Raw genomic sequence first — 56,684 nt, 5'->3', positions numbered from 1 at the left:
CTATCTAACATTAATTAAATGGAGCAACGTCTGATGCTTTGATCGATGGCTTTAATTATGTCTGATAAATTATGTAATTGCATGTGGCCCTTCTTATATTTATACCATCTCTATAGATTCATCATTCATGCATTTGGCATTATAGCCATTGTTGACAAATTGTGAGAATGTTCGTGCTATGAACATTAATTAACTTTACATAACCAATTAATTCATTTACTTCGTTAATACTCTCTCCGTCCCATAGAAATAGACTATTTAGAACTGGTACGAGTTTTAATGCTTAATTGGTAAAGTAAGAGACAATGATAAAAAAATAAGAGTAGTTGAAATTGTGTAGTAGATGGTGATACCCATCAAAAGAGAAGGATGAACTAAGTTGAGTCATTGTTGCCATAAATGGAGATGTACTATTTCTATGGGACGGAGGGAGTATCTCAAGCCCCGTTGACTCATTATACTAATTAATCCAACAAAATTAAAGGGTTAGCCAATAAAACTGTTGCCATTTAGTTTGTGCTCTTTTCATAAATTATTTTCGGATTTCCAAATGAACCTCTAGAAAAGCCAAAATTGATTCCCTTGTCTTTATTTGTCCTCTTATTGGGATAATATTTGAATATACAATAGATGGGTTGCGTTAGTGTGCTAACTATCTTAACGTGCTACATGCTAACTAATCAACACATTACATTAAAAATATCAACACAGTACATGAGTATGTCAACACAAATTGATCTTGACATTTTGCTTAATGCCCTACTTGCTAACTAATCAACACATTATATTAAAAATATCAACCCAGTGACATGAATATGTCAACACAAATTTGTCTCGACATTTACAAAACATCAACACAAATTTGTGTTGACATATTCATGTCACTGCGTTGACATTTTTAATATAATGTGTTGATTTAGTTAGCAAGTAGTAAATTAAGATGGTTAGTATTTGATCACGTCCATGCAATTAGAGTACGTAGTCATCACTCTATGTATAGGAGTTGATTAAAAATAATTATTGTGAAAGCGTAAAAATACTTGCAGTGAAAATTTAACGGAAAGGGTACATATATTCACTGTAAAAAACAGTTGCATTGGAAAAAATATTGCCACCTCTAATATTTGAACCTAGATATGCATTTATCTAGTAAAAGAAATGCATTTACAGTCTTCACCATCTGATGGTTAATATAATTTTCAGTTTTTACAATATGAAATTTTTATTTCAAAGTGAATTATTTAAAAGTAAAAGATATTTTTTGGGAAAATTGCTGAAAATGTAGTAGACATAAGAATGAAAATTGACATCCCAACTTTTCAGCAATTTTCCCAAAACTGTCCTCATAAAATATTTTACCTTTAAATATTAACTTCGAAAAGGTTTCAAATATCTATATGCTTTATTAACATCTAATGACAAAACGATGAATCGCCTCGATAGAATGACATATAAAATACTTCGAAGGTGATATATAGCAGTAGTATTTAATTTTACATCTAATTTATTTGAACCACACAAAAGTAATGTTATGAGTTTCCAAACATTATCTCATGCAGCTCTAGTAATTTGAGTATGATGCAAATTCTGGAAACGAGAATGCATGGGGTGTTTGTTTTTAAATATCTAATTTTTTGCAAAATTCAGGTTTTTCAACCAATTTAAAAATCCACTTGTACTACCTAAATATTATTTTGTTTTGCTTTTGCAACAAATTAAGATGTTGGCTTAGATATAAATCTTAATTTAATTTCACATAATACAATGCTATTTTGTTGTCTAAAACGTGGCTTTCGAGTTTAAGAGCATCTCCAATGGAGGCTAGCGGACCGGCTAGCCGATTCCCGGCACTGGCCGGTCTGCTAGCCGAACCATTGTAGGCGGCGAGCGGAAAAACGGCGAGAATTTCGGCGAGCGCTGGCCGATGCGCTCGCCGATCGGCTGGCCGCCATTGTAAGCGGGCGATCGACGAGCGATCGGCCAACACTTTTTTTTTATTTCGAGCGATTTGCACGTCATTTTCATTCGCACCGCTTGTTTTAACGAGTTTTCTCTCTCACTTAATTTTTGTACAAGAGCAATAAAGCAAAATGGAGAACAACAACGAGTCTACTCCAGTGACGAGCGGGTCTCAAACTCCCACGGTACCCGTGGGAGGTGGACGTGGTCCGATGGCCGGGTACTACAACATGTACCCTTGGCAGCAGATGATGCCCGGGATGGCAGCCGGGGGTAGTATGCCGGGATGGCAGGGGATGTAGGGCGGGCAGGGGGTACCGCGGATGCAACTCGGGATGCAGATGATGCCGGGGTGGGCAGTCGGGATGCAGATGATGCCGGGGTGACAGCCCGGGATGCAGGGGACGCCGGGGGGGACAATGTCTATCACCCCAGTCTTGATTTTTTGACTGCTTCTTCGCACACATCGACCCCATCGGAGACGCAGTTCACTGGGTGTGAGACTTTCTCCTTAGAGGAGTTGGGGATAGATCTCGAGGATGCGGACACTCCCGTTCAAACGGGGGGAGTAGGGCAGGGTCGGGGCGTACCAAAGAAGAAGAAGGGCAAGGGGAAGGGCAAAAGGGTGGTCGGCGAGTCGTCGCAATCGACTGATGACGACAGCCCGGCACGGAGGAAGTGGACGGATGCGGAGAACGCCGCGCTATCCAAGGCTTTGGTGAGTGTTTGCAATGATCCCCTCCATTCGAACAATCAGAGGATCGTCAACTTGTGGGTTAAAATATCAGCAGCCTACAAGGCATTTTGCCCGGAGGGGAGGCCATAGAGCAGGGAAGAGTGCCGGAAGGGGTGGGACCGAATCAAGGCTGCGGTCTCCTGATTTTTGGGCTTGTACACCAACGCCCTCCGCATGCAGACCAATGGCCAAACTGACGAGGACTGCAGGAGGATAGCGGAGAAAGCCTTCCCCGTGCTCGTGCTCTATAAGGAGTTCACCTACTGGAACTGCTATGAGGTGCTGATGGACTCCGAGAAGTTTCGGGCAGGTGTCGATGCTAGCTGGCCGAAGAAGCAGCGACTGAACTATGCCGGTGATTACAGCGGCAGCAGCGGCGGTTCCCACGACCTCCCTGAGGATGTTCAGGAGTTCCCGTTCCCTCCATCGTTTACTCGCCGCACTCGCCCGGTTGGTCAAAGGCGGGCGCAACTGGTAGCGAGGGCGTCGCCCAGGGGTCCTAGGAGGTCCAGTCGGCATCCCTCCTATTGGCAAAACGCCAACCGAGCTCGCCTTCTTCGGCGTCAACAAACGCGGGCTCAGATGCACAAGATCTTAGCTGAATGGAGGGCGGCAACTGACCCCGTGGAGAAGAGGTTTCTTCACTCAATGCTCGAGAGTATGCAGGTCGATTTGGATGCCGCATCGGCACAGTTGGGGGGCTCAGATGCCGCAGATTTGGGAGTCCCGGATAGCGGCGGCGACGGCCACGAGGAGTGAGGCGGAGGCGGGGGCTCGTGTGTAGAAGAGGGGTTTTTTTTAAGTTAATGTAATTTTTTTTAATTAATGTACTTTTTTTAATTTTACTATTATTATTGAATTTTCAAGTATCTGTGTCGTAAATTTAATTCCGTATTTTGTGTGATTGTTAATTATTTATTTTTTATAATTTTGTTTATTGTGGTTAGCCTATTGTTTGTCCAGTTGCTTGTCCGATGATGTAGCAGGAGGAGTTTTTAGTGCTGATGGTGTGGCCGGAGGAGTTTGTGGCTAGCCTATGGCTGACCTATTACCATTGGAGATGCTCTAAGTAAGTCATCAGACGCCCAGGTAGTCACGTGTGGGTCCCAGACGTAGACGTCCACGTGGAAGAGGGGTCGTGGTTCGCCGTCGGAGTTGGCGGTGGCTGGTGGCGGTTGTTGGGATTGTCACCGTCGCATTAGCTGCTTAGCCCAGCTTCCTGTCGCGGCATCATTTCCACTCGACCGTTTGGTGCCAATCCATCCAACCCATCCTTTTTCGTTTTAATTATGTGTGAATGCCAGTAACAATATTTTGTTTTGTGGGATTAATACGTACATACTTCAATTTTAGGATGAAATTATCCTAAGTTTGATCAAACTATAGTATAATTATTGCAATTTTACTATTCCTCTCATTTAATTATTTTTTCAGCTATTCGCGCTTAAACTTAAGAAAAATTGATCAAATAAACCATTGACTACAATAAGATTTAATATTATTATTTTCCACGACCTAAAAGTAGTCTTGAAAATCACAAACTTTTCGAATTATGTAGATTTCTCATACTAAAGTTTCCAGTATAAATTTTGCCGATGTGGAATGCCAACACTAACTCTAGAGCATCCATATTATCATAAGTTTAATCTCTTCTGGATATGATGGAATGTACTTCTGCCTATTACACGTGGGTAAAATTTTACACACCTATATATCTTCACAAAAGCAAATAAGTATAGAGTATTCATCGTGACACATTTCACTACATTCAGTGTATTCTTCCTAATTGAATTCTAGATGAGAATTGTGGATATCTTAATTGAGTGGAGCATGTACATAAGGATGTAAACAAATTTTACCCTATTTGATTGGGACTACTTCGGTCCATTCTCAAAATTATTGAATTCACACTCATAACTTTAAAATATAGAATTGAATGTCAAATAATATAGTTTGTGTTCATTAAAATTACTTGGAGGTCCTTTGTGAGGTACATTGTTCTCATTGACAGAGACGCAAATTTGAATCTCAAGACATGAGATATTGAATGCAGTAGGTATAGTCATGTGACACATCGGTAAATAAATTAATCTATGTTTCTTCGTACTGTCAATTTTACCACAAATACTGCAATCTTGTTTATGTATAGTCCAATCTTATTTATTCAAATACTATTTCTCAACATTCTCACAAAAACATTAAAATAAAATATGAAATATTATTATGAAGTTAGATATTATGAATTCCAAGAAGAGACAATCGTCCGGGTGCAAATTCACACTAAACATACAAACATTCCGACATTAATTTTATAAATTAAGATTTGGCATTATCTCTAAACAATGGTGCCTCATTCTCTGATGATGATTCTGTCTTGTTCCCCATTAACTACTAATAACATAGTTGGAATTCCATTTATCCACTATTTAATTAAGCATCATTCAAAAAGACCCTAATCATTCTCATGTAAAACTTTTTACAAAAAGGAATAAAATCCCATTTTTTAAAAAAACAACTAACATCATTCAATGTTCAAGAAATAACATGGGCCCTCATGCATTCAATATTAGGTGTGTGGATATATTATATATATATATATATAAGCAAGACTTATGCTTAAGTTCATTCACCACTATCACTACAAAGTCACAGAGCACTTATTCAGCAAACTCTCTTCTTCCTTAAACTTATTCCTCTTCTGTCACCAAAGAAAGAAGAGTAAAAACGAGAGGGCATAATGAGGTCATGGCTACTGATGTTCCTGCTAGTTTTGTCTGTTCTAATTCATGATGCTCAAGGTACCAATTAATGATCATTAATTATTAGTATTATTTTCATTAAAAGATATGTTGAGTAGCTGTCTTGTTAATAATATAATTCTTTGTTCAATTTATTTGTGCAGGTAGAATTTTAATTAGTAATAAAGGATCCACTCCAGCTGAAGCTGATCATGGACTACATGTAAGAATGATATTCTTGAACAATTAATCATATAAAATAAATACAATTGAATTAGTACTATTACTATATATGATTATGGATTTTGAAGATTTAACTTGGAATCAATTTTCAGCAGGAAAAACTTGGTGAGATGAACAAGAGCAATCATGATGAGAAAGAAAGCAAGAAGTGGTCAGGTAAAAGGAAGGAACCCCACAATTTGTTACCAAGAATCCATGAAGATTACTATGGTCCAAGAATGCACAGACCTAAACACCACTGAGTTCTTACACCTATACACATTTGATTTTCAACCTCTCCTAATTTTTACTAGACAATTATTAGGTTTTACTCCAAAGCCAAATTAATATGACCATTCAATTCTTGTAGCCTCTCCTCCATCATGTACCTCCTCAGTTAATTGTTTTGCTCTTGATTAGTTCTAATCATTCCTCTCCATTGTATCATTTTTCTGAGATAATTTAGTGCAACACACTAATTAGTATTTCAAGAATGAGTTGAATTATATCTCAAGCATTGGCTTTATCTGATTCATTATATTGCAGGAAGCAATAGGAAACTTACTTTGATCCATATTTCTAGCACTACCACCATTGCTAAGGTTGGTTAATTACATCTTAACAAAAATAAAATAAAATAGAATCATGACACTATATTTTCAAGACTCATAAAATTTTCAAATAAGAATACCTACATAATCATGGTTTTTTATTTGGTTATGTACAGAGTGGTGAAATCAAAGGTGACTTAAAATCGGAGGCCCTTGTTTCAACTAACTCAAAAATGGGAAGGGGAGACCAAAATGTTGTTGTTAATTCATCGTCGAAAACGCAGCAAAAGCAAGACATTGTAGACATGGCTGAGATGGATTACACCTTGGCAAGAAGAAAGCCACCAATACACAATTAAGACAAGACTTTTCTAAGTTGAAGGAGAAGTTTGTCTAAGCAAAAAGGATGCAGCATTGCAGAATGCTGCCGGTGTGTATATAATAGAGTGTTTTTTTTATGAAATCCTAATCATTATTAGACTATGTGATTGTGATGATCATTGTGATCAAATTATAAGCACTATAGCTAGATAGGAAAATTGTTTTGTTAGCTTTTGTAATTTAAAATAATTATATGCTAAAAGTACAGCTTAAAGTAGTTTAAAACCCTAATTTATTTAGCATTTTATAGTGAAATATAAACACATATGAATATAGGTTCATGATCAATTGAGATTTTTTAAGCTAATTAAGAAATGAGATGCAATCTCAGCCACTCATTTTTATTAAATGAGTGGTCCAGAATTTGCCACATGAAAAATATTTTTAGATTAACTAATTATAAAAGGGCTGAATGGTAATTTCAATTCTTAATTAATTATAAACAGTCATCCTCCCAACCCCTCTCTCCGTCTCCCACTCTATTTCTCTCTCAATTTCCTCTCGGCTGCTGCCATCTCTCTCCAGCTCCAATTTGTAGCGCTCGCCGGTGCTACTGACCGTGCAGCCTATCGCCACCATCAATCGTCTTCGTCAATCATCAATCAAGCCAGAGACGACGGCGCCTCCAGACACGCCCTCTCTCTCTCTCGCGGTTTAACGTCGCCGCTGTTCACCGCGCTTCGCCGCTCCTGCTGCACGAAGCTCCGAACAGCCTTCGCTTCTCACGTCGTCGCTTCGCCGGAAGCTTAATTGTTGATTCGAGTATGGATTTGGAGGTATTAGGAAAAATGGGGAAAGGATGTGTGAGATAGAGAGAGGAAACGCCGGTAGATCTCCGGCAAAACCGGATGGCGATGGTGAGGCAGCGGAGGAAACGCCATTGTATTCTCTTCAAGCTAGGGTTCCTAATTTGGGAAATTGGAAAGAATATGAAGTGATAAGAGGAGAAATGGAGGAGGAGAAGAAAAAAAGGGGCGAGCTCCGGCGACGCAGGAAAGATGGCGAACTTGCCGGAGAGGAATTTGAGGGGCGAGAGGGAGAGAGAGAGCCGAGAGAACTTGCTATTGTTCTTCAATTACGGAGTGGAAGAGACTTTGGGGAGGAAATTCACGATGAAGAAGGCATTAAAATGAGGGGATGCCTTCTTTTCTATTATTGGACAACTTTAATTGTTTGGTTTGGGCCTTAGTAAATTAAATAAGTGTAGCGGAATCAGCTATTGATACGTGAATTATTAGTGTTATTTTTAGTTGTTGACATTTTAATACGAGTTGTTGACATTTGATATTCTCGCTATTGATATGTGAATTATAAGTGTTGTTTTTTAGTTGTTGACATTTTAATACGAGTTGTTGACATTTGATATTCTCGCTATTGATATGTGAATTGTAAGTGTTATTTTTTAGTTGTTGACATTTTATTACGAGCTGTTGACATTTGATATTCTGGCTATTGAAATGAAATGACACTTATACCCCCGTGTTGACATAATGTGATAGCTGTTGACATTTAGTTAATCTTGTGGATTAGTGGCTGATATTGCATCTCATTTCTCAATTTAGCTAAATAATCTCAACCTAACAGGACCCTATGAATATATATATATATATATATATATATATATATATGGTATTCATCTATCAAAATACACCCTTAAGTCCAAAAATACAGACTAAATCTGGAGCGTTGGATCTGCCTATGGGCGGCCACGATTTAGGCTTGACAATCATAAACTTATGTCATAATAAGGTTTAGTAGAGTCATAAAAGGGTAAAAATGGAAACAAAAAAATATGCCCAGACGTTCGGTTTTTCTTCGCGGAAATCATGGAATCATCACTCCACACGCCATTAACCTGATTGTTCGGTTCCAACCTATTCACTTCGTCTCTCCCCCCCACAATATATCTAACGCCACCCAAAAAACACTAATCACCAAAATCAAACATTACTTCTGTAATTTCTGAAGCGGCACAACATTTACGAGCTCCAACCACTCTTTGTTCAGTCGAAGAGGCGTACGATAGTTCACCTACATCAGCCATCCACAATACGCGCTCCAGCCCAGACAATCTTTCCCGATCCACCAAGCACCGAACCGGAAAATCAAACAATCGAGCAAGGCAATGGTGAATACTCGAGCTTCTGGATCTACAACGACCGACGGAAAAGGTTAGATGTTTGTAGTATCCCATAGCCTATACCGCTTTCAAATACATCAAAACTAAAAGGTTTTTTTTGTTCAACTAGTGTATGAAAGGAGGAACACTAAAAACAAGCCACCACGGATCCCCAAAGCTCAAACCGGTAAATTGTTTTCCCCTTCTAGTTTATTTAATGAGTTAATACCGTATCAATATTGGAAGCAGCGTATGTAATTGTGATATTTTTCATAAACAAAAGCCCATTCTGCAACAAAACCAACAACAGAGTCATGCGAGTGTATGCATGACATAAATCCATATTATTATGCTTAAATTGTTTTATTCTTGTGACGCTTCACTCTTAAAAAGTCAAAATAAAGAGATACAGAACAGAAAAATAATTGCTTGGCTACCAGGCTTTTTTAATGTGAATTTTTAAATGTAATGTTCAAAGCTATTGTGATTATGTTTCAGGGGTTGTATTACAAAACAAAACAACACCTCACTCCACCAAAGGGCAAGAGGCTGATGCAAAAACAACAAATCCTGGTAACTGTCTCCGATCCTCCAAACTGGAACTTAGTTGTGATGTTTGAGATGATATATGTAATTACATTTGGTTATGTTAAACACCTAGGGCTTAAGTTGGAACAACTCAGTATTAACTATCTCTGCTATTTAGATAGATGTGATTGTTTGTATGAAAAAAGGTGTGAGATGGGTGACATCTGTGTGTGTATGTAAGCATCAGTGACTTTAATGTTTGTAAATAATATAAAAAAGTAGAACTAAGCTTAAATATGCCATCATATAAGAGTAGTCAAACCAATAACATTGAGACGGATAAAAAAAGACACGACTGAACATATTTCAACAGCTCGAACAGGTACATAAATGAATATACCGTGCATATCTTGCTGTGTTTGTTATGATGTGAGTATTAAACAACTGTTTTGTTGTGAACAATATGTCTCAATAATGAGTTGATTATTATGGCTAAACTCAACATAGGACATTTATGAAAACAAATAACTATGTATGCAGTTTAAACTTCAATGTTTAATACACATATTATGACTTCTGACTAATATAATACTCCTGGAGCATGTCATTTTTACCTCTACCTGAAATTCTAAAAGTAAGAATTGTTTGTGGGAATAATTTGGTGTTGTCAGTGATGAATACTATGTGTTTATAAGAATGTCATTGTATTTAGTGTTTGCAGAATATTTCTGTACAAGTAGCACTAATCATGATTATACTTTCAGATACAAGGCCTACACCCAAAAACGTTGCAGTAGTGGATAAACATGCTGGAGACACGGCTGAACCTGTATCTCAATCTGGAAAATGTGAGAACAATAATAAACTTAAGATATCTTGCATTATTTGAAATGATTTGTGTAAAAAAAATTTGATTTGTTATGATGCTTATGTCTCAATTTCATATTCAAACTTCGCTGTCTATGTTTGTTATGATTAGTGAATACAATCGAACTAATTTGATCATGTTTTTGTAAATGTAACACAATGTGTAGCTGTAGGAAGGACTGGATTGTCCTTAAACAAAGCCAATGAACTGATTATTAGGAAAAGAGCCCGGGCACATGAAAGCCTAAAAAGAATGAATCTGGAAACGACTGGAAATGTGAATGCAGATACATCCCATGTCCCAGACAATGATGCAGTTAAGAATACGCCTGATAGTTTCATGCTTATTATGACCTAACATGTTTATATGTTATTATGACATATACTAGCGCATATTTTGACATGAAAGTGTTCATTTTAATAATATTATTATTATTTAATCATATGACATATTAAAAGCGTACCATGACCAAGATTGACACCATTTTATTATGACTTCGTTTGTCGCATAACATGACACAACACTGATTATTTAACTATTTACAGTATACGCGTAAGACGAATAATTTTCATATTACGTAGTCAACGACCTACATAGTCAATTAATATGACCTACATAGTAAATTAATATGACCCACATAGTCAATTAATATGACCCAAACCAGCTAAAATACATGCATGTAATTTTAAGAGAAATCTTCAACCGTGCTAATACTTGCAGCCATGAGCATGATTGAATATAACTGTAAAACAATTTTCATATTACGTAGCTGGTTTTTTCAATTATATAAAGAATACGATTCGACAACCATAATGAATTACATGGTGAAATCGCAAGAAGACGCGGTGCGAAACAATTTGAAACGAAAAAAAATATGGTATGTTGCTGCATAGTCATAATCATTCTACTACGTTACTATGAAAAAAAATATCACTCAGTCTACCCTTAAGGACTAACCCATTACACAAAATAGGTATTCTTTGCATTCTGCGTTTCAAAAAGGTACTACACTGTGTGCTTTTGTTTCAAACGAAAATCAGTGGTGATTATAGATGCTTGTAAAGATGGAGAAGACAATGACTTGTGATTCACCTACGGGAGTATTCCAGAGGCATTGGTATGAATTCAACATTACAACTCACAGTACTACAAAATAATTACTGAAACTAACACTTTGCATGCATTACAGAGGACATTCTTTTGTAAGTATTTATCAAGAATTGGATGTCACAATCAATGCAAATCGATTATAAACATTCCTATTCAGAGGATGAAGATGAGTTGGAGAACAACAGACAATGCAGAAGACAGTGGCGTTTATTTACTTAGACACCTTGAAGTCTACATGGGTGACAGGGAGGGACAATGGAATTGTGGACTAACGACAAAGAACAAAGGTATGCTACAGTTTTTAAGAGCTAAATACAACCGTGTGTTGATGTTGGCAGGAATTAATCACAGCGCATTACTGAATAAAGATGCGGCATATAAACATTATGCGAAGGAAAACAAGAAAACCAAGATCAACGTAGAACACATGATAGCAAACTACGGATCGGTGCAAATGTATATTGCATAGGTTAAATAAGTTTTTCATTTTGTTCGTTTCTTTGTTGACACTGTTACCCTTGTTTTGGAATTGCGTTTTACACAGCTCACGGATATCAAACACAACGTTAGTCTGTTTCTCCTATAAGTTATGAATTTTTTTAGAGTAATTCCATCTTACTGTTTTCTTACTAAAAGTGTTTTTTCTAAATGTGGTGCTGTAAACAGTAAACCGTATATTGAGGCATAATAGAGTGCATAAGTAGGTCATAACATTTTTAGTATACAATGTGTCATAATAAGAATAACACCATAAATCATTACCTAACACTATTGGGACCCAAACGAAGTACCTAAACAACAGTACGATTGAAAAAAAATTTAGGTGTGTAACAAATGCAGTACAACAACCATGCATTTTTTTAAGTGGAATAGATTTCAAGCAATCCACAAAAATTATGTAGAATAATAGACAACCATTTGGGTCATACTAATTAATGTTATATGTCAAAACAACAATATGTTAAAATAGGGTGAAACTATAACTACATTCAAGTCATAACACAGGGATTGTATTTTATAACTCAAAAGATGAATGTATTCTAATATGTCATAACAAACAAAAAATAGGTCATGGTCATATAAATGTAACATTAAGCAAATATGGTATGCAAATTCGACGGAGTATTGAAGAAGAATAAATTATGGGCTAATAAACTCAACTAGAGAGCAGTTAGAGGAGAGAATACGATGCACGATTATAGGAATTAGTATAACTAACTATATAAAGTAATTTACTTAATTATCCTTTGTCGATTAGAAATAATTAAAATAGTAATATCTCAAAATTAAATCTGGCCGTTATTTAATCTAATCTTAAGATTAGATTGTCTAATCCAATGGACATAATTTGGTCTACAATTCTTGGTTTAAGGCCATTTTTGTTTTGATCAAATACCTATATATATATATACTCAGGTTTTAAATTGTCTAATTCTGAACATTTATTGATGAATATCTGAATTACTATACACGAGGTATATTTATTTTTGTAAGATTTTGTGTAGTGCACATATGTCAGGTGGAACACATAAAACTATAAGGGCCTTAAGCGCATGTATAGTCATTGGATCTATACTATTCATATAATATCTTAACTAATAAGTACAAATAATTATAAGAATTTTTGGAGTGTATGGATTTGATTTGATTTGAAGGGATTCTTATCGGCCTTGTATTTATTACAAAACCCCATCTGAGCAAGGGTTTAGGTAAGTATTGGTTCCACATATTTATTGCAATTTTTCTGCCCATTCCCAACATGTACCCTCTTCGACTAGATTAGGGTTTGGTCCACTCACGGACCACATATGAGTTTTCTTGATTATCAGCTCTTATGCCATTCATTGAAGAGTGTATTTTCAAGATTAAATGTCTTAAGTTCGTCAATAACTAGAGCACATTTCATATCTGGTTAAATGTGGAGTGCGTCTCTCACGTGGTCTCTCGAAAGTTGGTATGTGGACTAGCGCTGACAAATTTGGATACGACACGAACACGCATGCACGAAATTAATAGATTGGTGTCAAGCTTTATCGTGTTTATGTCCTTATCCATGTGTGGGTTCATGTCCCATTATTGATTTATTCTTCTTAAATTAAAAGATGTTTTACAAGGAAAAAGAAAAAGAGAAGGCCCAAAATTTTTAAAATAATACTAATATGAGCAAGAATCGGGTCCAGCAAGTGATGCTGCGAGCCCACAAAAAAGCCCAAATATCTGTTTGTGCAGATTTGTGAGATGCAGCCCAATTAATATTCCTTGTACCATTATTCTTTTTTCTTTGGCCACCATTTATCCCAAAAGCCGACTCTATTTTTTTCTTAGCTGTCTAAGTTCACTCTTCTTCAACTGTGTTTTCATATTTCCAGATTGGTTGATTTCCAAACATCTTCTCATTTTCAATCAAAATCGAGCTAAGCATGGCAGCCTATGGAGCTCTGGTTTCTCTTATGCATACCATAGATACTCTCGAGAAACATCCTTCCCCTCCCATCTCTATCGACCAAGAACAAGTTCAATCTCTCACTCAAAACATTACCTTCTTGCAAGAATTTCTTGATGGTTATATTTCCCCGGATGCTGATAGCCATGAAGCCGATCCATTGGAGCGTCGCATTGCTGATGCAGTTTATGCAGCTGAGGACGTTATCGAGTCTCAAATTGTGGTTCAAATTGACAAGCGATCCGCAATCGTTGAAGATCCCGACTTCTATCAAGATCTGCAGAAAGTGATTGAAGAAATGGATCTGATCAAGAAAGATGTGTCGATGACTGCAATCCAAGCTCAGCCGCACCTAAAGCGCGTTGCAGACTCGACGTCTTCTTCCACTGTAAAGGAAAACGTGATGGTGGGGTTTGAAGAAGTGTTTCTTGAAGTTTTGGACAAGCTAACTGGAGATGAACTCAATCGCCAAATCATCCCCATCGTGGGGATGGGTAGCATTGGTAAGACCATTCTCGCCAGAAATCTGTTTAATAATGCACTTGTTAAGGAATATTTTGATATTTGTGTTTGGACTACGATTTCTCAAACTTATAATGTTAGAGAAACTGATATAAACGGGAAGTCCAAGGCCCGGGCTGACCCGACCACGACTCCCCTTAAGCTGCCCGGAAGGCCCGTCACGAGATCAATGAGACAAAGGCTTCGGGAAGGCGTTTCAAACTTCATTAGGAGGGGAATGGAGGAGGCAGATGGAATGCCCGGTCGGGCGAATCCACACCTCCAAAACGCCCGACCGGGCGTTTGTGCGCTGAGCATCGTCCACAGTCCAGAAAGTTCGCCCGACCGGGCGATTTCACCATCCCAGAACGCCCGACCGGGCGTTTGTGCGCTGAGCATCGTCCACAGTCCAGAAAGTTTGCCCGACCGGGCGATTTCACCATCCCAGAACGCCCGACCGGGCGTTTGAAGAAGCAGCGCCGAATCCAGAAAGTTCGCCCGACCGGGCGATTTCACTTTCCCAAAACGCCCGGCCGGGCGATTCAACTTTTACATCCGATTTTCCTTGTGTTTTTAGCCCTTTTCTTGGGTTTCCAACCCTAACTATAAATATCCTTTTTGTAAGACTTTAAGGGCAGACTTTGATGAATGTTATTATGAAGACTCCTTTGAGAGCATCTCCCATGTGAGATTTCTATCCAAATTCCTACATTGTAGGTTGCTTGTTTTATGTTCATTTGGCTAAATCAAGTATAGGTATGCATTTATGGTTGTGTAGTCATGAATGTGGAGCCAATGGAGTGTTTGCTTTGGGTGAAAGTAGCCTAGGGTTGCCCACATCTCTTTGTGGGAGGTCATAGGTCCTCAAAGAGGATTCCTCCTTCTTTACACTTTCTTCTCACCTTCTTTCTCTCCATCCAAAACCATTTTGAGTTTAGTTTTTGTGGCTAGCTCAACTTATCTTTACTTTATCTTTGAAAACACAAAAAAATTGAAATCAAACACCGCTTTGGGTATTTCTTGGGCACATGGAAGGTTTCCCTCACAAGGAACCTTTATCATTTGGTATCTAGAGCCTAGGTGCCTACCAAGTGTTTGATTTTAAACCTCTATGAAATTTCATTTTCCTTGTTTTTCCTTATTTCTTTTGTTTTAGCCTTTGCTTGTTTATTGGTCAATTGTTGTAGGATTGAGCTGATTTTTGGTGTGCATGAACCTTGATATATGAACTATTGTCCTGAAAAATCTTAGCCAAAAATTCTATCATTTGATAGGTCAAATTAATGTGTGAAGTTGCTGCCCTGTTTTGTGCCCTAGTTTGACAGATTTGGGGAAAACGTAAAATCGAGGGTCTTCTCGAAAACCTGCTATATTGGGGATATTTTTCCCTCTTTCTAAACCCTTTAATCTTGTTATCTACCAAGTTTCATCAATTTTGGGGTTGGGTAGCCATATCAAAAAATTTCCTAAAGATCAGCCAAGAGTTACATAAATTTTCAGCTCAACTAAGTTTGTTTGTTAGCTTCCTTAGGCATTGAACCTTACTTTCACATGCTTGATTGGCCTTACTTGCTTGGTTATATTGCCTATGTGTATACCTTGATTGATTTGTCTTAGCGCTTGCATTTTGGAAGTTGGATATTGAGAGTGAGTGAACCTAGCCCTCACTATATTCTAAGCCTTTTTCCGAGTGACATTGGTGAGTGAATTGGGGGTGGGATTACCAATTGGGAAGTGAGTTCTTACTAAAATCTCCCCTTCTTGTGTGTGTGAGTGTGGATTTTACTAACCCTTAGGACTAGATCCTAGTTTTTTTTTTTTATTTCTTATTGTAGGTACCATTGTGAATGCCACCTCGTACTAGATCCACCACGATGGGGGATCCGCAACCGGGTGCGAGCACGAGTCTTAGTGTGGCGGGGGATGAGTTGAAAAACTTGATGGAAAAAATTATGACGGATTTGAGGGATCTAAAAGAAGGCCAAACCACAATGCATGTCACTCAAGATGCTATGTTCGGGGATTTGAAGGAACTCAAGGTGAACCAAGCATCCATCCATGAAAACCAAACTTTTCTCCACGACGAGCTCAACGCTTTGAAGGCCGTGCGACTATCAAGGTCAAACACCCCTAGGAGCAATCACACACATCATGATGCCTCCGAGGGGAGTAATGGAGAGGAAGAGCCATATGGTTGGTACGATCATGGGGGGCGCGGGGGACAAGGAGGAGGACGGAATGGGAATAGGAATGGTAGGTTCGGGAACATGATGGGCGGAAGAGGAAATGGAAACATGGGGCACCATGGGTGGAATGGTAGGCATGGAAGATATAGAAACTATGAGGAGGAGATGGAGCCGCGGTATGATGATCCCACCAAGTCTATCAAGCACACATTTCCCGAGTTCCACGGCAAGTTTGATCCCGAGGCCTACTTGGAATGGGAGTCACAAATGAGCAAAATTTTCTCACTCCATAACTTTTTGGAAGGTGATAAGGTGAAGGTGGCAATAGCCGAGTTTCGTGGCAATGCGGATACATGGTGGAATGATACGATGAGGAGGAGAAGGATGGTTAGGGGAGGGGAAGTGGGTTCGTGGGCGGAGTTGTGTGAGCTCATGAGGACTACCTTTGTACCAAAGTCCTATTTCCTCCGACTTCGAGGGGAGTTTCAAGATTTGAAGCAAGGGACGAAGAGCGTAATGGAGTACTACTATGAACTCCTATCATTGATGAGCAAGGTAGGGGTGGAGGAGCGAGAAGAGGCGACTCAAGATCGATTTATCCATGGCCTTAACATCAACTTGAAGCACAAGGTGCAAGTGGAGGCATTGAGGGGAATTTCCTTGGACGAGGTGATTGGGTTTGCCGACACTTTTGAGAGGCAAAGTAAGGAGTTGGTTTCTAGCCGGGCTAAATGGGCGTCTAGCCAAACCGGAGGGACGGGGACTAGCAAGTGGAGTGCTCCCGGCAAGAAGGTGGAAAGCATGGCCAATCCAAACACCCAAGGGAGGCCGATCGCGAAGGCTCTACCGGGTACTCAACCTATTAAAGCTATAGCCCCTATGGAAGACAAGAAGGTTCAATGTTTCAAGTGCAAGGGGTATGGCCATTATGCACGCGAGTGCCCAAACCAACGGGTAATGGTTATCGGGCAAGATGGTAGCGTGTATAGTGAGGAAGATGAAGAAGATGGGGAGGGTGTGGGCACTAAAGAAGTGAGCCCGGACACCGACATAGCTTTTTCTAGTGGCGAAGAAGAAGATACACCCTTAAGGGCTATGGTTGTACTCCGAATGCTCAATGTACAACCCAACCTTGAAGAGCATAAGGAGCAAAGGTGCAACATCTTTCATATGAAGTGTAAGGTGAAGTCCAAGACGTGCTTGGTCATCATAGATGGAGGGAGTTGTACAAATGTGGTGTGTGACCGGTTGGTGGCCAAGTTGGGATTGAAGGTACTTAAACACCCAAACCCCTACAAATTGCAATGGTTAGGGGACTCCGGAGAGTTGAGGGTGAAGGCTCAATGCAAAGTTCCATTGAAGATTGGAGAAGTTGAGGAAGACATCCTATGTGATATCATTCCTATGACGGCATGTCATGTTTTGCTAGGGAGGCCATGGGAGTTTGATAGAAGGGCCTACAAAAATGGCTTCACGAATGAGTATTTCTACATGCTCAACGGGTTGAAGGTTCGTTTGAAGCCATTGCTACCTAGTGCCGTGTTTGAGGCTAGCCAACATCTACAAAAGGAAAGAGAGAGAGATAGGGAAAAAAGGCTAGTAGAAGAATGTGAGCTAAAAAAGCCAAGTGAGAGTGGGGGTGGTGAGAGAAAAATAAAAGCGCCCAAAGGAGAGCACCCACAAACAAGAGGGGGAAAGGAATGTTTGATAGCTAGTAAAACCGACCTTGGGTGGGCACTAAACAATCACCCCTCCGTTCTCCTCGTGGTCCGTAAGGATTTGTGCTTAGCTACTAACCTTGACCCGTATCCTTTGATTGTCCAAAGTGTGTTGCAGGAATTTGAAGATGTATTCCCGGAAGAACTCCCGAGTGAACTCCCTCCCATGAGGGGGATCGAGCATCAAATTGACCTTTTGCCGGGATCATCACTCCCAAACCGGGCCGCATACAAGGCGAACCCCAAGGAGACACAAGAGCTACAAAGGCAAGTCGAGGAACTCCTTGCCAAAGGTCTAATTCGTGAATCTCTATCTCCTTGTGCCGTACCCGTCATTCTTGTACCTAAGAAGGACGGAAGTTGGAGGATGTGTGTAGATTGTAGGGCAATTAACAAAATCACCATCAAATATAGACACCCTATACCTAGGTTAGACGACATGTTAGAGGATCTTTGTGGCTCTATATGTTTTTCTAAAATTGATTTGGCTAGTGGATATCACCAAATTCGCATGAAAGAGGGAGATGAATGGAAAACCGCTTTCAAAACCAAATTTGGCTTATATGAATGGCTTGTGATGCCTTTTGGTTTGACTAATGCCCCTTCTACATTCATGCGTTTGATGAATCATGTACTTCGTCCTTTTATTGGGAAATTTGTGGTGGTATATTTTGATGATATCTTGATTTATAGTCGTAGTGTTGAAGAGCATGCTAGTCATCTTAGGAATGTGCTTGAAGTGTTGAGAATGCATACTTTATATGCCAAGTTGCCTAAATGCACTTTTTGTGTTGAGGAAGTTGTGTTTCTTGGTTTTGTTGTGGGAAAGGAAGGAGTGCGGGTAGATGAGGAAAAGGTGAAAGCCATTAGGGAATGGCCAACACCTAGGAATGTGAGTGAGGTTAGGTCCTTTCATGGCCTTGCTAGCTTCTATAGGAGGTTTGTTAGGGATTTTTCCACAAAAGCTTCACCCTTGAACCACCTTGTCAAAAAAAATGTTGAGTTTAAGTGGGGGGAGGAGCAAGAGAGAGCGTTTAGTACTTTGAAAAATGACCTCACGCATGCTCCCTTACTAGCACTCCCCAATTTTGATAAAACTTTTGAACTTGAGTGTGATGCAAGTGGTGTGGGGATCGGGGGAGTTCTCATGCAAGAGGGTAAGCCCATAGCTTACTTCTCGGAAAAACTAAATCAAGCCCAATTGAACTACCCCACATACGACAAGGAGTTGTATGCTATAGTCCGTTGCCTTGAGAATTGGCAACACTACTTGATGCACAAGGAGTTTGTGATACACACGGATCATGAGTCTATTAAGTTCTTAGGAGGTCAACATAAACTTGATAAAAGGCATGCTAAATGGAGTGTTTTCCTAGAGACTTTTCCCTATGTCATTAGGTACAAGAAGGGAAAGGACAATGTGGTTGCCGATGCTCTTTCTAGGAAGCCTTTTGAGACCTTGCATGATGGCACTTTACTTGTGAGTGATACCGTGTGTTTGAGAAAGCGTGTGCTTACTATGTGTGCCTCCAAATATGTTGGATTTGAGTTTATTAAAGACCTTTATGAGCATGATCATGACTTTTCTTCTATTTACGGAGCTTGTGAAAAAGGTGCTTTTGATAAATACTATAAGTTGGATGGCTATCTTTTTAGAGAGAATAGGTTGTGCATACCTTCATGCTCTTTGAGAAACTTGTTGATTAAGGAGGCTCACCTAGGGGGCCTAATGGGTCATTTTGGGTTGCTTAAAACTTTTGACATACTAAGTGAGCATTTCTTTTGGCCTTGCATGAAGAAGCATGTTGAAAAGTTTTGTAGTAGTTGCTTAGAGTGTAGGCAAGCCAAGTCTAAATCTAACAATTATGGTCTTTACACCCCTTTGCCTACTCCTACACATCCTTGGGTAGACTTGTCCATGGACTTTGTTCTAGGTCTCCCAATGTCTCCTCGGAAAAATGATAGCATCTTTGTGGTGGTGGATAGGTTTTCCAAAATGGCTCACTTCATTCCATGTCGGAAGACAAGTGATGCCAAATTCATTGCTAGTTTATTTTTCAAGGAGGTTGTAAGAATCCATGGGGTCCCGAGAACTATTGTAAGTGATAGAGACGTCAAATTTTTGAGTTTCTTTTGGAAAACGCTTTGGGGTAGGATGGGCACCAAACTTCTTTTCTCTACCACCGCACATCCCCAAACGGATGGTCAAACGGAAGTCGTAAACCGCTCATTGGGAACTCTTCTCCGTGCCTTGGTTTTTGAAAATAAAACTTCTTGGGAAGAATGTTTGCCTATAGCCGAATTTGCTTATAATAGGACCATACATTCCACCACCCAACAATCTCCTTTTGAGGTTGTCTATGGTTTCAATCCACTCACCCCGTTGGACTTGTCCACGGCCGATTTGCCTTTGTCTTATATGGTTGATGTAGGTGGGATGAAGAAGGCCAAGTTTGTACAAGACTTGCACACTCGAGTGCAAGAACGAATCCGCAAGATGGGGGAACAAGTAGCTCAAAGGGTGAACAAAGGGCGAAAGAAAATGTTGTTCAACCCCGGAGATTGGGTTTGGGTACACTTTCGGAAAATGCGTTTTCCCGACAAAGCAAAATCCAAGCTTGCCCCGCGAGGGGATGGCCCATTTATGGTCCTAGAGCGTGTGAACGACAATGCCTACATCATTGATCTTCCCGGTGAGTATAACGTGAGTTGTACTTTTAATGTGGCTGACTTGAGCCCGTTTGATTTTGTAGGGGACGACCCAGATTTGAGGACAAATCCTTCTCAAGAGGGAGAGGATGATATAAACGGGAAGTCCAAGGCCCGGGCTGACCCGACCACGACTCCCCTTAAGCTGCCCGGAAGGCCCGTCACGAGATCAATGAGACAAAGGCTTCGGGAAGGCGTTTCAAACTTCATTAGGAGGGGAATGGAGGAGGCAGATGGAATGCCCGGTCGGGCGAATCCACACCTCCAAAACGCCCGACCGGGCGTTTGTGCGCTGAGCATCGTCCACAGTCCAGAAAGTTCGCCCGACCGGGCGATTTCACCATCCCAGAACGCCCGACCGGGCGTTTGTGCGCTGAGCATCGTCCACAGTCCAGAAAGTTTGCCCGACCGGGCGATTTCACCATCCCAGAACGCCCGACCGGGCGTTTGAAGAAGCAGCGCCGAATCCAGAAAGTTCGCCCGACCGGGCGATTTCACTTTCCCAAAACGCCCGGCCGGGCGATTCAACTTTTACATCCGATTTTCCTTGTGTTTTTAGCCCTTTTCTTGGGTTTCCAACCCTAACTATAAATATCCTTTTTGTAAGACTTTAAGGGCAGACTTTGATGAATGTTATTATGAAGACTCCTTTGAGAGCATCTCCCATGTGAGATTTCTATCCAAATTCCTACATTGTAGGTTGCTTGTTTTATGTTCATTTGGCTAAATCAAGTATAGGTATGCATTTATGGTTGTGTAGTCATGAATGTGGAGCCAATGGAGTGTTTGCTTTGGGTGAAAGTAGCCTAGGGTTGCCCACATCTCTTTGTGGGAGGTCATAGGTCCTCAAAGAGGATTCCTCCTTCTTTACACTTTCTTCTCACCTTCTTTCTCTCCATCCAAAACCATTTTGAGTTTAGTTTTTGTGGCTAGCTCAACTTATCTTTACTTTATCTTTGAAAACACAAAAAAATTGAAATCAAACACCGCTTTGGGTATTTCTTGGGCACATGGAAGGTTTCCCTCACAAGGAACCTTTATCAGAAACACTTAGACAAGTTCATATTCAAGCAAGTGGGCAGTCACATGATCGGAATGAGAATGAAAAATTGAGTGATTTGAGTGAAAGTGAATTGGGAGAACAATTATAGTATGTTTTTATATTGTAGGAGGTATCTTGTAATAATGGATGATATGTGGAGTGTCGAGGTGTGGGATAAGATAAAAGTTTTCTTTCCTGATAACGAAAACAGGAGTCGGATAATCGTAACAACTAGGTTGTCAAATTTGAGTTTGCAATTGAATGAGTCTTATAAAGTCGGTATGAAATTTCTTGATGAGACTAGTAGTTGGAGATTGTTTTGTAAGACTATGTTTGGGAAAGAAAGTTGTCCTCTTGGATTGGAGAATATTGGAAAGAATAGTGTAGCAAATTGTAAAGGGCTTCCTTTATCAATTGCTACGTCAGGAGGTCTTTTGGCAAAATCTGAGTGCATAAGAGAATATTGGGAGCGTATAGAGCAAAATTTAAATTCAATTGTTATTAACAGTAATGATGAATTTTGCTTGAAAATATTAAGGACAGGCTATATCTACCTTCCAAACCATTTGAAGCCATGTTTTTTATATATGGGTGTTTTTGAGGAAGATTGTAGGATCCGTGTGTCAATGCTCGAGAAGGTATGGATTTCTGAAGGATTTTTAAAACCAAGGGGTGGGAAATGTTTGGAAACAATTGCGCACGAGTACTTAATGGAATTGGTTGATCGAAATCTCATATTAGTTGATGAGTTGGGGTCTCTTGGAAATGTTAAGTATTGTAAGATTCATGATTTATTGAGAGATTTGTGTTTGAAAGAAGAGGAAAAGGAAAGGTTTTATCAGGTGATAGGAAGAGATGTTCCTCTTTGCATGAATGGAGAACGCCGTGTTGTACTTAAAACTATAAGGTCGTTGAAAATATTGGGATCTTTGTCACATACTCGTTCCATAATATGTGATTATGATGACTATAATCATGAATATGAGAGTGATAAAGGAGAGTGACAATGACGACGTAAGGGATTATGAGGACAGTGAAGAGGAGAGTGATTATGAAGAAGTTCGACTACCTCACAATCTTAGATTGGTGAGGACATTCAAAGCGTTTGATGAAGAAACTGGGAGTAGTTGTTTATTCCTGGATAATGTGTTTGAATCAGTTAACTCACGGTACATTGCAGTTAGAGTTACTCGTCGGTCCAAATTCCCTTCCTCGATTGATTTGCTCTCGAATCTACACACATTGATTATTAATTATTCGCATGATATTAAATTATATCTGAAATATCAAGAGGTTGAAAATATCATATCTGAAATCGGTTCGTTGCCCCTTCTTGAGAAGCTTGTATTGAATGGTGATTTTTTCAAAACAGGCAAGTGGGAAGGAAACAATTGAAGGCCATTTCCCAAGCCTCAAGTTTCTACAATTGGAGGGTAGTAATCTAAAAGAATGGATTGTGTTTGAGAGTTCCCACTTTCCACTTCTCCAGGAACTTCATCTATTTTCTTTACGACGTCGACAACTGGAGGAGATTCCATCAGAAGTTGGAGAAATAGCAACGCTCAAATCAATTGTTGTGTTAAATTGTAGTGAATCGGCAGTGGTGTAGCTGCTATTTGGATTCATGAAGAAGCACTAAAGTTGAAGAGCTTAGCAAATGCCAACTTTGAACTTCAAGTGGCAGGTATGCAGAGTCTTGGGTGTTTGTAGAATTGAAGAGTACTCTTGGGCTTCACTTCCTCTTCTCATTCCAACTCATGTGCAAGAGTACTGAACTAGAGTTTCTGTTTTGTAACATTGCTTGAATTCTATTGTTACTTTTATTCTACTGTAGTGTTTTCCATGACCATCTTTCTCTTTGATGCAGTTCGAACGTAGAAATCGGACTAAAACCTTCGGTGTTAAAATGACTTGAAATTCGCACGGTGCATGCGAATCGGCGTTTGGAATCGTCGCGATGATGGACGATGGATTTTGGCCATCTGACATCGTTTAGGGGGTGAAAACGACTTTCCTTTTGAATTTCTAGGGTTTCTAGACTCTTAGCGTTGTTTTTGTTTTTGGAGGCAGTTGATTTTTTTATAAAAATATTTCGTTTTCACCGAAACTAGGGTTTCTCTGAATTACTTCTCCGTTCAGTCAGTTTTCTCCGTACGTTTTGCATCACTCTTTCATTTGCTTCCTTGTTTTTAGTCATATACATGTAACATTCACCTCATTGATTTTGATGGCTAAGATAAGAAAGAGTGCAACTCGATCGTGTAGTCATGAGTTAAAACTTAAAACCAGTTACGTGAGTATTTTTTATATTTGTGTAACATTTCAAGAATTGTGTAAATCATGTTAATCAAGAGATGCCATAAAAGTGTTCATTCATCCATATTATTTATTTGTTTTGTTTTAATAGTATCATTATTTTCAAATTAAAAAAAACGAAGCTTTACAAAAGATTGTATACAACCATAAATGGCTGTTTGGGATCACCTTAAATAAAAAAAAAATTTACTCATAGAATATTAGGCCTCTATAATGATAGGAGAGCCCAGCTTGATCTCGTTGATATTTGTTTGTGTAAATGGCTGTAATTTGCTAATTATATTGTTTTGAAGTCTCGGAGGCGGCCCATGTCTTAGAATTGAATTGATTGAGTATCAAACTTTATCGAATAAGAGTTCAAAAGCATCTAACGATTAATTATTCCCTTCTCGCCAAATAACCGCTCATGAGTCATGACCATCAAAACTAGTATACCAACTAAATACTCACTCCGACCACGATTAATTGACATAAATTTCTTCTTTTTTGTTTCATTTGTCACAATTAACTAACACCCTTATCTTTTACTACTTTTAATACTAACTTATCACATTCACATTTTATTACTATAAAACTAATAGGATTCACATTCCATTAATTTTTTCAATCTATTTTTCAATATATTTCTTAAATCTGAGGTGAGTCAAACTCATTTTTCACTAATTGTAGAAAGAGGGAGTACTGATTACTCGTTTTTTACCTTAATTATTGTACGAACAAATAATTAAAACAATGGTAGGATGAGAACTTTGATATCATATTCTCATGGATACCTAAAGAGGAATATCTATTCAATAACAAAATTCATCACAAAATATTAGTATTATTATTATTATTCAAACTGATTGGACAAAGTCTTCCCATGGGCTTTCAATAATTGCATTAGGTACAAGTAGCAAGACAACTACAAAAAATTTTATTTGTATTATGACAATTGAGATTGTTGTATGTTAAGATTTCATAATTGAGGCTGTATATGAGTATGACAAATACGAAAATCAAAATGATCGATAATAGTTTGATTTTGGATCAAGTGGGGTCGGAGTTCGGCCTACCTTAGCGGGCTCATGAGTATAGGAAAATTCTATTAAATCGGACCTTAAAGCTGGTGACGATTCTATAGTACGACAACTCCTCCCCAATCCTTAGAGTTAGAGTTAGCTTGCGTTCTTCTCTAGTCATCTATTTCTAGCGACAATTGTTGCACAACATCGCGCCTATCTTTTAAAACTGACAAAAACTTTTTTCACTATATTTGACCCCATAAGTTTCATTTTCTAAATCCATCCTTACTTAAATAAAAAATGTCATACTTTTTGGCCAAACTTTATTCAAAATACAAAAAAGTGACCTTATTGATATCATACATAAAAAGGAATATTAAAGTCATTATGTTTCTTCTCATAAATTAAATGAACGGTAGAAAATATATTGCTACTAGATTTGGTGCTCAAGTTGTGTAGCTGTTTCCTTCGAGAGAATAAATTTCTTCCCAAATAATCAATTTTTAGTAATCCCCAAAAGACCACAGCATATTTTAAGAAACTTTCCAAAATTATCCCAAACATGAATCATTTGATATATCACTACCTACACTTTTATCGTCATACCTATCTAATTAATGGTGTGGCATCCATTCACTTGCCGCATTCTTTGTGGTAATCATGATTTTGATGGTCAATTTTAATGGAATTTACAATTCGTGTATCATGGAGTATATTATAGTAGTATGTAAAAGAAATTAGATTAGTGGAATAATTTCTTAATCAAGTTTCGATTCGATTTTATCTAGTTATATTGGACTATGAGAGGATATATTTCTACCTGATCTAGACTTAGGAATTAAGATATTGACCCACAAAATTTGCTTATATATTTTTCACCGAGAATCGCATGTTAGATACTTAAAATTAAATTTTTTGAATGTTTCGCATTTTTAGAAAACTCTATAGTTGTAGACTTGTAGCCACACCAATTTATAATTTAAATGGGTCTGTTCGAATTCAAATATATTCCACAAAACTGAGTTCGGACCATAAAACACATCATAAATATGTATTTATAAGATTAATTAATGTTACGGCTACAGCTATGAGTGATTTAAATTTATATCCCAATTAATTGGATAATATGAAGCCACGCCCATGGTTGTTATAACCAGTCATCGATTAACAAAAGAGTCCATTTATCAATCCAATTGACACAGACTTATTTGTATACATTTGGAAATGTGGACAATATGCCAATCCACTTTATAAAATAACATAAAATGAATAAAAAAGTCATTTCAATATTTCAGCCGCAATTTATTTTTATCCTCCTATTAAATGGTGTAAATTTCGGACCGCACATTTTATACTTTTTTTTTTGAAATTTAGTCAACTTTAGGGTAAGTTATAGTGTAAAAATCCCTACAAATTATATAAATTACTTAAAAATATACATTAAAATAAAATTTAGAAATCTCAACCCCTAGTCCCTATGAATGATTATTTCTGTGTCCGCTTCTATCCACCAAATAAATGGCGGTGCCATACAGGCGCCTTGCCGTTACTTCGTATCTATGTTTTACTTTAAATTTGTTTAAATTTCTTTTCGAATATAAAAATGTGCAACTTGATTGCATCAATATTCTTTGCTGTAATAATACACATTTTCTAGATTAGTGTTACTAGGAGTATTATTTTAATGTAGAACTACAACTTGTGGCCGTCTTTTAATATAGCCGTCTTTTAATATAAATCAAACATAGTACATATTTTATAATACTCTATCGATCAATTAATATATATCGCACTTTCCTCATCGGTTTCTTTGCTATAATATCTCATTTGACTTTTATTATACATTACTATATAATAAATAGATCATGTACTATATTAATTTATTTTATTATATTTTATTAATATAACTGTAATATACTTACCAGTCTATAATTAATAATTTTGTTTTTTTTATTTTAGCCCGTAAATAAAAATTAATCACATTATATTTATGATAAATTTACTATATTCTCTATTAATAATACTTTAATTATATTTTATTTCAGTCACTTATATATTTTATTAATTTCATATTAAAATGAATATATAAAATTTATAGTATATACTCACATTGCTCTAATTTATTTACTCTATTCCTCTGTACCATTTGATCCGTGAAACAATAAAACGTTTATTTAGGGTTAGGGGGGGGGGGGGGGGGGATAGTAATTGATTTTATTTCACCAAGTTATCTTACATGAAGCACTAAAGTGAAATCACAGAAATATTTGAATCTAGAAGATAATAGAATTCACTAATCAAGACTCACCAATATGAGCATTTTTAAATATAAAACAATTTATAAATAACTATAGGCTATAGCGTGACATCCACGTAAGAAAAAAGACAATACTAGTATTATAGTATTATTAAAAATATTTGGCTTTTATGTGAAACTGAAACGTGACTCGATCTTGCAACACAAGGGAGAAATCTAGAGAGAGAGACTATAAATATATTATTAGATACAGTTTTCATTTGGCTTTCATGTATTGAATATATTTTCTTCAAAAAGAAAAATAAAGATAGATAGTTTGTGTTTGATTTCCGTCTATTTTGGCAAAAGCCCCAAAAGAGAAATCTGATGTCATTTTCTTTGCATCATATTCATTAGATACATACATACGTGGGTGTCTTCTCCTTCACGACCACGCTTTACGATTTTAATTAATAGTCGTGGCATGATTATTACCAAAAAAACAATTTATTCTTTCACACCAAATACAAACAATATCATTATCATATTGTTTGCTTAGCATCAGTATTATAATTAGTTGGAATCTTTGCTTTATACAGTGTCTCGATTTCAATATTCGAAACATTTATATATATTGAGTATTAGTAATCGAAAAGTAGAAAATATGAATGATCGTAAGCTTAGTGTGACACCCGGCTGTACTATAAAATTTAATGATAAATAAATTCGACAATTTTAAAATTTGCAGCTTAGGATCAGAAAATATCGTACAAAAACATTTTTTATAAATTTGGACACCTAAAATATACTCCTATAAAGCAATTTTGACAGCTGATATACAACACCCATCGCACAACCAATTTTTCTATAGCTCTCATCACTAGCCACTAGTTAAGTTTTTAAGATTGCTAGTTGTCGATAAAGTTACTTAAGAATTAATGTACACTTGCAAATTACATACTCCATTTAGTACTATTCCCTCCATCCGCGTATAAGAGTCTAGTTTTTTTTTTTTTTTGATCCGTCCGCAAAAAAGTTTCGATTCATTTTTGTTATAATAGTAATTAGACTCCACTTTCAACTAACTCACTCTACTGATATTTTATTTAAAATTAATAATATATACAAATGACACTAATATACTACCAACTTTTTTTCATCCACTTTCGCACAAAAAAAAATGAGACTCCCCGTCCTATTCGCCGACAGAGGGCATAATACTGAAGTCGATGTTAATAAATAGCATAACTAACCACTTATAAAGATTCGAGATAAAAAATCCGCCTTCTTTATTGACTCCTAATTTGGATCTTGGAAATGACAAATAAAAACTACTCAAATTTGTATAAAGTCATATTCATAGCCTTGGTAATTACACCTTTTATGGAAATGGAAATTGCACCATACTATTCCAACCTTTGGTAATTATCTACTTATTGAATATTCACTAAAAAAATACAGAAAACAAAAAAAAAGAGAAAAATGAGAGAAAATTATGGAAAGCACAAATAATCCCCCCCAACCCAAGCCCCAAAAGGTTAAAATCTTTCAAACTTATTATGCTTTTAGTTTGACAAAAAAATTGGACCTAATAAACATGCATACAACCGACCTTTACTATCAGAGTTGGTTCCATCATTTTTTTCATTTGGATGAGAAGAAAATAGTGGCTTTGATCCCTAAATCTCTATGCTATGGGACAAAATATCCCTCTGTTTGATATTCAAATTATTCTAATTTTTGCAAAGAAAATAGTAAAAAGTAAAGAAAAAAGAAGATCGATACAACCTCAGACATCAGACATCAATGATAAACTCAAAAATACAAAGGTACAACCTCAGACATCAGTGATAAACTCAAAATACAAAGGTAGTTTGGAATTGAAAATTTGAGAAGTTATGCCTTTTAGAAATGAAGAAATCCAAATGCCCCCAAACTTTTCACAACCATATTTTCCACAAGCACAAATACAAAAATCTTGAGCCCCCCGGGCCCCCCCCAGCCCCCCCCCCCCCAAAAACCAAACAGCATCTCTCCTTCCACATAAATAAAGGTATACATACAACAGAACTCCCAACTTACAATGGAGCATGCCCCTCTCTCTCTCTCTCTAGAGCTCTTCACAGCATAAACACATATTCTGCGAATCTTCTCTCACCCAATCCATGCCCCATCACTACTGCTACCCATAATTTCCCCTCAATATTCTCAGCATAGCCAACCTCCCCGGGAAAGTGCAGGGGAAAAAGAATAGACCAAACAGAGACTTTGTTGTCCTAGTTGACCATAAATTATCATACAAAATGTGTGTTCAAGACGCAGACAAGGTCAGTGAGGGAATGGAAGATATGAGCCTTCCAAATCATGATGATGATGATGATGATGATGATGATGATGATGATGATGATGATGATGTGAGTGAGGGAAGCGTCGTCAAGTCTATGCAGCCGTCGCATTCTGCAGCTGAAAATCGAGATAGCAAGGCCGCTGATCCTGTTGCAGCTTCTACAATCTCCTTTCCGGTAGGTAAAATTCGTCTAATTGGGTTAGATTTGGTCGTGTATAAAAGGTAGTAGTGTGCTCTTTCTGCAATTTGGGGGTGTTATCTTAGTTTCAAGTTGGGATGGGAAAAAGAGGAGAGACACGGAGAAGATTTGCTTTTCTCCTTTTGGTTGCAACGGTGAATTTATTCGAATTGAGCGATTTGCTGTTTCGTTTTCTGCAATTAATTAGGTCGGTTTATTTTGGGGATGGGGATAGGGGCGTTGAATCAACGACCTAGATATCATATCACATCTAAGATTTGAACTCATTGTGACCTTTTGCTTTCCATAATTATTGCTATTCTAGATACCCAAAATTTACTAAAAAAGTTAACTTTAAATGATCTTGCTTGTTTGAAAATTTGCCTCTATTGGCCAATCTCATCTTCACACTTGGAATTATTGTAGCCTTCTTCTGTCATTGTGATGAAGATTATATGTATTTTTCCTTTTATGGCCTTTATGTGAAAGGAAGTTATTCATGTCTTGCAGCAGATACTTGAAAGAGTGAAACTTTAGCTTCATTCATGCCATATGCAACATTGTGATAAGTTTCAACTTTCAAGCAACCAAAAATCCTAGTAACTAACTAACTAACTAAGAATGAGATTTCAGCTTCTGTGTTCCTTTCTTCATTGGAGATTTACTTGGAAGTTGTTATATCTCTCGATGCCGATTGACGACACATATGTTGAGGATTGTTTGAAAATTCTTCATGTCAAGGAATATTTTCTTTTTAAGCAATTTTTTTGTAAGGCTTACTGTGGTCTCACTTGGTTAGCATTGATATTGTTTTGGGTCTGAGCTTGAACATGTATTTCATCTATCTGGTGTCTATGGTCCACACACAACACTAAGGCATGCTTTCCAGCTTGTTGTTCCAATATTGGGGAACGGACATTTGTATTTGCACTCAGGCGAAAATACTTGCCTTATGAGAGATATAAATGGTAGTGTGCTGGGGTTTGATTTGACAGATTTTAGGATTATCTCATATGATTATGGAATTTTGTATCAAATTACTTATCTATCCCTAGAAGTTAGAATAACTAAGGATATTACAGGCATATGCCAAAATTTGTGAAAAAAAAACTTTTTTAATAGTAATAGATATAGTTAGAAGCTGAAGTTTGGAAATTCAGTGTTAAGTTTTTCTTGGACTATTGGACTATGATGGTTTTTGTGCTCTCGGTTCCTCATATTCTCCTTTTCCTTCACAGCTGGAAACCATTTCTGAAGAATCAGCTATCTCGGACAAAACTCAGATGATGAACAATTTTCTGCCCACCCTTCGGTCTGGGGAGTGGTCAGACATTGGAGGCAGGCCACATATGGAGGATACTCATGTTTGTATTCCTGACTTAGCTATGGACTTCGGTTACGCTGCAGGTGGTGAGGAAGCCATGTCCTTCTATGGGGTAAGTTCTTTAATTTGCCGCTATTTTCTTTGAGAAGATTTGCACGTGAACTTGATATAGACATATGTGAATACTTTGTATTGCTCATTCAAAACTGATCAAGAAGTATTTTAGATTATCTAACTCATGGCTGTGGTATATGGGCAGTCGTGTTGTTCAATTGTGCTTTAGCATGTTCACAGATTTCCTTCACGCAATACGTTATTTCCTCTTGCAGCCACCATAAGCAATTTAATCTTCTATTAAGACAACAAAATGGCTTCCTTAATTATTATCTCTTATTTATGACGTACTATCGGTTTGCATTTGGTCTATACAGTTATTGTGCCATGCATTTTTCAAATGAGTGCATTCTTTAAATTCGATATAAATTATTATCTGCAAAGGAATTGCATTCTTTTACATTTGTAGGTAACATGCTAGCCCAAGATGGAATATAATCCAAAGTTCACGACACAGACATAAATCAGATTATCAGTATCACAAAATCAAACAAGTTCATCTTTTTTTTGTCTTACATGTGAGTTGGATTTGTTTTAGGTGTTTGATGGACATGGTGGGAAGGGTGCAGCTCAGTTTGCTCGGGACCACTTGCCAAGAATCATTGTTGAAGATGCTGATTTCCCATTGGAACTCGAGAAAGTGGTTATGAGATCATATATAGAGGCTGATGCTGCATTTGCAAGGTCTTGTTCTGTTGAGTCCACACTGTCATCTGGCACGACTGCACTAACTGCAATGATACATGGCAGGTAAAGGATTATTAACTGGATTTGAAGTTCTCTAGAATCGATTGTTCGTTTGCTAAATCTGGCATATTTCTGAACAGGTCATTGCTTGTAGCAAATGCTGGAGATTGTAGAGCTGTTTTATCCCGAAGTGGAGTTGCTGTCGAGATGTCAGAAGATCACAGGCCTTGCTCTGCAAGCGAAAGGATGAGGATTGAATCAGTAGGTGGCTACGTAGATGATGGTTATCTAAACGGACAGTTAGGAGTGACCCGAGCTTTGGGAAACTGGCACATCAAAGGCCTGAAAGAGGTTGAACGAGGCGGACCTCTGAGCGCAGAACCGGAACTCAGGCTAACTACACTTACAAAGGAGGACGAATTCTTGATAATTGGAAGCGATGGGATATGGGACGTTTTCATGAGCCAGAATGCAGTAGACTTTGCTAGGAGGCGGCTCCAAGAGCACAACAATGTCAAGCAGTGCTGCAGAGACATAGTAAATGAAGCCAAGAAGCGAGGGGCTACTGATAATCTGACAGTAGTGATGGTGTGTTTTCACTCCGAACCACCGCCTCCAATTGTCGTTCAAAGGCCTAGAGTTCGAAGGTGCATTTCTGCAGAAGGGCTTCAAAGCCTCAAATTCCTGCTTCAAGGCTAGAGCAAGAGCTGCAATAAATTTGTCAGAATTGATCCATTTCTTCTTACAGGTAACAATTTATGATTTATGATAATAATATGATGTTGTGAGCAACTTGTAAATATGCCTATTGATATTGATACCGCCATAATTCCTTTGTAAGCTTCCACATCGTTGTCGAGTGGTTGCATAATCGAGGAGTAAATCTCGAGATTATTGCTGTATGTTGTTCGAAGCAACAGGACCACATGTACATAAACAGAGACAATGTATAAGCTGTGTGGCCATTTTTCTGAGTAAAACGATGATATTCTCATAGTGCTTCAGCTTCTTCTATTTCTCCATCTTCCTAATAAATACTCCCTCTGTCCCAATAAATATGCAACATTTGGTTTTCGGCACAAATTTTATGCAGTGTTGTTTTGTGAGTTAATGAAGAGAGAGTAAAATAAGAGAGCAGAAAAAGTAGAGATAGTGTTGTTTCCATTTTAGGAAACGTTTTTTTTATTAGGACAACCTAAAAAGGAAAATGTTTCATTTCTAATGGGACAGAGGGAGTATATTTGATCTTCAATCTTATTAAAGAAAGAAAAAGCTAAATACAGTTTCAATATGCAGAAGCCACAATTGAAGCAACAAATTCCTCAATATTTTGATCTGATGTGCCTCCTGCATCAACTGCCTCTCTAGCTAATCTCTTCCATCCCTCTGCACTTCTCATCTCTTCCCCTCCCTCATCTTCCATCACATGCTTCACACAACGAACTATCTCGGCTCCTCCGACTGCACATCTTTGGTCGGGGTGAGCCCGGATCCCCACCCCCCACACGTCCGCCATCAACTTAGAGTTGGTGGTTTGATCGCTCCACTGATGCATCCCCACCATCGGCACTCCCAAGCTCAATGCCTCGACCATCAAGTTCCACCCGCAGTGCGTGACGAAGCACCCCACCGCCTCGTCCGCCAACACCTCCAACTGCGGGCACCACCCCACCACCAACCCTTTCTCCAAAGAGAAACTGTCCGGAAGCTTGGACTCCTCCGTGGGTCTAACCACCCACATGAAGCAATAGCCGCAGAGTCTCAACCCCTCCGCCATACTACCGAACGAAACATAAATGACCGATCTCGGAGCACGCCGCCCGAGCCATTCGGCGCAACTTCCCTGCTCGGCTTCAACACGCTAAGGCCATATACTCTGTCATCTGCCATTCGCTTGTCCAAGTACGCCGAAGGTATGCTCGGCCCGATCGTCCTAACCTTCCCCATCCTGGCCATCCACTCCGCCTGCCATGATCACCAAGTAACTATTAAACTTAAAAATACATAACGAATCACTCATCCTATCACTAATTGGTTTTGTGAACAGTTCCTCTGTTTCCAGCTCGTAGAAGCTATTGACCAGTATGCAATCCGCCTCCGCGATGTTCTCGAACTGATCCAACATCAGCTTCAAACCGGACGGATACGACCCGTCATACATGAACAACGGCATGTCTGACGGTTCCATAGCAGGCAATCCAGCAAGACGAACAGCGCCACCGTCCGAACACGGCAGCTGAATTCGCCCCTCATACAAATGGTGGTAGATGCTAGTCACCACACACGATTGAGTGAAGAAATCCACTCCAACCAACCCAAACTTCTTAGCAACATCGAGGCACCACGGAATGAGGGGGTCGTAGACCATGCAGTTGACTGGCCGGCAGGATCCCCTCAGCCGCTCCAGGAGCTCCTCCATTATTTTCATCCCGACGTGTCGCGTGTGGTCCACGAACTCCTGAAGGTCGTCGTTGAGGTCGCCTCGCCACCCGTCGTCGTATCCGTCGGAGATAGTCATGAGAAGTCCTGCATGGATTTGAAGGTGTAGCGTGTGACGGCGAGTGTGATTTTGACTCCCTTTTGTGCTGAATTGGAGCATGGGATTTATGTGGCCTTGAAGCTGATCCGGCATGATCAAGCAATGGCCTTTGCTTTTCTCCATTTCAACAAATATATATGCCTTTTTTGGGTTGTGTTTTTGTATTTGCTACATTCTTCCAACTAACAGGTTCTTATATAATGTGTATTTCATCAAATAGTATTTGTGAGACTAAAACATGTAGTTTTTTCTTGATAGGAGTATAAGATAGAGAAGGGGATTATATTTAAATTTGACCTTGGCTTAATTTGTTGATTAGTATTAAGTTTGTTGAATTGCTACATTAAACTATTGAGCAAACTCTTGAGTGATTAATAGTAAGCAATCATACTTAGCTGCTAAGAGTTGTGGTACGAATTTGACTAGAGCCATTAAACTGTTGAGCAATCTCTTGAGTGATTAATGTTCTTTATGATAGTAAAGTTGACTACCTTTCAATCTCTTGGTTTTAAATATTACTCCATAGAAAAAGGTGTCTAACAGTCTTTTTAACAAAATTAGTAGTAATAATTTTTCATTTATTTTGCTTAGCCGCAGTAACTTGAACATTTCATGCAACTAAGCCGTGCTTCATCGTCTTCGCCTTAAGAATTTGAGTCATCGAATACGCGAGCGCCATAGCCGGGTTGACCCGAATGGTGGTGTTGAACGCTCTACACACCTTCATGTGCGCACGCAGAGCTTCTTCCCTCACAACGCCGCGCACCCCTCCGTGCATCTTCTTCGACTCCTCCTTCACCGCCTCCGCACACAGCCCGCACACCCACTTCCCATAGAACCGGGCCCGCGTCTCCCGGATGTAGGCGGCCGTGCACTCCTCCAGCAGCCCGCAGCACTCGCACGCCACGGAGTTGACGTCGTTGGCCGCCGCTGCCGGAAACCTCAAATCCATGTACTTGAATATCCCTCTCTCCTTGATTCTCTCTCCTGATCTTTGCACCATGTCGAGTGACAGCCGCCGAGTGTTTCTGTTTGCCAACATCGTGTGCTTGTTTTCTAACATCTCTCTCTTTCTATTGGTTGTAGTGTTTGTCTGAATTTCTATATATAGATGGATTATGACAGGACAATTTAAGGGGATGATTGAAATATCTGTGGTTGGTCACAGGTTGGGTAATATATGCCATTCGTTTCATTTTCATGTACGGTTGGAGAAATTGATTTAGTGTAGCATTAATTGTTTGTGACATTGATGTGTGCACCTGATACTCTCAAGAGTCTTCATAGTTGTGTATTTCTGTGCAGTTGGAACAACCTCACTCAGGTGTGACACAGATTTGGAAGGTAAAGTAAGATTGATGGGACTGAATTAAATCATTGGATTATATCGACTTGCGTTTCTCTGTCGCACAGCTCGGCCATATATTGGGTTCGCAACTTGATCTAGATTGTCCCATAATAATAAAGAAGGAAGGTATCAGCATCAGATTCACACCGCCATTTGTTATTTTGAGTTGTCTACCATTCAATATCTCATTTTTTTACTTATAAACTTATTGTCCAGCGATTGCACAATAGTGTTTGCAAATTAATTGCACCTCATATACCAGTGCCATGTCGATTATGTCGATAATTGACATGTAAATTTGATTACCATGTCGATATTTCCATTTTATTCTTAAAAATGAATAGATAAGATTACTTAAACTATTGAACATTTCAAGTAAACGCTTCAAACAATGGAACAAAACTGATCATTTGCCCTTCTAAAATTTCACTATATCTCTACTCTCCAAAGTGTCCAAAAGTCCCTTTACTTGTGAGACTGGAGGGCCTTGTATCTGTAGTGCGGAGTTGGTTCAATGAGCTTAGAATTCAAAATGAGATTGACCCAAATCCTGCTTGACTAGATTAGACCCGAGCAGCGTGATTCCACAAGGTACAAATGACATGAAATACTCTTGCATGCCGATGAGTTGCACATGGGCCGTGCGCTTGTGGCATCGAGATGCATGGACCGTGCAGCACCTCTGCCTATTTTGACGTTGAAACAGACTCGGTCAGCGGGATACTCTTTGGACTTGATGCCAAAATAATACACAAGCGGACCAACACAAGTTCCATGTTCAACTCTCTGGACTGGACATCGGCTTAGTACATGAGCCATGACCCGTGTAGTTAGTGATGCAGACCACACTGTTCATGGGCACCCTCTGGACTAGGATGCATTGAGACACGAGCTGCGTGGGTTAGTCATCCAACCAAATATATCGTGTTTTTGTGTTAATCTTCTGGATCGTGACCGTTGGAACGGGCCGTGTAGTTTTCCTTTGTTCTAACTTTGTCCTTTCTCCATTTTTCCCTCACTCCATTACTTACGACAATAAAATCAATTCAAAATAAGTCTAATAAATACTTAAAAAATGTATAAAATCAAAAGAAAGAATTAGTATTACTACAATTTAACTCACATCAAGACTGTTAACTATACTTGCCTTATCCAAAATCCCAAAATTTGGATGCAATTTGTTCTTTATTTCCTTGATCTCATTCCTCTTGTGCTATCTAATGTCTGTTCAAGTTGCTATATATGGGCAGAAAAGGGTGTATTTCTGGGCTTAAACCTTTATTCATGTTTCTTGTTGATTTTGAAGTCAGCCCGAGAAATAGATTTGGGCCCGCATTGTTTGAGCCACAAATACCATTATTTGAATTCTCGACATTTTGGTGGTATTATATTCTTGCATTGAGAGTTGTGCCTAGAAATGAGGGACATATACCATATTTGCCCTGCGAATTTGGAGGTGGCGGGATGTGAATTTTTTTGGGTGAGGACATTTTAGGCAGAACACTCCTTATTGCCTTTTAATAAAATAATAAAATAAAGCTGCTAAATCTATTGCGGGTCTAATTATTGAATGTTGAACAACAGCAATTATAAAAAAATTACATAGTTAAACCGTGACTAATCTTATCAAGATAATATTCCGCTGTCCATATCAATTAAAATGAACAGGCGTAAGGGACGAGAAATGTGTCCTATTTGGCAATTACAAACCTTTTCCCAACATAATCTCTCTCCTGTGTATTCTCTCCACTTCTTTCTTAATCCAAATAATTGTAGTATTAATTTTCTAATAAAATAGAGGTATAAAACTATATGACATTTATCAAAATAACATGTTTCTTGCGATGGATCCACTTTTTTCAGTTTGGTTTGCAGTCGGTTTGCTTAATCTCCTCGATCGGGTTCGGTTATTAATTTTTGCTTTCGGTTCGGTTCGGTTCTGTCATCGGTTCACCAAAATATTGGTGGGACACACATAATCGGATTGAATTGCGCCCCTCTTTGCTTCTCCAGCTTTGAGATTTCATTTTATCCATCAAAATCTCAACCTGCTTCTAAAGTTCTAACTATTTTTGCAGGTATCTCTCTCTCTCCCACACACACACCGCTCATCGGGATTTTAATGGAGCCTATTGCAGTTCTTCTATTTTGATTTATCTGACGCAACTTTACTTTATCATCTGGAGTTTCTCACACTTATCTATGGCTCGTGCTACATTGATTACTGAATTCGTGCTAAAATAGTTTCTGAGTATCATTTTTTCATAATAATGATTGTCGCCTTTTAATTTCTTTTCCTTGTGGTTTCGTTCACCTTCAACATTATTGAATTGAAAATTTATCGAGTATTGTGAATTCCTGTGTTTGCAGCAGAGAAAGTAGTCATGGACCTTCAAACTCCATGTAACGCCTGTACATTGATTAACCGAAAACCAGCATCTCCTAAACTGTCATTTTCCAGAAACAACATCAGCATGCCAAAATACCGTAGTAAAACGGTTTCACAGCTCCAATCAACAGCCTCTGTAAACGGGGGTGCCAGCCCCTCTCCGGTTCCATCACACAAAATCACGGTACATGACCGTCAGCGCGATGTCGTCCATGAATTTTATGTCCCTGAGGTAATATCTTAAGCGCTTTGCTAGTGTTAGTAGTCAATTAAGCGATTGTCTCTTCTACAAGCTAATGGAGAGATAATTTGTAGGACCAATATATCTTGCACACTGCAGAGGATCAGGATATAAAGCTACCATTTGCTTGCAGACATGGTATTGTTCTGTTCTGAAGGATGCATTCTCATAGATTCTATTGTACATAAATTTGTGGAAAATACTTTACAAAAAATCGTATTTTTGGGCTAATATAGGAATCTGTTTAACTGAAGTCACTGTGCCATGGTTAGAGTTAGCCATTATTCTCAAATGAATTTATCCTGATTGGAGATGAGATTGGGAGGAGAGTTAGCCATTATTCTCAAATGAATCTATTCTGATTGGAGAGGAGATTGGGAGGTCATTCAATTTGTGAGACCTTGCTTGTCGTGTAGGATGACTATGAGTTCTGAAGTGTTTTTCATCTTATGTTATTTACTATTCCTGCATACCTGTACTTTTCTGTAAGAGAGGCTTTCTAAAATTAGATGTCATCTGTCAATGTACATCTTTTAAAATCATTGCATCAGCACTCGTCCAGCACTTTATTATGCGGCTTGATGCCTTGATCTTTTCAAAATGCTCCCAGGGAAAAAAAACCATAACTTCTTATCTCCATTTGGATGCTGCGTTGTCATGCTAAAGGTTAAGGGGTCATTAGGAAGTATACAGTGTATCACAAGAAATTTTACATCAATGCATTTGCATGTTAAAACTTCCTCTGATAGAATGCTTCTGCACTAGTGAATAGTTAGGAAACATGATCTATCTTGACCATGTCTTACGTTAGTAGCTTTGAGACTTAGAACTTACAATTCTGTGCTTAAAATAACTGAATAATTTAAGAGAAAGGATGCGACTTGAAGAGTTAAGTGTATTCGGAGGACAAATACAATTGAGCTAACAATAATCATGAGTTATAGTGCTTGACTGTGTTTGGAAGACATTGTTAAATTAAGAGTTCTTGAGTTAATACTTAACAATAATCACAATGATGGATTTATTCAAGCCTGATTAAAATAATTGAATATGTGCAATTCATTGAAGATTGACAGATAGAGCACCTCAAGCTCTCTGTTTACAGTATAAGTAAACCTCAAGATTTCTTTGATCACTTGGAACTATGAAGTAGCTTGGGGACTTTGGGGCTGAATGTTAGCCGAAGTGAAATGGCTTCTCATCCCCTCATTGTTTAGGTCTGTTTAGTCAGGGTGGTTGGGTGAGATTCTGCTGTCAATACATTCAGATAGTGTGAATATAAGTACTCTACCAATCTCAAGGATAAATTTGAACAAGATGAGCTACCTATGATTTTGACTCGTAATAAATGAAGCAAGATGTTTTTTTCCCTTTTTAACCCTCTTTCTTGCAGGCTGTTGTACCAGCTGTGCTGTCCGTATAAAGTCTGGGGAACTCAAACAGCCAGAAGCACTAGGGATATCTGCTGAATTAAAAGCTAAGGTATGTTGTATATTACTTGGTAGGCATGAAATACTCGTAATTGTTTTAACAAATAGTTGTAGAGTACATTTTGAGTAAATTTTGAACAAATACTCGTGAATTTTAGCTAAATGGGTTCTCCATTTTTGGAAGATCAATGCTAAATTATGTACACATTGTTCGTACAGTTTTGATGACCAATGCATAACAAGTTGTTTTTTAGGGTTTTTATGGCATTAGTAGTTTCCTGATTCCAATGTTACTCACCAATTCTTGGTGATTTCATGGTAGCCAGTAGGTATATTTTTTTTTGTTTTGGATTCCTAAAGTGTGGAAAAAAGATTACCTGAATCAGTTGATTGATCAATTGTTATGATTAAATCATCTTATTATAAGGATGTGTTATATTTTTGTTTTATTAGAAGACAAAGACTCTTATGGTATAGAGGTGGGTCTCGTCAAGAAAATTAGTGAATAATTCGGTGGTAGACAGACCAGACCTTTAGTTTTAATGGGGAAATTCTTGATCATGGAAAGATTATGTCACTTGACCCACTTCATTTCTTTCATTCATAAGATTTCAGTTTCTCCCCCGCAGAAAAGGTTATTTGGTTGCCCATGGCCTTGACTATGTTAATTTGGTTCCACTTGTCATTCTCTGAGTTGATTCATACCTATGAAGAGAATGGATGAATAGATGCAGTAGAGAAGGCCATCTAGTTGTTAGATTTTCTTAATTTACTTGTTTAGGTTAACTATTTATCCAAGTTAAGAGGTCTGAGGAAAAAGTCATTGGTGGAAAGAATCCTGCATTGATGATTGCGATTGAAATATGAATTCTGTGGATATCTTCTTTATCCTTTCAACTATATAAGGAAACTTTTTAGCATAGGCTGCAATGATGCTAGAGATCTATCATTCTCGAGGAGCACTGAGTTAGCTGATTAGCTCCCCCAAAAAATGTCTTATGCTATAAATTTTAAAACTTTCTTTTATGTAGCAATTGTTGATATTTTGATACAATGATTTGTACACTATAATCCGCTGAATTAATCAGTATGTTACTTAAGGGGGTAATTTCCTCGACTGATGCACAATCATAATACTGGAGTACAATTTATCATAATAAATCTCAATTTTCATTAGTGTGTACTGTGTAATAAGAATGTTAATTAGAAACTTAAGATTCTTATATGTCCCATTGAGTAATAAAGGAAATTTGAACTTCCATGGCTTTCTGCAGCTTCTAGAAATTGATTATCAATTTCCAATCAAGAGGTATTATTTATCTTTTTCATAATAATCATGATGTTTAAACAATTGGTTTAAAATATCCATTAGTGTCTGCTTTAGATAATACTTGATGTTAAAGGATCCAAATAAATAACTCCCAGAAAGTTTGTCATCAGAGCTGAAACTTTTGACCTTCTCTGAAGTTTGAATTGAAGGGAAAAAAATTAATTCCAGGAACTGAGGTTTTCACTTAAGTTTTCCCATTATATTTCTAATTCTTGAACCAACAAAATGTATTTACTGTTAACATTGGGCTATTATGTTCAACATGAACCTTCATAGTTCTGATAGAATTTGATTGTAGTTGCATCTTGGCGATATACTGGGTTAATGGATGCGAAGTTATAGAATTCTAAAATCAGTCTGTGTTTATGAAAGTTCAGAAAACAGCCATCCTCACCTTGAGCATGACTATAGCGCTTGATCTTGTTTTGTGGGACTAATAGTGCTGGGTTTAGTAAGTTTTTTTTGCTGGTCTTGAATTATATGCTTACGAGAATAGCGATGCCTAGTTTCTTGATTCTTCTAAGCTATCTATGTTTTATAGCAAGATTATGATACCTAATATGTTTAGTAGGGGATTTAAAAATGTCTGTTTTAAATTAGTTAGCTTGATTTTTTTTTCAAGGATTTCTCAATGAGTGGAAGAAGATATTCCACCATCTGAGCTACACTTGGCCTTCTGATACGTGCTACCTGTTGTTATGATTACAAACTGGCATAGCTTTCATCAATTCCTTGCTATTTCTTCTATCTGTTTTAAGTATCATTTATGTGATGTGACTCTATTTTGAGCTGAGATGAGCTTCGAGAGTATACTGAGAAATGATTTTATACCAACTAAATCAACATTTGATGGAGAATGAATTATGTAGAGCTCTAGTGGTAGATTGCTATACCCAAGTTTTCTTAAAAAGCTGTTGAAAAGGCCGCCATCTCATTTGATTGTCTTCACTTCTATCAGAATTTATACTGAAATTGCTATTAACATTGTGATGTCACTGCAACATCTTTACTTACTCATTTTTCCTTGCTTATTTTACCTGAATCTCATTTCATATTGTATTTCCTTGTGATCGATGTAGGGGTATGCACTTTTGTGTGTTGGCTTCCCATCGTCTGACCTGGAGGTTGAAACACAAGACGAGGATGAGGTAGTATGTTATCTGCATCTTAAAACTGATTTCGCATGTTACTAGAACAACCAGTTCCCTTTATTAGACAAGATAAGTAGCACAATTAGTTCCCTTTATTAGACAAGATAAGCATAACTTGGAAGACGTGCATCAATGGCTATTTATAAGGGGTAATTGCTCATACATAGACGAACTTTCACTCAATTTTTGTTTTGCATATGAACTAGAATTCACTTCCATGAACTTTTAATTGTTCCTATAATTCACAAATCAATGTCAAACCAATTGTCTACTTTATATCATTATGTGGAGCTACAACTAATAAACTATATGACTGCAGGTGTATTGGCTACAATTTGGCAGATATTTTGCTCGTGGACCTATTGTAAGTCTCATCAACAAATTTCATGATCTGCATTATATTCTTCTTTAAAGAATATAACTCAAGTCAATACGATTTTTAACTGCTTGTAATGGTAATGCCAAATTTAAAATCCTGCAGGAAAGAGATGACTATGCATTAGAATTGGCCATGGCAGATGAGTAAGGTACAATCTATCTGGTGAAAAGCAATGTAGTTGTGTATTAATCCACTCACATATTTTTCGAAATATAGTCTGAATTTCATGAATATATAACCCAAAACGATGTTGTCTTTACAATAATTAATTCGAGATGTCTTCTCATAAAGAAACATTATTCTCAATCCCATATACATCAATATTAAATCATCGATTAAGAATCGATTGTATATCGATGAAGAGCAGTTTTTCCAACAACTCGTCGTTGTTTGAGAAGCTGATTCCTGAAATCACCCCAGGTAAATGTTTTATACTTTCTTGGTTTGTTAGGATCTTCATCCATGAGCTGAGGAGGGCTCTCTATGGTAGTATTAGCTGCAGGGCTCATAAAATATGCAACCGAGAGACGATGTCTTTCCTCATTTACGACTGCTCTGTGAACCACACTCTTTAGCCTCCCATTACTCCATGCCTGTCAACAAATATACAAACTTAAGAAAATACATGTTCATTATTGAACATAGTAAAGTGATACATGAAGTGAGACACTAAAGACGTACCTCAAGTGTGTCGCCTATATTAACGACAAACGAGTTAGGTAGGGGACGGATGCCAAACCAACGATTGCGATCGTCACAAACTTGCAGGCCACCAACTTCATCTTGGAGCAGTATGGTTAGAGTGTGGGGGTCGGAATGGCTGCCAAGGCCCAAGCATCGGTTGGGGAGAGGGCACGGAGGGTATCGATTAATTCTGATCATAGTGCTCTCACGCTCGCTCAAGAAGTGTCTAGTGAAGAAGTTATTATCAAGACCTAAACCATTGGCTAACATAGCCAATACACGTACTCCTAATTCTTCCATTGCATTCATGTAGTTGATCATTGCATCGCTGTACATTAACCACAATCATTCCATATGTATATACAGTTAATTTTGGCTCTAAATTTGCAATTTCTTAAAAAAATCAAGCCAAACCAGATTACCCTAATTAACCAAATCGAAATATTCAAAAAAATTTAAATTTAATATGTGTATTAATATAATATTCTATATAATTTGGTGGATTTGATTTTTATGAATTTGGATGTTTTGCTTACCCTTTAGCCATGACTTAGAGCTCATGTCTACACACCACATGCTCATAATGTATATGCTGATTTCAGTTATCTTTTTACACCGACTCAAACATACCTAAAATGATGGTGCGAGTGGTCTCCGTACACCCTAGTCGCAAACTCCACCACCTGCTGCGGCGACTGAAGCAACTGCAAGATCTCCGCCCACGGTAAATTTCCCCCATAATCGACGTTGGATGCCGAATAGCCCAAAGGCAAGCTTCCAGTCCGGGCTCCCTTGAGCTTCTGCTCCATCGGAAGATCGTAAAATCTGTTCAACCAAACTGTGATATCATCAATAACCTCATCAGGCACGCCGTGATCCACCAACTTGAAGAATCCCCATTTCCTAGAAGCCGCCACCATTTTTGCGGCATCTTCCCCGCTGCTAAGGCTTATCACAGGGATGTCTTCTTCGTCGCAGAAGTCATCGTGCTTCAGTTCGGGCCATTCATTCGCCGACCACACGAAGTCTTTCAGTTGCAGCTTCTGGTTGGATGAAGAGAGAGATTCGACAATGTCATGTGTTGCCATGTCTCAAGTATGTATTTTGAGATATGGGGTTTGGTTGATTTAATTTGTATAATATATATATAGAGAGAAGGATGGGGTTGCAATGAGCATCAATGATATAGATACAAACGAATGCTATTATACAAAAGATAAATTGTATTTGATGAAATGATGGTGTTGTTACTTAGTTCTTGCTTCGTTTTGCGAACAACTAATTGAGTATTTTGGATATGCTAACAAATTGAGGAAGTATTTTGGATTTGCTATCAAATGAAAACAAATTTGAATGTTGATTTGCTGAAATTGTTCAAACTGTGTAAAAATAAACAATTTCATATCAGTATGATCAGAAAATTGTATACCACTATTTCTTTTTGTCATCGATTAAGATCGAATCACAGGGATTTTATCAGACTATTTATTCGATTGCCAATTTTCTAACTCTATTACCAATTAATTTTAAGATCATGAACTTCTATTCTATTATGATATCGGATTATTTCTTCTATAGCCGATTAAATTCAAGATCGTATCACATTAACTTCTAGCCGATTAAAGATAAGATAGAATCATACATCAACTTCGATTTTAATATCGGATTATTTCTTATAGAGCCGATTAATTTGAAGACCACATCACATCAACTTCTTTTATGATATTAGAACAGATCATTCACCTTATGCCGAAACTTAACTAACCCAATGACGAAACAGAATAGAAAATGATTGATACGACTGATCCAATTCAGATCAAACAATATCCCTCGTGTCACCAGTTAATTTTATTGGAATTCACCAACTTTTATATATTTATTATTACAAACTACATAAAAATTGAAATTAAAATTTTGCTGGTTGTTGTTGTTGTTAGTCACGGGTCATATATTGATATTTGTTTCTTTAGGAAGATCTCAGCGGTGAAATATATATTGTGAAAATATAAAATGAACTTATCGTAACGATACTACATTACCAATTACATTGTATTCGGTCTATGTCCATGTAACATAAAATATATGAGAAACAAAACAAACTTTTATTTCACGTGTAACTAGTAACTAGACAAAATGAGCATGCAGGTCATTATTAGTATAACTTACATTTTTACAATTAGGTACTTAGGTACTCCAACCGTCCCTGAAAATTTGTCACTTATTTCCATTCTCGTCCGTCCCTAACAATTTGTTAGGTTTCACTTTTACCATTTTTGGTACTCACAAAATTTGTCACTTATTTCCATTCTCGCCCGTACCTAACAATTTGTTACCTTCACTTTTACCATTTTTGGTACCCACATTCCGTTGACGTATTCTCACTCACATTTTATTTTAAAACTAATATATCACATTTTATTTTAAAACTAATATATAAAAATAAGACCACTCATTCTCACTCACATTTTATTTTAAAATTAATACATAAAAATAAGACATAAAATTAATATATAAAATAAGACCACGTGACACTAACTTTTAAACCCTTACACTTTCTATTACATTTTTTAAAACTTGTACCGACTTTTAACTCATTCTCACTTATATAAAAATACCGACTTTTAACTCATTCTCACTTATATAAAAATAGGACCCTCACTTATATAAAAATAGGACCCTCATGCCACTAACTTAACCTTACATTTCTATTATATTTTTTAAAACTCAATACCAGATCATTTCTATTACATTTTTTAAAACTCAACCTTGCATTTCTATTATATTTTTTAAAACTCAATACCAGATCATTTCTATTACATTTTTTAAAACTCAGTACCGAATCAAAAGGTGTCAAATTATTAAGTACTGAATCAAAGGGTCAGTACCAGATCAAATTATTAGAAACAGAGGGAGTACCATAAGTACCGAATCAAAGGGTCAGTACCAGATCAAATTATTAGAGACGGAGGGAGTACCATTCAAATAAGCTGTGATTTTATCAAAAGAGATCCCATTTCTATAAATTAAATACTTCGAACATTAATAAGCTGTTAAGATTGTTTTAGCTTCATTAATTGTCCTAATATTATTATTCATAATTGACATTAGAGTATATTCTCAACACAAATTGTGAATTATGAGGCAGAGGATAGACAAAAAGTCAAAAACACACACACACATCAACAACACATAATTAAAAACAAAAGCAAAGAAAAACTAATAACAAGCACAATTTTCATCCATTCCACACATAATTATTCAAGATTCTCAAATTCCCTGGCCGCCCTTCACATTCTGCTGTCCGCCAACGCCGCCTTGTCCGTTCTGCTCAGCATTCTCCTTGACGTCGTGCGCGGCGTGGGCGATCTTGTCCCGAGCACGGTCGATCTGATCGGCCCCGATCGGGTGCTCTCCCGTGGCGTATCTGTACATCCAGTAGAACACGAAGCTGGCCACGACCCCGAACCCGCCCGACGCCACGAGGCCGGCCACGATCAAGAAGACAGTGATGGCAGCGGGGACGAGGACGGGGCTGAAGATGACGAGGACCGGGGTGGCGAGGACGAGGGCGATGACGGTGGCGGTGAGGGTGAGGCCGGAGAGGGCCATGAGGGAGCCGCCGAGGGTGACGGCGGTGGTGGTCTTGGCCACTTGGTGGGAGAGCTGCTGCCTCTGCGGATGTTCATAACGGGTCTGGATTTGAGCCATTGTTGTTGATGAAGATGAATGAATAGCTGAGAGAGAGAAGAGGGTGAGAGAGAGACGAAGTGTTTATAATAAAAAGGAGTTATTGCATGGGGAGTGTCACGTGTTCAACAATCTACACTTGTGCAGGATTTGAATGACACCAAGTGTATTTGGAGAAGGCACGTATTTGCTTCTTAGTTTTGATGTTGGAAAAGTGGCAATAGCAAATGAATATGAATGGGAATGGGAATGGGAATGGTTTTTTTTGTTGTGGGAATAGTTATACAAATTTTGCCGGCCGAAATTACGATGGAAAATAAAATAAGGAAATTATACGGAAAATAATTGAATAAAATTACACGGAAAACTTATGGAAAGTGGTAAGCCGAGTCGAGGAGTCCTCTTTCCGCAAGACGAGATACGCCCCGGTAGTGCTCTCGGGTTGGCGTGTCGTCCCCAAAGATAAAATGGCTTCGTCTCTGAAGTAGCAGCACCGCTAGCAACAGAGCTCCGGCGAACGGGAGTAAGGCGGGGGCAAAGCTTCGACGGGGAAGATTGTGCAGAGAGGGAGAGAACGTGTATGCAAGATGCTTGTGTATGTTCTGTTTAGAATGTAATGGATGCATGCCTATTTATAGGCCAAGTCCACCTGCAGGGCATTCATGGAGTCAACAACCGTTATGTGTGCCATGATGGCTTGACTGTAACCGCCGGGAGTTATTGACTGGTGCACTAGCCAGTGGGAGCTGAAGAGACACGACGCACCTGGATATGCTACATGACGGGATACACCATGGACCGTCGGGGTCCATCGGGGACCTTTTGTCTCTCGTTATGCGTCGGGGTCCAGCGGAACCATGACGTGGACCAGGACCCGTCGGGGATAGCGTGGAGTTTGGGGTGGTCTAAAAAGAACAAGCAGGGCTTGAACCACGCTCAACGACCAGCTCCAAAGAATAGCCCAAAGACCACCCAAAGACCAATTGCCAAGATCCAAGATCCAAGGCACCAGGCACCCGGGACACGGTGTGCGCGGTGCGCGGACGGGCGGCGGCGACGCGAGCGTGTGGGCTCTGTCACCCGTCTTATTCCACGATAATTATTACACATGATAATTCATCTGATTAAATACTTCATCAAAGAAGTTTATCATCCCCGATGTGGGATAATTAACATCTTGTTAATTAATCCCTTAGTCTTTTCACATAACTCATTTTTTGCTTTATTGTGACCAACTTTAATATATTATTTCTCACTCACCGAGAATCGGATTTGAGAAAATGAATATACTACGGTCATCTACTCAGAACGTAGATCGACGTTATTGCATTTAATTTCAAAAATTTAAATGTCTTGTAACATTTATTATTAGTCAAAAATCATTTGACCAAGCACGATTCCAACAATCCCCCACATGAGTGGAAATTGCCAAATGCAAATGTATGCAGACACAAGGTCAACCCTCAAAAGGTATGTAAGCATAAGGATAGGTAGTTTTTGGCTTTGAACCATCCATAATCAACACCATCGGATACACCAGCGGACTAGTAGCGCGATGCTTTGAATTATTGTTCCACGGCGTGCACAAAGACAATGATGTTAACACTTAAACATCTCAACCTCATCTGTTCTCACGTTTTGTGTCCATTTCAGGCCTTGGACACCTCTTTGGATTCATAAGTGTATTGTTTGAAGCGGCCCCACTTCACACTTACATAGGTGATTCCTCGTTAAGTATCTTGCCATACTCGGTCTCCTCGAGAACTTCATCTCAACGAGATCCTTTAGAGATCATTAAAAGTCATAGACTTAACCTCACCACTAGGCAAGTTTTACAACACTCTATTGCTCTCTAGGGAATAGATATAGATGAGTGTTTCACACGAACTCTCATAGCTTAGTTTTCCCATTGAACCAAGTTCTTGGGATCTCCAGTCATCATGGTTGGATTACCACTATGACAATTCTTTAGTTTGTGGATTTCAAACCCATTCCCTCTAGCAATTTATTCATTTGATCACGATTTAACCCTTTGGTTAGCGGATCCGCTAGATTATCCAATGACTTCACGTAGTCAATTGTAATCACCCCTGTTGTGATCAAATGTCTCACGGTATTATGTCATCGACGAATGTGTCGAGACTTACCATTGTACAAGCCACCGTTAGCCCTCCCAATAGCGACTTGGCTATCACAGTGAATTAACACTGGAGGCACGAGCTTTGACCAACATGGAATATCTTCAAGGAAGTTTTTAAGCCATTCGGCTTCTTCCGCGGCTTTATCTGAAGATATGAATTCAGATTCCATAGTGGATCGGGCTATACATGTCTGTTTCATGAATTTCCACGAGACAGCACCACCCCCAATAGTAAAGACATATCAACTTGTTGAAAGTGAGTCTTTGTTATCGGATATCCAATTTGCATCGCAGTACCCTTCAAGTACCGGGGGGTATCTCGAAAAGTGTAGCCCATGATTTTGAGTATACTTGAGATACCTCAAAGCTCTTACAAGAGCTTTCCATTGCTTTTTGCTTGGATTGCTCGTATAACGACTCAACTTATTCACGGTGCAAGCAATATCAGGTCGAGTGCAATTAGTAAGATACATAATGCATCCAATGACCCGTGCATAATCTTCTTGTGCAACGGGCTCACCCCGGTTCTTGCTCAAGTGAACATTGAGCTCTATAGGCGTCTTAGCCGGGATGTCATCATAGGCATTGAACCTCCTTAATACTTTCTCAACATAATGAGATTGTGTTAATGTGATTCCTTCGGATGTTCTTAGAATTTTTATTCCAAGAATTACATCGGCTAGACTCATATCCTTCATGTCAAAGTTTCTCTTTAACATGGCTTTCGTGTCGTTAATCACTTGGGTGTTACTACCCATGATTAACATATCATCAACGTGAAAACACACCATAACGTATCCATTATCAGTGTTCTTAATGTAGACACATTTGTCACATTCGTTGATTTTACATCCATTTGATAACATCACGTTATCAAATTTCAAGTGTCATCGCAACGATGCTTGTTTCAATCCATAGAGGGATTTAACCAGCTTGCATACCTTTTTCTCTTGTCCAGGTACTACAAAACCTTCAGGTTGTTCCATATAGATTTCATCTTCAAGGTCACCATTTAGAAACGCAGTCTTAACATCCATTTGATGAATCTCAAGATTGTGCACAACAGCAATCGCGAGAAGCACTCGAATTGATGCAATCCTCGTTACAGGTGAATAGGCACCGAAGAAATCGTACCCTTCCTTTTGTTTAAATCCTTTGACTACCAGTCTAGCTTTATACTTGTCCACTGTTCCATCGGCCTTAAACTTTCTTTTAAGGACCCATTTGCATCCTAAGAGTTTAGCACCTTCAGGTAGATCAACCAATACCCACGTGTGGTTTAACAAAATTGAATCAATTTCGCTTTGAACAACTTCTTTCCAATGCAACCCGTCTGGGCCAGCAAAGGCTACTTTTATCGATGTTGGTTCTTCATCCAACATAAATGCAATATAGTCAGGACCATATGTCTTTGGTGTTTTGACCCTGCTACCATATCTTAGTACCACATCGTTTGGATCATGCCTTGTTTGCTTGCGCGATTCAGGCTCTTCATCCACTGATTTAGAACTAGTGGCTTCATCCTCAATTCTCGTCTCAGAATTGGGTGCAATATTTTCCTTGTCTTTGCGAGGAAATATATTTTCAAGAAATACAACATTTCTTGACTCGATTGTTGTTCCCACGGTCACAGTCGGTATTTCAGACTTGTGGACAACGAATCGATATGCACTACTATTAAGTGCATACCCAATAAAGATACAATCAACCGTTTTAGGACCGATTGTAACTTCTTTGGGCGGAGGAACCATTACCTTAGCCAAACACCCCCACACTTTGAGGTATTTGTAGGATGGCTTACTTCCCTTCCACAGCTCATAAGGAGTAAAGTCCTTACCTTTGCGTGGGATTTTGTTTAGGATGTAGTTGACTGTCAAAACAGCTTCCCCCACATGTTCTGGGGCATCCCCGAACTGATTAGTAACGCATTCATCATCTCTTTGAGAGTTTGATTCTTGCGTTCTGCAACACCATTACATTGTGGTGAATATGGTGCAGTCGTTTGGTGAATTATACCACTTGCGTTGCATAATTCCTCAAACGGGGCTACGTATTCACCCCCTCTATCACTTCGAATCATTTTGATTTTACATCCAAGTTGATTCTCGACTTCATTCTTATAATTTTTGAACGCTTCTATTGCTTCGTCTTTACCTCTTAAAAGATAGACATAACAATATCGTGTGCAATCATCTATGAATGTGATAAAATATTTTTTACCACCTCTCGTTTGCACTAATTTTAAGTCACATACGTCCGTGTGAATTAATTCAAGGGGTTTTGTGTTCCGTTCAATCGAATGAAACGGTAACTTAGTCATTTTCGCCTCAAGACAAGTTTCACATTTGTTTTGAGTTTCTACTTCATTTGCCTTTAGTAAATCTAAACTTACTAATCTTTTAATGGTATTTGGATTTACATGTCCCAATCTATTGTGCCACAAGTTAGAACACTCAACCAAGTAAGAAGAAGTAGATGCATTCTTATTATTAGCCAACGGCTTAGGGACATGGCGTACAACTACACTAAGATTGAAAAGTATGTCGGTTACAAAGCCTTTTCCGAGTGACTTTCCAAACTTGTACAAAGAAAACCTATCAGATTCAAATACAAGTTTAAACCCTTTATTCACTAGTATTGATCCTGACACTAGGTTCTTGCGGATGTCCGGGACGTGCAACACATCCTTCAAAGTGATGGTGACGCTGGACGTCATCATGAGAATCACGTCTCCAATGCCGAGGACTTGAGACGATGCTTGATTCCCCATATTGATCTTCCCCCCTTCAACTGCAGTGTAGGAGGCGAACTTGCTCTTATCGGCACAAACGTGGGCAGTAGCTCCAGTGTCGATATACTAGCCACCTTTGTTATCAATAAGGTTGACTTCTTCCGTGACCACAACAATAAGGTTACTTTCATCTCAGTCCTTGAACTCTGTTTCAACAACGTGGGCAGCCGGCTTCTTCTTCGGCTTGCGGCAGTCCTTGGAAAAGTGGCCAGGTTTGCCACAGTTGTAGCAGTTGCCTTCAACCTTCCTCGCAGGCTGCTTCTTCTTGCCCTTGTCCTTTGCAATTGGACGGGAGCGTTTGTTGGAGGGACCGCCCCGCTCCAACAGATTAGCCTTTACAACATTTGGGCCATGGCCCTTAGCCAATTCATCGCGTTTGTGCACGTCTGACTCGATGCGCAGCTTCACGATCAAGTCTTCAAGATTCATCTCCTTTCGCTTGTGCTTAAGGTAGCTCTTGAAGTCCTTCCAGCCGGGTGGAAGTTTTTCAATGACCGTGCCCGCCGTGAAAGCTTCAGGCAGGGCCATTCCCTCGGCAGCGAGATCGTGAATGATGAGCTGGAACTCTTGCACTTGGTCCATAATTGGTCGGGAATCGACCATTTTGTAGTCCAAGTACTTGGCTATTACAAATTTTTTAGTGCCAGCATCATCACTACGATACTTCTTATCTAGCATTTCCCATACTTGTTTTGATGTGGGAACAGTACAATACACGTTGTAGAGACTATCATCTAAAGCACTTAAAATAAAGTTTTTACAAATATAGTCTCCTTTGCGCCAAGCGTCATACTCGACGTACATCTCGACACGTGCCTCGTCCTCTCTTGGAGGGGTTGGCTCGTTCTCCTTGAGGAAGTTCACGACGCCCAACGTTGTTAGGTAGAACAACATTTTCTATTGCCATCCCTTGAAATCCGTTCCCGTGAACTTCGATGGCTTCTCGGCGGGTGGCATCATCCTTGGTGCCATTGGTGCCGAGTTTGTCCCATGAAATGGACCAAGTCCATTGCCCCCGTAGGAGCTAACAATTGGGTGGGACACAGTACCCCCTATAGTTGCGTGGAGCATGGAGGCCCCCGCATTTGTGCCGACCCCGAAGGATCCAGCACCTGTGCCGCCCCGATGGATCCAGCACCCGTGCCGACCCCGAAGGGTCCAACACCTGTGCTGCTCCCAAAGGAGCTAGCACCCGTGCTGACCCCGAAAGGTCTAGCACCCGTGCTGCCCCCAAAGGAGCTAGCACTCATGTTGACCACGAAGGATCCTACACCCGTGCCGTGCCCGAAGGCCCCGACACTCGACCCAATGAAGGATCCAATGGAACCACTGAAAGTGTAATCGACCGATCCACTCGAGGTGAATCCGGAAACCGTCCCAGAGAGGTTGTCAAACACCCAAGGGGTTGTTGAGGAAGAGGTTGAGAAGCCAGGAGTCAGGATCATCGTTATGTCCGACGACGTGTTGACGGGAGCGACGAGGGACACAGTGGATGGAACGCTGGCAGCGGCGGTAGACGGGTCAGTCGACATCTCCAAGCAAAGGTGTTGATTTAAGTTCAGTTGGTGTGTAAACTCCTTTAGTGGCAAGAATATCTCATCTTGCGATTGTTGTGGGAATGAGATATACATATCTTGCCGGGCGAAATTACAATGGAAAATAAAACAAGGAAATTACACGGAAAATAACTGAATAAAATTACACGGAAAACTTGTGGAAAGTGGTAAGCCGAGTCGAGGAGTCCTCTTTCCGCAAGACGAGATACACCCCGGTAGTGCTCTCGGGTTGGCGTGTCGTCCCCAAAGATAAAACGGCTTCGTCTCTGAAGTAGCAGCACCGCTAGCAACAGAGCTCCGGCGAACGGGAGTAAGGCGGGGGCAGAGCTTCAACGGGGAAGATTGTGCAAAGAGGGAGGGAGCGTGTATGCAAGATGCTTGTGTATGTTCTATTTAGAATGCAATGGATACATGCCTATTTATAGGCCAAGTCCACCTACAGGGCATTGATGGAGTCAATAGTCATTATGTGTGCCATCATGGCTTGACTGTAACCGCCAGGGGTTATTGACCGGTGCACTAGCCAGTGGGAGCTGAAGAGACACGACGCACCTGGACATGCTACACGACGGGATACACCATGAATCGTCGGGGTCCATCGGGGACTTTTTGTCTCCCGTTATGCGTCGGGGTCCAACGGGGACCTTTTGTCTCCCGTTGTGAGTCAGGGTCCAGCGGGGACCTTTTGTCTCCAGTTGTGCGTCAGGGGATAGCGTGGAGTTTGAGGTGGTCTAAAAGAACAAGCGGGGCTCGAACCACGCCTAACGACCAGCTCCAAAAAATAACCCAAAGACCACCCAAAGACCATTTGCCAAGATCCATGGCACCCGGTACCCGGGGCACGGTGTGCGGGTCGCGGGCGGCGGCGACGCGCGCGTGTGCTCGCGTGTGGGCTCTGTCACCCGTCTTATTCTACGATAATTATTACACATGATAATTTATCTGATTAAATACTTCATCAAAGAAGTTTATCATCCCCGATGTGGGATACTTAACATCTAGTTAATTAATGCCTTAGTCTTTTCACATAGTTTATTTCTTGCTTTATTGTGACCAACTTTAATATATTATTTCTCACTTGCCGGGAATCGAATTTGAGAAAATGAATATACTACGGTCATCTACTCGGAACGTAGATCGACGTTATTGCATTTAATTTCACAAAATTAATGTCTTGTAACATTTATTATTAGTCAAAAATCATTTACCAAGCACGATTTCAACATTTTTTTTATTTTTTTTAAGAACGGCAAATTGTATCTTCATTTGAGTTTGAATTATACACATAACTCGCTAGTAAAAGCTCTCCACTTTGAAACTTTAGAGCATCCTCATCCATGCTCTTACCAAATAGTATGGATATGGGCCCGGATCCATTTTTATTAATTTTTTGCTCCCTGTTTTTTGGCAAGAGCACAACATCCACATCCATGTTCTTCTGCAAGAGCATGCTCAAGGGTCCCACCATTCTATTATTTAATTTAAATACTTCAATTACTAAAAATACTTTCACAATATTAAATGCATTAATAATACGCGAAATACTATTACAAATTACTAAAAAATTAAAAGTTATATAATTAAAATCCTAAAAATTAAAAAAAATCCTAAAAATTGAGATTGAGAGAGTTGTTTGGTATAGTGTCACTTTTTTGTGTTTGAAATGAGAGTATTTATAGATGAAAGTATGAATTTTTGGGTAAAAATAATGAAAAAATAAATTAAAAGTGTGGAAAAATGGATATATTTTTATTAGGAAGTGGGAAAATATTTTTTTTATTAAATCTAAAATTTTCAGATTTTTTCAATTTTTTTATAAAAAATAATAATAAAAAATGATAAACCAACGGCCAATTAGAGCATGCCACGTCGGCTGCTCGTGCTCTTGCCGTTGGCATGGACGTGCTCTATGCATCGAGCAGGGCCGTGCCGTTGGCAAGAGCACAGCGGCGAGCAGGGGTCTGCTCTTGCCAACGGCACGGACGCCGTCCTTGCGCAAGAGCTCCGGTGGGCATGCTCTTAAGAGTTTCTTGATATGAACATAACTTTCTATGATAATTGAAGAATTTCTAAATTTAGTAGTACTCTCTCGGTCTCAATGAAGATGACTCACTTTTTTTAGTTTGTCCAATTAAGATGATCTATTATTAAAAATGGAAAACATTTTTCTCTACTTTATTTTCTGTTTCTTACTTTACCCTCTCCATTTTACACATAAAATAAAGTTGCATAAATTTCTGAGCCACCCAAGGAAGGGGTCATATTTCTTGGGACGGAGGGAGTATAAATTATTTATGAAATTAAAGATTGTTACAAGGTAAGTGTCGCAATAACAGATACTTAATTTTCAAAAAAGTGTTCAGAAAGAAATACTCTCAATCAGATAGAATATTTGCTAGATTTTTAGTTTCAAGAATTTTCACTTGGCTGCATGTAAATTGTAAGGCATTTTTGTCTAAAAGATGGCGGATGTAGTAGTATTTCCGATGATCATGCTTTGTTGTTGAACGAAAAGCTAAATTCTTTGTCAAGAATATAAGGCTTTATCATTCTTTGTCATGCGCTTTGTCAAGCTCATTATAAGGAGTGCTATTGTTAATTGTTATGCTCTTTCTTAAGCTTACCCAAGAAATTTTACAAACATACAACTATTCCAATGATTGTTCTAAGTGAAATTTTAGGGTCAAAATATGATAAACCGATTTGAATTTTGTAGCTCAAGTACTCAAGTGGATCTCGATCCTAATCTCAATTGTAAGCTTTAAACAAATCGATCGGTCTAAATTGATGCCTTAGTTAAAAAAATGTCGGCTTTATATAATGATATATTGTAGACTAATAGTGATACTATATCTATATGTATTAATTTGTCATTTTGGTTTACTTGGAAATACAAATGTGAAAAGTTCAAACGCTCGAATGTAAAATATATTTCTCTACAATTTATTACTACAATTGCAATAAAGGATAATTTTTATAATTACTATACTAAAATTACTATT

At 38.7% G+C, this 56,684-nt stretch overlaps 10 protein-coding genes across 15 annotated transcripts; 5 read left to right on the top strand and 5 right to left on the bottom strand.

Moving 5' to 3' along the window:
* Nucleotides 1-5,330: 5,330 nt before the first annotated feature.
* LOC121793996 lies at nt 5,331-6,689 on the top strand. 2 transcript variants are annotated; one of them, XM_042192010.1, is made up of 5 exons: nt 5,331-5,493; nt 5,598-5,656; nt 5,772-5,832; nt 6,202-6,257; nt 6,383-6,689. In XM_042192010.1, exons 1-5 carry the CDS (start codon nt 5,433-5,435, stop codon nt 6,563-6,565), a joined length of 420 nt encoding a protein of 139 aa, XP_042047944.1. In that variant the 5' UTR covers nt 5,331-5,432; the 3' UTR covers nt 6,566-6,689. The 2 variants fall into 2 exon arrangements, with proteins under 2 accessions (XP_042047944.1, XP_042047943.1); XM_042192009.1 differs by having other exon boundaries at nt 5,769-5,832.
* A 6,825-nt stretch (nt 6,690-13,514) lies between these two features.
* On the top strand, nt 13,515-14,418 carry LOC121796160. The gene is made up of 2 exons (XM_042194916.1): nt 13,515-14,158; nt 14,259-14,418. The coding sequence occupies exons 1-2, from the start codon at nt 13,633-13,635 to the stop codon at nt 14,270-14,272; spliced, it is 540 nt and encodes a 179-aa protein (XP_042050850.1). The 5' UTR covers nt 13,515-13,632; the 3' UTR covers nt 14,273-14,418.
* Nucleotides 14,419-15,646: 1,228 nt separating this feature from the next.
* Nucleotides 15,647-23,689, top strand: LOC121797059. The gene is made up of 5 exons (XM_042195795.1): nt 15,647-20,924; nt 22,355-22,653; nt 22,808-22,980; nt 23,413-23,495; nt 23,646-23,689. The coding sequence occupies exons 1-5, from the start codon at nt 16,004-16,006 to the stop codon at nt 23,687-23,689; spliced, it is 5,520 nt and encodes a 1,839-aa protein (XP_042051729.1). The 5' UTR covers nt 15,647-16,003.
* A 5,745-nt stretch (nt 23,690-29,434) lies between these two features.
* LOC121796159 (probable protein phosphatase 2C 54) lies at nt 29,435-33,013 on the top strand. Its single transcript, XM_042194915.1, has 4 exons — nt 29,435-29,889; nt 31,131-31,328; nt 31,869-32,080; nt 32,158-33,013. Exons 1-4 carry the CDS (start codon nt 29,671-29,673, stop codon nt 32,714-32,716), a joined length of 1,188 nt encoding a protein of 395 aa, XP_042050849.1. The 5' UTR covers nt 29,435-29,670; the 3' UTR covers nt 32,717-33,013.
* Nucleotides 33,014-33,218: 205 nt separating this feature from the next.
* LOC121793681 (UDP-glycosyltransferase 74E1-like) lies at nt 33,219-33,794 on the bottom strand. The gene has a single exon (XM_042191721.1). The coding sequence runs from the start codon at nt 33,792-33,794 to the stop codon at nt 33,303-33,305; it is 492 nt and encodes a 163-aa protein (XP_042047655.1). The 3' UTR covers nt 33,219-33,302.
* A 156-nt stretch (nt 33,795-33,950) lies between these two features.
* Nucleotides 33,951-34,679, bottom strand: LOC121797058 (UDP-glycosyltransferase 74F2-like). Its single transcript, XM_042195794.1, has one exon. The coding sequence runs from the start codon at nt 34,677-34,679 to the stop codon at nt 33,951-33,953; it is 729 nt and encodes a 242-aa protein (XP_042051728.1).
* Nucleotides 34,680-37,767: 3,088 nt separating this feature from the next.
* On the top strand, nt 37,768-44,129 carry LOC121796156 (ferredoxin C 2, chloroplastic-like). Of its 5 annotated transcripts, none has more exons than XM_042194913.1 (8): nt 37,768-37,982; nt 38,275-38,525; nt 38,609-38,672; nt 39,928-40,016; nt 42,374-42,442; nt 42,765-42,809; nt 42,927-42,972; nt 44,111-44,129. In XM_042194913.1, the coding sequence occupies exons 2-7, from the start codon at nt 38,289-38,291 to the stop codon at nt 42,969-42,971; spliced, it is 549 nt and encodes a 182-aa protein (XP_042050847.1). In that variant the 5' UTR covers nt 37,768-37,982; nt 38,275-38,288; the 3' UTR covers nt 42,972; nt 44,111-44,129. The 5 variants fall into 5 exon arrangements, with proteins under 5 accessions (XP_042050847.1, XP_042050846.1, XP_042050844.1 ...); XM_042194912.1 differs by lacking the exon at nt 44,111-44,129 and adding an exon at nt 43,276-43,477; XM_042194910.1 differs by lacking the exon at nt 44,111-44,129 and having other exon boundaries at nt 37,769-37,982; nt 38,278-38,525; nt 42,927-43,130.
* On the bottom strand, nt 43,160-43,844 carry LOC121797057 (gibberellin 20 oxidase 2-like). The gene is made up of 2 exons (XM_042195793.1): nt 43,506-43,844; nt 43,160-43,417 (listed from the first exon to the last, which is right to left on the bottom strand). The coding sequence occupies exons 1-2, from the start codon at nt 43,842-43,844 to the stop codon at nt 43,160-43,162; spliced, it is 597 nt and encodes a 198-aa protein (XP_042051727.1).
* LOC121796157 (naringenin,2-oxoglutarate 3-dioxygenase-like) lies at nt 44,129-44,775 on the bottom strand. Its single transcript, XM_042194914.1, has one exon. The coding sequence runs from the start codon at nt 44,594-44,596 to the stop codon at nt 44,129-44,131; it is 468 nt and encodes a 155-aa protein (XP_042050848.1). The 5' UTR covers nt 44,597-44,775.
* Nucleotides 44,776-46,730: 1,955 nt separating this feature from the next.
* Nucleotides 46,731-47,216, bottom strand: LOC121794747 (oleosin L-like). The gene has a single exon (XM_042193075.1). It carries the CDS (start codon nt 47,214-47,216, stop codon nt 46,776-46,778), a length of 441 nt encoding a protein of 146 aa, XP_042049009.1. The 3' UTR covers nt 46,731-46,775.
* Nucleotides 47,217-56,684: the final 9,468 nt, after the last annotated feature.

This window comes from Salvia splendens, chromosome 3, assembly GCF_004379255.2.
Source record: "Salvia splendens isolate huo1 chromosome 3, SspV2, whole genome shotgun sequence".
In the NCBI taxonomy this organism is placed as follows: Eukaryota; Viridiplantae; Streptophyta; class Magnoliopsida; order Lamiales; family Lamiaceae; genus Salvia; species Salvia splendens.
Note: the sequence above shows the minus strand (reverse complement) of the source record. Positions and strands in the feature narration are given on the sequence as shown.

Coding starts and splice junctions, on each gene's coding strand:
- LOC121796160 (XM_042194916.1), top strand. CDS start 13,633: ATGGCAGCCTATGGAGCTCTGGTTTCTCTTATGCATACCATAGATACT.
- LOC121797059 (XM_042195795.1), top strand. CDS start 16,004: ATGCCACCTCGTACTAGATCCACCACGATGGGGGATCCGCAACCGGGT. Junction 20,925..22,354: donor TCCCCTTAAGCTGCCCGGAA/GGCCCGTCACGA, acceptor TATTAAGGACAG/GCTATATCTACCTTCCAAAC. Junction 22,981..23,412: donor TTTGAATCAGTTAACTCACG/GTACATTGCAGT, acceptor GTGAATCGGCAG/TGGTGTAGCTGCTATTTGGA.
- LOC121794747 (XM_042193075.1), bottom strand. CDS start 47,216: ATGGCTCAAATCCAGACCCGTTATGAACATCCGCAGAGGCAGCAGCTC.
- LOC121796156 (XM_042194913.1), top strand. CDS start 38,289: ATGGACCTTCAAACTCCATGTAACGCCTGTACATTGATTAACCGAAAA. Junction 38,673..39,927: donor ACCATTTGCTTGCAGACATG/GTATTGTTCTGT, acceptor TCTTTCTTGCAG/GCTGTTGTACCAGCTGTGCT. Junction 40,017..42,373: donor CTGCTGAATTAAAAGCTAAG/GTATGTTGTATA, acceptor TGATCGATGTAG/GGGTATGCACTTTTGTGTGT.
- LOC121796157 (XM_042194914.1), bottom strand. CDS start 44,596: ATGGCAACACATGACATTGTCGAATCTCTCTCTTCATCCAACCAGAAG.
- LOC121793681 (XM_042191721.1), bottom strand. CDS start 33,794: ATGGCGGAGGGGTTGAGACTCTGCGGCTATTGCTTCATGTGGGTGGTT.
- LOC121793996 (XM_042192009.1), top strand. CDS start 5,433: ATGAGGTCATGGCTACTGATGTTCCTGCTAGTTTTGTCTGTTCTAATT. Junction 5,657..5,768: donor AAGCTGATCATGGACTACAT/GTAAGAATGATA, acceptor ATCAATTTTCAG/CAGGAAAAACTTGGTGAGAT. Junction 5,833..6,201: donor AGAAAGCAAGAAGTGGTCAG/GTAAAAGGAAGG, acceptor ATTATATTGCAG/GAAGCAATAGGAAACTTACT.
- LOC121797057 (XM_042195793.1), bottom strand. CDS start 43,844: ATGTACAGCGATGCAATGATCAACTACATGAATGCAATGGAAGAATTA. Junction 43,418..43,505: donor ATATAGGCGACACACTTGAG/GTACGTCTTTAG, acceptor ATTTGTTGACAG/GCATGGAGTAATGGGAGGCT.
- LOC121797058 (XM_042195794.1), bottom strand. CDS start 34,679: ATGGAGAAAAGCAAAGGCCATTGCTTGATCATGCCGGATCAGCTTCAA.
- LOC121796159 (XM_042194915.1), top strand. CDS start 29,671: ATGTGTGTTCAAGACGCAGACAAGGTCAGTGAGGGAATGGAAGATATG. Junction 31,329..31,868: donor AAGCCATGTCCTTCTATGGG/GTAAGTTCTTTA, acceptor GATTTGTTTTAG/GTGTTTGATGGACATGGTGG. Junction 32,081..32,157: donor ACTGCAATGATACATGGCAG/GTAAAGGATTAT, acceptor ATTTCTGAACAG/GTCATTGCTTGTAGCAAATG.